At 37.6% G+C, this 60,948-nt stretch overlaps 3 protein-coding genes across 4 annotated transcripts; all 3 read right to left on the bottom strand.

Annotated features, from left to right (window-relative positions):
* Positions 1–3,314: 3,314 nt before the first annotated feature.
* Positions 3,315–48,302, bottom strand: iars1 (isoleucyl-tRNA synthetase 1). Its single transcript, XM_026306924.1, has 34 exons — positions 48,243–48,302; positions 47,310–47,433; positions 46,698–46,854; positions 46,477–46,596; positions 45,703–45,785; positions 45,401–45,518; positions 45,063–45,210; positions 41,791–41,878; positions 39,833–39,893; positions 39,526–39,621; positions 38,006–38,128; positions 33,433–33,524; positions 32,510–32,608; positions 29,250–29,376; positions 27,186–27,259; positions 25,167–25,361; positions 24,774–24,860; positions 24,087–24,170; positions 22,166–22,310; positions 21,702–21,822; positions 21,331–21,422; positions 20,837–20,914; positions 20,243–20,364; positions 18,226–18,328; positions 18,018–18,101; positions 14,752–14,926; positions 12,526–12,638; positions 10,291–10,386; positions 7,421–7,597; positions 6,840–6,960; positions 6,543–6,668; positions 5,916–6,062; positions 5,167–5,319; positions 3,315–4,496 (listed from the first exon to the last, which is right to left on the bottom strand). Exons 2-34 carry the CDS (start codon positions 47,426–47,428, stop codon positions 4,414–4,416), a joined length of 3,807 nt encoding a protein of 1,268 aa, XP_026162709.1. The 5' UTR covers positions 47,429–47,433; positions 48,243–48,302; the 3' UTR covers positions 3,315–4,413.
* LOC113130362 (desmin) lies at positions 35,265–37,988 on the bottom strand. Its single transcript, XM_026306925.1, has one exon. The coding sequence runs from the start codon at positions 37,298–37,300 to the stop codon at positions 36,164–36,166; it is 1,137 nt and encodes a 378-aa protein (XP_026162710.1). The 5' UTR covers positions 37,301–37,988; the 3' UTR covers positions 35,265–36,163.
* Positions 48,303–49,292: 990 nt separating the features above from the next.
* Positions 49,293–51,799, bottom strand: rpl29 (ribosomal protein L29). 2 transcript variants are annotated; one of them, XM_026308140.1, is made up of 4 exons: positions 51,749–51,799; positions 51,321–51,373; positions 50,898–50,962; positions 49,293–49,466 (listed from the first exon to the last, which is right to left on the bottom strand). In XM_026308140.1, exons 2-4 carry the CDS (start codon positions 51,355–51,357, stop codon positions 49,374–49,376), a joined length of 195 nt encoding a protein of 64 aa, XP_026163925.1. In that variant the 5' UTR covers positions 51,358–51,373; positions 51,749–51,799; the 3' UTR covers positions 49,293–49,373. The 2 variants fall into 2 exon arrangements, with proteins under 2 accessions (XP_026163925.1, XP_026163926.1); XM_026308141.1 differs by having other exon boundaries at positions 51,729–51,797.
* Between the last annotated feature and the right edge of the window lie 9,149 nt (positions 51,800–60,948).

Raw genomic sequence — 60,948 nt, 5'->3', positions numbered from 1 at the left:
AGTACAAACATGAGAACAAGCGTTTGGCAAGTTAGCAAAAGAGCTAACCACTTTAGAACAGTCTGGAACTGGAAGAAGCTTCTTACATATCAACACAAGTCGGCTGGCTGCTTGTCCCAATTCTAAATTCCAAACAAAACTTTTAAAAACTACAATTACCGCAGATAGGACATTTCCTGTTCCGTAAAGACAGTCCTTTGTTGTAGAGAAGAAAACTAGCCTACTGAGCAAAAATGTTTCCAATGTTCTGACTTGGTTCCTTCAACATAATAAAGACGACTGCTGGAAGAAACTACTATGTTCCCAACGTGCAGCATTTACCAGCTGTCGTGAAACATAGAAACAATGCACATAGACTTATTTAACAGTTAACTGAGCAATTATTTTATAACGCAGGCTACAACCCTGAGTAATTTAGACAGTGTTTATTTAATTGTATGTGAACACCAATATTGTTATAAAGCCCATTATATTTATTTCAGAAGAACTGAGGCTGTATTATGTACTCAGTTTGGCATGTATTTTTTTGTAATGACCAGGATTTCATTTATAAAATAATAGTAACATATGTTAACACAGAAGTCACATTATGCGCCTACAGGCATTTTGTGCAGTGGACAGAGTGTCCAAACAAACTTAATAAAAACCAACACGACAATCAATGATGAACTTAAAGACAAAGGGGCAGGGCATAGTTTAGAACAGGGGTGTTCAGCCCAGTAAAGATTTCATACACACTACATATCTTTTTTTGTACAGTTAATAATACACTTGCTCACTATGCTTGCAGGCCATTGGGTGACTGTTAAATTCCCCTCATATGGCCTGCCAGGGCACACACTTTGTACAGCCCAAATAACAAACATGCCTACTTTTATTCATCCTCTTAGCCATTGTGCTTACTTGTTTGAGGTTGTATTTGCAGCTGTCATTCTGCAGTGGGCAACAGGCAGGGTGCTGAAAGTTGATTTACTGGCAGAGATTTAGATTTTTCCATTACGCAGCACACGTTACCAGGGTGGGCTGGTTGGAAACAGCCCTTATTGGCCTATATATTCTTGAAAACATAGCTGTGTTTATTCTGGCAAACTTTTGTTCATTGTTGACTATCGCTGCAGCGCACTGTAATGAGGTCCGCTGTGCAATACTAAGGTAGATGGCAGGGGTTGTGTTCAATTCTCCTAAGTTACGTACTGTATTTATGTGATGTCTGTCAGCAGATGGGTCACCGACCTCTCTAACCCAGGCCAAGGGTGTGCAGAGCCACAAATGGAGCAGCAGGAGCAGATGGGAACAAGACGGATGAGACAGAACTGTGTGCTTAATATTTAACCAGTGAAGCAGCATGCTGCTCCGCCCAGGAGGAGGGAGGATAAAGTCATCGCATTGAAGTGACTCTGATTATAGAGATGCTGGAATTCACAGGTGGAAAGTAACTAAGTGTCAAGTACCATTTATCATATTTTTACATGGTATTTTGTCCTCAGTATTCAGAAAACTTTTAGCACATATTCTTCAAGTGGGAAGTGCTACTCATAGAAAAAAAACCTCCCCAAACTTAGAAAATTATAAGCAAAAATATAAAATATTTTTTTTTCAAATTTAAGATTATCTTAGCAGTTTTAGAGAATTTACTTACTCTGTTATATCTATCCTTCTTTCCTTGTCGCTCATTTCCCCATTCAGCTGATCTGATAACCAAAGCTGTAGCAGTCAAATACAAGGGTCCTGCAGTAAATTTAGAACATTTACTGGGACTGAGAGTATTGCATTCATAGTGGAAACTTATGAACTGAGTACTTTTTCCATAGCTGTATCTATATGCTTTTGTATTTTGAGTACATCGTCACAACAGACAGTGATGAACTGAACCTTCTTCTGGTTCTTCTGTTCCACTTGTGAAGGTCCAGCAGCCATTTGCTCAGCCTGTAGTGAGTAAATGTTTAGAGATATTAATAATACAAGATTAATAGTATATTTATATGTTAAATTCGGATGGAAATTAGTGGATTTAAATGATCATGTCATAACGATCACAGAGAGAGGAGAGGTTCTGCAGCAGTGCCCCTAACTGAGGCTTACTGCAACTGCCTGAAGCAGTTCACTCTCCTGGCTGCTTCATTCATCAACAGATACATATTTAAAACAATCATACCTTCTAACTATATTGGCCGCAGACCAGTAGGAACCAGGGTTCACAGACATAAATTAACACTATGCCTGTGGACATCAGTACCTTATAAACAGGCCCTGACACTATGTTTAATCCTGAGCATTCAAACCAAACCCCAATGTCTCCCATGTTGTTAGGGAATAATATTTAAAAATGAGTCTCTAGTGACTTTATTAACTTTCCTCAAAGTCTCAAACAGAGTGTGCATTCTTGTCTCTTGTCAAAACTTTGGTTGCCTGTTTTTTTTTTTAAATTTAATTCTAATTTTAAATCTACAGTTAATGTTTCTTTGAGAACATTATCTGAAATGAGAAAACGAGGACTGAGACATCCTTACAATAACAAATGACCCAGTGGAATAGCCTATTTATACATCTTTCCATGGACAGTTAGTTGCTGGATCACCTTTTTTTTTTTTTTTTTCAAACCTGAAACTAGACAGAGCTCCATGCGTAAAGCTGCCAGACTTTGTTACCTTTGGACAGGCTAACTGTTGCTTCTAGTTGCTAGGGTAAGCAAGTGGATGCAGGCTCCAGCTTCCTAACTAACAAGATACCACAAGAGTGGTATCAATCTTCACATCTCTCATCTAGTCCTCCCTTAATATCTGGTATCAGTTCAGATGCCAGTTAAAAATTCGTGCCAGCTTCATCTAACACAGAGTCGATCTTCTAAATTATTTGAATACAGAGGTAGAAGACAGATGTGATAGATGTCACAGTCCTTCATGCAACTTCAGACATGTTTTATCCAAACTCAATTATACATTATTTTGTCATGGCCATTTTGAGGTTCCACAATATTTAAGAATAAAATTAAGAACTGCCCTTTTATTGAAGCATTTGTTGTCCCTGAGGAACAGAACCCATTCACTGCCAAACAGATATTTTATCCTTTACATCTTTAACAGGATGACAGCATCTTTTGTCAGTGGAAATCAGGCTGGACCCCAACTATTTCTTTGTTGTTAATAATAACAGTATGTCAAAGAACAGAGGAACGGCATCTTAGACATATTTATTAAAGACATGCATTTAACTCAGCAAGAACGTTTAGTTAATACACTGTCAAACCATTCTTTTACTTTATTGCTCTTGGAAGTCTTGTGTGTTTGAGACAGCAGAAAGAAAAACAATCTTAGTCGCCTAAGAATTGATTTATTTTGTTTGTCATTTAAAATAGTACATTATTGACTTGTTGCTCTTTTCTTATAACAGAATCCTTTTGTCCTAAAGGTACAGCAAGCCCCCAAATCCATTTAAGCATTTATTGAATGCCTTTTCAATTGCCAAAAGATTCCCAGTGCAATAAAGAGAACAGGTCTATCTGTTAAATTCAAAATTGCGTGTAAGTACAATAAGCAACAATTATTTCCCAATTATGAGCCACACTGATAATTACTCTGGACTAAGTTCACCTCAAATGAGCCTGGAAGAGAAGTTGCTTGTACAATAGTTATCATTAGCATAACAGAAAAAATATCCATTGACTGACGGACAGTTCCCTGGAATCATCATAATCATCATTTCCAACAAGAGTTACTGACTGACAAAAATCTTTAAACCTGGCATAAACAAACCTTGGGCCTTTCGGTCTTGGGGGGTCTGATGTCTGGTTTCCCTTCCATTAAAAAAATTTACAATTTGCATGACCAAGCAATTCATAGATCTATCCAGTGGGTATGTTCAGCTGTTGTGTTCAAACAAACCTTCTGTTCATCAAGTGCATCAACTTTATAGTGAATCTCTTACTTCTCCAGAATAAATATAGCCCAATAGCACATTCTGCCTTTTTTTTTTTTTTTTTTAAAACTGTCACAAAGGATTGGCAACAAATTAGAGACAGTACGAGAAAAAAAAAGAGGGAGGGAAGTGAGTCTGGGCTAAATATGATGATTAATAAGCGCTATTGTCACATCTCAGAATGTGAATAAACACGTTAAAATCTCAAGGCATCTTAAGCCATTGCTAATTTTGTGACTGAAGTTGTCTTGAGGAATTTAAGGTGTGTGACTCTGTGGACACTTGTGAACTTAGCAGACAAGCCTGATTTGCACTCAAGAATTCCAAACTAATCACAGTACACATTATGTTGTGATGAATCCACTGCAGGACACAGTTGATGGGGCTAGTGGGATGTTCGTAGTAAAAAAAAAAAAAAAAAAAAATCAATAATTCAAGGAACCTGTGATACATCTTAGACAAAAGCTGTTGGTAAGACCCTTGGATGCTTCTGTGGATTTATGCTTCGGCGGTTGTTGGAAGAACTTTCACAAACAGAGTTTTGGTATCTAGAGATTTTACTGATGAATCAGCTGGCAGCTCTGGAAAAGCAGAAAAATGAAGAGTTACATAGTGTGCTTGACTGAAATCATACAAGATCATGATTTTTAAAAAAAAAATCTAAAACCCTAACTCTAAGGTGTGTTAGTTCATTTAATCCCCAAGAGAATCCAAGAAATCAGTGTCATTGAAAAAGAAAAAAAAAAATGGTGTGGATTTTTCACCAATAGTGCATAATTGTATTCTAAATTAATTATAGCCACTGACATGTACTTATGGATAAGATCAAACTGTAACATTTTACCATCTAGCATTTATTGATTTGAAATGTAACCTATGCTCAATTCCCTGAGGAAGTGAAAGGCATGATGGCTAAATAAAGAACTTTTTACTTTTGCTTCCCTACACTACAGAGATAAATGTTATATCTTTATTATCTTTCTTTATAGTCTTTTAAATATTGCTCTTACGCATGACCTGATGCAGTGTTTTTAAATTGATCATAGCTAAAGGTGTGACATTTTAAAACCAAACATTCCCTGGAAATTATTTTTCTCATACGTGACAGGAAGATGGTGATGATAAGAGCCATCAGTCTGATTTTTCTGTCACTGTATAACAGCTCAGAGCTGGTGTCCTTAAAACACTAAGATTCTGCTGCATGGATGCCAAAGTCAATATGATAAACTATCTCTGGGCATTTCATCTTACCCTGGGTGAGGTCCTGGTCCAGGTAGAGCTTGATTCGTCTGCTGCGAAGGCCAAAAACCTTGGCAGCCTCAGACTGCAGGCCTGAGTAGTTGAGCCCATTCTGGCCCACTGGATTCACCAGCAGGAGGGTGCCCACCTCTCCTGTCAAGCACTCTAGAAACGAGAAAAGTGTTGAAGAGAAGTGAACCAGATGGACTTTACTTCTGCTACAAATTAAAAAATGATTGGCTTGTTAGTTGGGCTTTTCCACAAGTTCTGCTAGATGGTAAAATGTTACAGTTTGATCTTATCCATAAGTACATGTCAGTGAACAAGCCTAAGTCTTGTCATGATAAAAGGAAGGAGACAGACAGGAGGAAGACCGATCAGAGGGTAAGAAGAAGCCTAGCTAAGAAGTTTCTGTTAGTCATTTAAAATGACTGAGGTACATTTTAAGAGTCCAACATAATCTGTGTCAGAGCGATGAACTGTATAAGCAACTCCAGGCTGCTTAGAGTACAGAAATTACAAGGTGTGCAATATTATTTGTTATGTTTGCTTTCCCATCATTACACTGATATCAGCTCTGTTGCAGCCATGATGTCATATATAAAGCTTTGACTACACAGACAAAACTTCCAGGATGTACTCAGTGTCGGCTTTGGCCCCTTCAGAGGTTTTGGTAATTATAACGACAAGATAAAATTATGCTACTCTAATCTTTTAACAGAGAGAAGCACTGACTTATTAGTTGAGCATGTGCTTCTCACCAGCTGGCTGTGCGTTGCAGAGAAGCAGGTTCACGTAAGGACACAGGAGGGTGGTGGTGGTGTGGATGGGGGCAGGAGAGGAAGAACCTGAGGTCACTGACAGAGTTTTACCACTCAGAGCCTGAAGGTCAGTTTGGTTGGCCAACTCTGTAATGAACACACAAGGACGCATACACAAGTATTATCATATGAGTTAATACAGAGCCCCTACACTTTATAAAAAGGTCAGACAAATCAAACACTTAAAACAGTGTAAAAGTAAATATAAAGCTGAATACATCCCGTCCCATTTTTACATGATTTATTAGACAATATGTAAAATCTTTAATTCACCTTTAAATAGATTTTATCAAATCATTTTGATAGAACAAAAAAAAAAAAGAAAAAGCTTTCGTTTACAAATGTCCTTGAGGTTAAAGGAAAACATAAAGCTTTATATTCTTTTGGTTTTTTATTTTATGTATGCAGTTTTTGGACGTGTCTCGTACAAGCAAAAGGTTGTTTTGGCCAACATTTAGTCAGGTAAAAATAAGTTGGCAGATGATTCTATTGAAACAGTGGGGTCTTGCAACACAGATGAAAAAGAGTTGGATTTATGTCACTCTGAGGTGCCCAATCTGTTCTTACCAGTCCCGTCATTGAAGAATCTGAGCTGGGTGTTATTTGTTCCAAAGATGCTGCTGCAGACTTTCTTCAGCTTATTCATATCTAGCCTGTTATCTCCTCTGGGGTTCTCCAGCAGCACCATACCCTCTGAGCAAGAAACCAGTCACACAGGATTATTAATATAGCCTAACAGTTCACTTAGTAAATGACTCAACCTATTCTACACACTGAAGGTCTTATACAAATATCCTATAATATCAACAAACAGCATTCCTGTTATTCTTACACTGGAAACACTGACTTCTTCTTTTGGCCTACCTTTTTCTTTGTTGTCAGCCTTCACCTTGAGGTTCACATAGGTGCAAGCTGGTCCATTTAAAGGAACCTGAGGGGCTGAAGATCCCTTTACTATGATTAACTCCAAGTCTAAACCTTTCAGCTGTAACAAAAGGAAAAAAAGAGCATGAAAGAGGGAACCAGCAGGATGGAGAGAGAGAGATTTTTTTTGTAATCTTTATGCAAGTGTCCTTTAATCAGAAAATTAAATTGTGACATGCCCAATAACATTTCCATCTGGAGACATAATGTTGAGAATACCTTCAAAACAGTAACAAAAATGCTATCAACATTATCAAACGGTCCTAAGGGCACACTTGGCATATTCTTGGTACTACTTACTACAACCTAGAAGCAAGTCTAGCTGTCCTACCAGAAATTCACATCAAATGATCATTTACGTCAAATACATATATTACCACTCTTGTTATGGCTTCCAAGTGTTCTCAGCATGTTTCATGAATGTTAAATTCTATGGTACACAACAAGCTGCCTGTTAAAGTGAAACTGTATCAAAGTAGAACAAATTAACTTCTGCTTGCCCTGAGGGTTTCACTTCATACCTGAGTCTTTTCCTCTATAATGACACTGGCAGCCTTGGGGACAGGGAAGGGCAGAAGTGGAGCCTTGGTGGTAGACAGGATAAAGTCAATGTGAGCCTGGATCACAGAGTCCAAGTACTCCCCCTCTGGCTGGCAGCGGTAGTACACAGTTATTTCATCTGATGGCACCAAATGGCCCTAAGGCAAGAGATTGAGAGATTGGTATAATGTTTTATGTAAACAAAACTCACATGCAGCAATTTTCAGAAACTAAGTGTGTGTTTTTTTAATCAAAGCAAATTTCTATGGTATCAAAGAGATAAAAGACACCAGAGATAACTAGCCATAAGTGAGTAAACGTGCTTAAAGTAATACTTAATCGTCTCTTCAAACAATAATGTACAATAATCTAACATTTGGTTTAGAAAACCTGTTATCTGATCAAAATAAATGACTGCTAAGGACACAAAGAATATGCATTTTGTGACAAGTAATTCCCATCAAAGCTTTTCCCTGCTTTTATAAGAAAATGAAATCTGAAGTAAACAATTACCTGAAAGAAAAAAAGTGGGAACAGGATTAACAAAATGAAAGGGGGAACAAAAGAAAGAGGGTAGGTATTAAAAAGCAGAAAACAGTATAGGGACAAATAAAGGCAGACAGGAACAAGGGGAGATTTTTTTTATTGGCTAGAAGCCCATCTATTTTGGCACTGTATGCTTCCAGCTGCCTCTAACCTTGACACATTCAAACACATCGATCTCATCCTAATCTGCAGTGTGCAGCCGTGCACAGCCACACACACACACACACACACACATTGACTGTTCTGTAGATGTACATGTGCACACACTCACAAACACACTTCAACTGCAGTATGTGGCTCAAGGGCAGAGGAATAATGTTAGCCAGATACAGAGCAGCGGTCAATCAATGGAGGAAGGTTTATAGGCTTTTCTTGCCAAGTTAAGGTACTGACCCTACCCTTAAGGGGCTAGTACAGTCTGTGTGTTTTCAGAAACTAAGTGAAGAGAGAGAGAGAGAGATAGAGAGAGAACGAGAGAGCGAGAGTGAGAGAGCGAGAGCAAGAGAGAGAGAACATGTCAGACAGAGCTACAGAGAACTCCACATTCTGAGCAGTCAAGTATAAAAAGGAAATGCTGACCCCTGTTTCTCAACCCTGTATATGCTCACACTCAAAAAACAAATACCCATGTAAACACTCACAAAGACACACATGCACACCCACAAACTACTACCAAACATGTCAAAGAATCCTTAGAAATTAATTCCCATCCCCGGGGTGGAAAATTCCTAACAGATCTCAGTTTGAAATAACAGGAGGAATTTAGCCTGGCTGGGAGCCAGTGCACACCACTGCTATAGGGGGATGGAAAAAACTGTTTGTTGCTTGTGAAAACAAGGGGCTGTTGCCTAATCCGTCTTTACTCCCTAGACCACTTCAAAGCTCCAACACTAGAATCTGAAAGGGGCCAGACTGTAATTAAGCTTCCATTAAGCCTGCCTTATGATGGAGAAACTTCTAACTGTGACGCTGCAGTGGAAAGATTTCAAAACTGCCCTGACAAAATTAGCATGGGACCTAAAGACAAAGGTGGGAGGATGAAGGGTGATCAAATGGAGGGAAATTAAATAAATAAATATTGCATTATAATAAATTTTATTATTGATTACACTTTTGTTTTTTCAACTAATAAATACTGTAAAGCATTTTGGTAGCAATATTCACTGACCACAGATTTAAGTATATAGATCAACAACGTTAAGAAAATTAATATGCAGTATAAAAAAAATACTTTTCCTTTCACACCAATTCAGCTAATAAAGTAAATTAAACCCAAACATATTTATCTTCTGTATTTATCTTTTATATGCCGAATTTATATTTTCCTCACACCTTCATTTTCCTATTTTGTTTTTTTGGCATTGGCACACATTGAATAATTTTACTCCCTAATGCAAAATTTGCATGTTAGTCCCTACATTTCCATTCATCATCTAGCACATATCCTGGAACATCTAGGGTTGTGGCGTGCTGGAACCAATCCCAGCTGACACTGGGTGAGAGGCAGGGTATATGCTAGACCATCATGGACCCTGGATCTCATGTCAGTCTAACACATACAGTCTCATTTATAGACAGGCAAACACTCACATTGCCATCTATTTAGAATCACCAATTAATCTAAGCCCAATCTTGTTTGTTTTTGGACTGTGGGAGGAAACCATAGTATCCAGAGAAAACCCACACATGCACACACATGGGGAAAACATGCAAAAGAGGCTCATACAGGATTTGAATCAGGAACCTTTTTGCTGTGGGGTAACGGTGTTAACCATCACACTACTGTGCTCCTCGTTACATTTTCAATTTTCCTATACATACATTATATTAAATAGAGGTGTCGCATCTGAGAAGCATTCAACAATGATTGGACATTTTTGCTTAGTAATTTACTGAAACAAATTGTTGCATACTAATTTTAAATCAAAATACATTAGTACTGTTTGTATGGTAATTTACAGGCAGGATGAGATTTTTTTTTATTATGAAAAAGGAAGAAATGGTGTTGCTCACACACTAAACAACAGAAACCTCATGAAATTCTTTTAGTGATTTCTACTGGAGATACTACATTTTGTTTTGTATGCTTTACTTTGGATGCATGCAGTAACTATTATAACTCTTCAAGCTGCCTCAGTGGTTTGTTTTCCTCACTCTGACACCAACACTGATTACATGTATTGGCTAACCGTTTCACCTATATTAGAATCTATTCATTAGACACTGGGCGACAACATTCAGTAGTGGAGTGTTATGTGTCACTCTTGCTTCCAGACCTGGTACCACTTCTGGAATAATGCCCCACCTTCTTACGTAGTTTCTGAATGCGGTTGATGACCTCTCTTGCAATGCCTTCATCCAGCATTGACTGGTCTGGGGTGACATCCAACAACATCAGGACCTGCAACAGACCCAGAGGAAAAAGTGGAGAGTTTAAACTGATTGATCACCAAACAGTTCAGATATTTCTAAAGACTCATACAATTCTGCTAATTTAGACAAGCAAAAAGGCTTCGTACAGTATAAGACACTCAGTCTGGGCCTCTAGAGCTTTATGTTCAAGGCAAGGCAAGTTTATTTCAGTTCAAAAATATTCAAATTGATTTGAGCATAAATATACTTTTCTTAAGAGTAATATAGAATATTGAGACATATTGTAAAAAAGTATTTTCAAATGTTTATTTTGAAATTATTTTAAAATCCTCTTTTATTTTATTGTATTCAACTAAAAATGAGACAGATCCAGGTCTGCAGACTAACACACACCAAAAAGAATTGCCTTTCTAGTTGTGATAAATAAGTATGAGTTTAACTGTTCCTGTTACAGCAAGGTGTTGGAGTTTGAAAACCAGCAAACTCTAGTCATGCAACATCCCACAATTATTGTACTACTAATTTGCCAGAATAGGTGTAAAGAGACAGATGTTGACATGGCAAGACATTATACTGTTCAAATATTATAATGTTATAACTGAAAAAAAAAAAAACCCAAACAAAAAAAAAAAAAAAAAAAAAAAAATCAACCAAGCATTAATAATGACAATATTGTAGCCTGTGTCTGCCACTAAAGTAAATGAGTTTCATGCTGTGTAGGGCTGAACCGCTGCCAGCCCTGAACACTTTAGCACAGAGAATAGGGGGGAAAGAGATGACAGGGTGACAGAGAAAAGAGCACAAAAGCAACTGAAAAACACAATAAAAAGAGAAACAACAGAGAGCCAGACAGATGGGAGCTGGAGAGACAGTGTGAGCGAGTCAGGATAACAGAGAATTAAAAAGCCAGCTCACTAAACTGGTATCAAGGTGCAGCCGTGTGGTGTGTACATGGTTGGAGGAGCACTGATTAGAGAGGGCCTGTGGGAAATGCATGCATGCTGGTTTCCACTTAGCTGTGAAATGATTTCATACGTTACACTTATATTAAGGACACATAACTGACACTGACAGTAGATGGCAGTTTGGTACAGGTGCTGCAGCAAAAAATACAGCTGCATTACACTTTGTAGCTCAGTCTACACAACAAGAGAGGAATTAACAGTGATCATGTATGTGTGCGTATTTCTGTATCCATGCCTTTACATCTGTGCGGTAAAAAGTGACTAAAGTTTTAGACATAAGAATGGACAAATGCTGAATTGAATAGTAATTATGTACAGTATCCATGCCCCTTTGTGTAATAAAGATTACACAAATATCTTTCAATTTCACCTTATAAATAGAGACAATTCATAATGCGTGGAGCAAGAAAAAGATTTTAAACATATCTATGCGTTAAAAGTGTTAACGTACTGTATTAAACATATTAAGTCAACTTAAGAACCAAGATAATATATATACACATACACACAAAATGATGCAACTGCCATCAAGTTAAAACAAACAAAAAAACAAAAGAACAGTTCCGCTGAACATTATATGAGAAGAACGATACCACCCTGGACTCTAAATATGAAACTACAGCTAGGAGATTATTATCTTAGCTTAGCATAAAGACTGGATTATTTCTTGGCTGGGTGCAGTAACTCCCTTAAGTCTGCGGTGGTTGGCTGGCAACCTAACAGTTATGACAAGACTCCAGGAAGCTGATGCTTCAGACCAAGATATAGTTTGGAGCATAAAGCCCTTGAAAACCACAACATGCCATTTTTATACTTTGGTCTTCATACAGACTTTGTACAGATTAAACACAATCTAATAGTAACCAAGCTTTGGAGATGCTGGTTGGCAGATTTTGTTGCCTCTGGACATAGCCAGGGTAGCAGTGTTCCCCTGCTTCCAACTAAAAAGCTACTGGCAGTAGTTTAATATTTCCCATATTTGTGTGAAACTGGCATTACTGCAGATTTTATTTCAAACGTTACAGGGTTTGTGTTAGCTCAAGTGATTTCATCGAAACACTTTTGGTATTCTTTTCCTTGAAGAGCTATAACACCTGATTCTTAGCTTCGTAGAGGGCACATTTTTGCTGTCACAGTATTGAATTGAAAGCTAAGTTACTGTATCTAATGGGAACATAGGCACATTTATATTTTGAGCATACCTGTGCGTCAGAGTGTGCTTCATACTGTGCAGCTGAGCCAGAGCTCTGGTCGAAGGTATACATCAGCCTCAGGTCCTCTTCATGAAGCTCATGGCCATCCACCATGATGGATCCTTAAATGAAACACACCAAGAAATTGACAGTAATAGCAAAAATAAACATACCAGCATATAACAACATTAATCGATTTACAGAAAAACAGAGTGCTTTTAATATTTATGATGAACACTCAATTCAATACTGTGGAACCTCACTGTATATTAGCACTATACAGTACGCATGTAAAATGTGTCAGTAAAAAAAAAAAAAATCAACTGAATGCTTAATGATGCACAGTATTGTTAATTGTTACTGAATGCTTGGCTTCACCGTTTGGCGACATTATAACTGCCAATTATTAAAAAAAAAATTAAAAACTAAATGAAACAAGTAATATAACTATAACAAATTATGGAATTCTACTACATAAGAATAATATATGCTGTAAATTGTCCAACTGTAAAAATTTGCAAGGATCTTCAATTATATATAGATAAAGATAAATAAATCTTTGTACAAACAATCAATCTAAAAACATACATTTAAAGGAGAATCAAAAGACATTGCATCTTATGTCCATTTTGGTTAAACCAATGACAATAAACTATGTCCAAACTGTCTTTCTAGTTAAATCAGAAAGCATTTTCAACTGATTGCATGAAATGAGTCTTCATATGGCAGGGTTAGTCTCTAGAGGTAGACTATAGAAAATGTTTTAATTATAGCCAATCAAAGTCATCTTGTAACTTTGTACACAAACTTTGTTCTACTTTATCTGGAGTCTGGACTGATACTTCCATTGATTTTGAAGACTGAATACACTGCAGTCTTCCTGGCCGTATCTACATGACATCTGAGCTTTTAAACAATGCAGCAAAACCAATCTAGTCAGGTTTATATCTCCATTTTGCCAATGGCAGCAATTACCCATGTCTGTGTCCTCACTAAAAACCATGACTATATTCTCCTCTCCTCTTCACTTCTACACACCCAGAGGCTGGGTGAAACAGCCACTTGGACCCCCTCTAATCCTAGCTTTGCACGCTTGGATTTCCTTTCTCTCCCTGCTTTACTGTTCTTTTCCACCTTTTCCCTCCATTTCTTTTCTTCTGCTTCATCAAAACGATGGGATCAAAAGGCACTGGTAAGGAATAATGAGTAATACAACCAAATGCCTTGAACCCATAATCAGTTTCTAACCACAATGGGCACCCTTCTTGTCTAAGTTGGAAGAAAGTTTTTAGAGTCATGGATTCTGCTCCGAGAAATTGCTCACAAAGAGGCACTCAGCTCAATGAGACTCGTTAGCTTTCCCATCTACAAATAATTTCACTGAAACTGCTTCACAGACAGTGGTGTAGCGTCTGGTAACTGACTGACCACTTGCCAGATGTTAATTCCATCCAATTCTCCAAAAATGAATCTAAAAACAAAGATAGGTGCTGAATTTTACAGCATGTTAAAAATGGGTCCTGTAGCCTCTGAAACATGAAATATTGCCTTTGATCCATCTTTAATGACCTAAAACTTGGTGTTGCTGTACACATTTTCATCTGTGCTTCCTCTTGCCATAATTTTGCCTCCATCCTCTACCACATCTATTGCTTTCCTTTCATCAGCCATCTTTTTTCTTTCCAAATGGCTTGACTTCAAACATCCAAGTGATTGGAAATGTTAAGTTCCCACAGTCCAGCTGACCTCGACCGTTTCCTTCCCCAGAGAATCTGGGGCTCTCCGTCTTTCTATAATTGGAGAGACAAGATACCTTGCACAGCTTTGATCCATAGTAGAGCCCTGATTATAGTTTCAGAAGGGTTAGGGTGTGCATTCTGAAGATGTGTGTCTGTAGCAGGTTTCATCACATGAAGCCATAGTTTACTTATTGGCCAAAACAGCATTATTTTTCACATAACACACAATAATGGGTGAGTAAAATCACACTAAAATAAATAGTTATTAGAAAAACAATCACTGACTTCACTAATCCATTATTGGGCAAAATTTTCCTAATAGTGGAAGACAACTAAAGTAAAAGTTAATAAAAATCGCACAAATGCAAATCACTGAATTACAATACACTGCTGACCTGCATTTAAGCTGTTGAAAAGATATTGTGATGTTTCTTTCCTGTGTGATGTTATGATTTGGAGAGATGTATTCAGTCCCTTTTTGCACACACAGCCGTACCTGTCTTCTGGAAAGCCTCTAGCTGTTCACTGGTGAGGTCCTTGATAGAAGCAGTGATAGCTTTGAATGCCCCCTTTAGCCTCTTGCCCAACACCATGTGGTCTGGTTCGGCTCTCAGACGGATACCGTACTTGTCCTTGTCCGTTGACAGTGTCAGCTGTCGCACATTAAGCTCCTGTAGAATGAGAAATAGACAAACACTTCGTCTTAGAAAAGGTAAAGTCACTGTTGTGTAGTTTCCTGTATCAAGTGTTAGTATGCCAAAAATAGATTAAAAACTGAAATTCTGTAAGTTAAAAAATGAAACTATTATGCAAAAAGAAGTACAATTAAACTATAAAGATGTTTTAAATTCAAGTAGATCATGTGTTTTTAATATTATATGTCCAAAAAAAATAAGCAATAACAGCTCTCCAGGCAACAGTGCAGGTATTAAGTGGCTGCTTCTGATAAAAACAAACAAACAAAAAAAAAAACACGTATCTTTTCACTGTTACATACTGTGAAAAAAGTCTAAGAAGACTAAATAAGAAAACACACTGAAAAGAAACAATTTATCACTGAAAAATTATTTCCAAACTAGATACATTCTGACAAAGTTAAAAAGGTCAATTAACCAAGGCGTGCGCTGTAAAGGGAAAAGTCAAAAACTGATCAGTCATTCACTCAAGTAAGCCAGCCATGAAATCAACCAGTCAGAAAGCCAGTCAATTTGTAAATCTCCCATAAGCCATTTCGCCTATTCAGTCAATACGTCTGCCTTTCAATACAAAAGATTCTAAATTCTAAATGGAAAGAGAAATATGTGGTCCAGTCACACCTACGGAGAGATACTAAATTTAGCTGTCCTGACAATCACCCAGGCCTGGCAATCACAGCTTCTTTCAGTCAATCTAGCACAGTTCAAGCATAGTTGACTTGCTGACAGAAAGAAGAAAAGATAAGCAAGTCTAATAAACTCAAGGTCATTGTGGGGTTGAAAATAGCAGCTTGAACCTCTGTTTTGAGGTGAGCTTGGTTATTTAAAATATTAATGAATGCAAAAAGAATATTTTTTATTTGAATTTTGAGGGTGTATATGACTTTCTGTGTGTGTAATGACTGTGAGCAACACCATAAATTCAGGTTCCTGTCAGCTCAAACAACTAATCTATTATTCCACAAAGTAGCCAGCTGAAGAGTCATCAACAAGCTTAGAAGCCAAGCAAAGGTGACCAAAGTGACCATTAAAAGCCAATCCCTGTGTGTGCACTAACTCCTTCCCTCTGAAAGTCAAGTCAAACTTTTTTTATACTAATATATTCATGTTTTACCCTAAGAAATTGGCTATGTGCACCATTCAGGCTATAAACCTGCATTGTATGAAACAGAGATTTTAGCACCGTGATCAGAAGTGTTCAAGAACCTAGTGTTCTAGAACCAGTGGCAACAGTAACTAATAATCAGGCAATTACCTTAATCAATTATTGCTAAATTCATTTCATGCCCAGCCAATTCACTTTTAGGCATTGGTAAAACATATGGAAACATGCTACAGAGAATGACTAGTTAAGTAGTAATAATTTTAAAAAGTGAATCAAGACTTTACCTAACTTTCAAGTGTACTGTGCAATTGAATCTATCCTACACACATTGTACAAAAGTTTGAAGGTTCTTCCTTGATCTGCAGGACCTTAACTGCTCTTAATTCTGACCAAATACATCTTGTTTACTACATAAGGTCAAATGTTTCCTTCACCAGAAATCAAACAGAGCAGCAGAAAAGAAGTAGCTTGAACAAAGATAAACCTTGCAAGATCCAACAGAAGGTTGCGACAACAGCAACCCTTTTTCCCTTTTCATGAACACACTAAGACTTCAAGAAAGAGAGCCAGGTGCAACATTCCTGCAATGGTGACAACACTCCTGATTAAGATTGCAGTGGGAATATCAGAATCAGCCATGGACAACAATTGGATTCTTGAGCTTTGTGATTGGAAAATCAAACTCAAAGACAAAGGAATAATGGCAGTAATGGCTTCCTTCGCTGATACTCTGACAGTTCATTTGTCTAATGTCAGATAATTTTTGCTCTGGAACAACACCTGAATAAATTTAAGGCTTTTCCAATCAATCTGCACTTTCCACTGCTTAAGTGTATTGCGATAACATTACTTTCAGAAAAATGTTATAGGATACACACATAAAACCAGATGTCAAAGCAATATTTTTCTATACAAGCAAAACAGAAAAAAAAAAACAAAAAAAAGGATGTGCCAACAGTTAAAAGCCTCTACTAGTAAAACTCCACATGTAAAAGAGATGAGAAGGCTTACTTTACTTTGAAAAATAACTATAATGGCATGTATTATAGTTTAAAATAATTAACTATAATGATGTAAATTACTGGGCAGCATGGTGGATGAGTGGTTAGCAATGTTGCCTCACGGCAAGAAGGTCGTGTTCGCAACTCAGCCTTTCTGTGTGGAGTTTGCATGTTCTCCCCATGCTTGCGTGGGTTTACTCCAGGTACTCTGGTTTCTTCCCACAGTCCAAATACATGCATGTTAGGTTGATTGGTGACTCTAAATTGCCCATAGGAGTGAGTGTGTGTGGTTGTTTGTCTTTGTGTGTCTATATGTGTGATGGACTGGTGACCTGTCCAGGGTGTACCCCTGCCTTCCACCCTAAAGAGAGCTGGGATAGGCTCCAGCAGATCCCCGTGAGCCTGCTTAAGGAATAAGCAAGTAAAGAAAATGGATGGATGTATATTACTGTACTATAAATACACAAGTATATTAACAGTAATATGTGTCCTGTACACAAGGAAGAGAAACACAATGCTCATGTTTGCACTCTCTTTATACTGTATTTGATGAGGTGTCTGTGTGTGGCAACTGGAGTAGATCAAATGTGAAATCATTTTCCATGCCATCTGCTCTGCCCCCTTTTTAAATTAACCAGCCACAGAGATTTCAATTACAGCTGAAGATACAAACATCATGTACAGGTGCAGTCCATTTGATGTTGATCCCCTCAATCAATTCAACACGCATTGTGGCTTTGGAGTATCAACAAGCATCTAGGGGATATTTCTCTTTAACTTAGAAATTTAGTAGTACTATTCAAAGCACAGTAGAAAAACCAAAAACAGATTTCAGGGACACTTCATAGAAAATATGAGAAAAGGGTGCTTTCAAACAGAGCACTTGCGAAGTGACTCTGCAACATGAATGAGTAATTAGTTAAAGATTATAGTTGGTAAATAAAAAAGACAGTTTACATACTTCCAGGATGTATTTTTGCAGGGACTGGATGTCTTTCAGAGCCTCTGGATCCTGGTGAATAACTACCACCTCCTTCAATGGGTACTGAAATATGTTTTAACAGAGTTGATCAACAGCCCCAGTAGCAAAAGCATATAAATAGTCATAATCAATAAGCATGCCTACCACTCTTACATTGATTTATTTAATTGGGGTAAAGTTAATTTACCTTGACGGGCAGGGTCTTCCTGTCTCGGATCACTCTCCCCAGCTCAATCACAGACTGCATCTGAGAGACAGCTCTCTCAATGCGCTCATCAATCAAGCTCTCCCTGTAAAAAAGAAACACAAGCAAAGAAAATCTGATTATAATGAGTAGTGTTACAATATCCACAGAATCACAGCACTAATGATGAGTACTTCAATTAAAGTGCAAAACTTTCAACCAAAACTATAATTGGCTGGGTATTTGGAAATTGATGTTAACAGTGTGGTGTATGACCATGTCTCCTTCTTAGAGTGAGAACATTCTTCTAAACAACCCATCTTCTTCCCATCTTCAAGGATAGTTTTTCTAAATTCTATAAAATTTTGTATAATTTTGTACAAAGATTCAGGGAATATAACTGTATTTTTACATTAACTCAGACCTTCTTGTTAATGGTGAATTGGAAAATTAAATGGGTCTATTAAGGAACATGAATAACAGACTGTGACAAGGTTAGTACCCTACATCAAAATAAAGAGAGTTCAGAACTATGAGCAGCAGAGAAATAAGGTATACTGAGAGTTCCACCTCTGAATTCAAATTAGAGCTGCAAAGCCACTCATAATCATGCATAATAGCAATATTAGCCCTAGCTGTCTGCTGGAACATGGACTGCGTGTGTGTGTGAGAGTGTGTAGGTGCACAATGCTTGTTCATTCACTCCTGGAGTGTGCTTCACTGTGGGCACACAACATTGGAGTAAAATGAGAGCACAGAGGACACCAGGGACAGCAAATCATTTAATGAGCTGACTGAGGAGCAGCTGTTCCCACTGCCTGATTGGTGACTGACCTTTGGGAGGAGGATGAAGTAGTCCCATTCGACAGCAGGATGGACAAGTGGCTAATAAAACAGTAACGGCGAGTGCTGCCCAAGTGACAGTGCAGGTCATATAAACCATTACAAATACTATTTTCCTTATGTTGAATCATATGGGTATAATTATAATATAACAATAATTTAACTGTGTCAAAACTTTTTTTAAAGTTAAAGATGATTATGTTTGGGCAATTAGAAATTCTGTCTAGGTATTACGAAACTGATCAGCCATAGAGACACACATTTTATGGAAGTAACTGATCCAAAAGGGGTGGAATTATCATATTTTGAGGGCAACAGCCATTTGCAGTGCTCATAATCAGAATATGATCTGTCAGTTCTGTGTGGGTAGTTCTGCTTACGGATTTTTTAACTCTAAAAAAAAAAAAAAGGCATCAACTATTTTTACTCTAAAATACAAACAGTGTTAGCTCATTGTTTAGAGAAGACAGCAGTGAACTGGAGAGAAGCTGTACACAATATTCCTGCCTGTTGCTCCATATCAGATGACCTGGTTTGTTGAAACTGAAAGTGTGGAAAATGCATCATCTATGATTCACTTTTATCATGCACAAACAAAAAGCCATGAACTGCATCCAAGAGCAGAGAAAATTTGCAGAAAAGTGACAAAAACAAATTCTTTATCAATCCATTCAATGTAGATTTACAATAGGGATTCAAATGTATAATGTGATAATTTTACAAACCACAATAAAATTAGAGAATATTTTTAAACTAGGATAAATATATAAAAACAATTTAAAAGCTGAGAGCAGCAAGGAGGAAGAGGCAAAATGGATAAGACAAAGAAAATAGCTGCTATGAGCCTGACACCTATGAGCCTGATATCTAGAAACTATTGTGGACTTTTAAAAAACTTTGAGAAATATATGACACACAAGAATATGCACTGAGGCTGAACCTGACTAATCTTTGGATCAGCAGTGGATATCATGTGAGAGAAAGGGACTAACACTGAGATGGTAGGTCACCATGTGGCAAGAAATGACACAATGACCATCACTACTGCAACTTTTCATTTGCACAGAAAACAACCCTATGTTTTGGACCCACCAATTAAAATCCTCTTTAATTTCAGTGACATGAAGTCCCTAAATGGACCTCCAAATTTGAGCTTTATTGAAGAGAATTTCCCAACCTGACTTGGGGCAGCATGAGATAGTGGATACTGTTAGTGTTCTTTTCTTCAACAGAGGCGGGGTCAATGAGGTGACGCAGATTTTGGTACATTGTCTCCGTAATGAAGGGTGTGAAGGGTGCCTGAGGAGAAGCAAGCAGACATAAGAGAAGAGGGGAAGATCATGAGAACCACTGTACTGAAGTTAATTTACATCTTCTGGCATAAAGGTCAAAAGTCCAAAACAGCCAAAAAATAAAAAATAAAAAAAAGAAACAGCATACATAATGCATCTCATCATAGCTGTTCTTTTCCCCAAATGATGCAAAAGTTCAAAACAGAAATGTGTCACAGTGAGGTTACTTCTGATATGGTCCTCCTCCATTTCAACCATGGCTAATTGATCTATTCAATGCACAGCTGATCAAAACTGATCTGGGTTATGCTAACTGGCTCTTAGCGTGCCTTTTGCCTCACATGCAAACATCTTCAATGTGTTATAAATAAAAACTCCTACTGCTCATGTATTATTCATAGCCATGCCGACACACACACACACACACACACACACACACCCTCACACACACACACACACACACAAAAACAGTGACTCACCATCAGCCTGCACATGGAGAACAGAACACTGAAGAGGGTTTCCAGTGCCCACAGGCAGTCCTCAGTGCCACTCTCTCCCTACAAAGTTCATACACACATATCAATACATTCAGTCCCTTTGGAACAGTGACAACATAAAACTGTATCCCCAGCCTAGTCAGTTGACTAGGAGGTTCACAAACTCATTGGTATAAAACAGTTATAGACGAGATTTTAATGAAGCTATGATTAACTGCTTATTGGTAGTTTAAATCACTGCTTTCCTTAGACAAATGAATAATTTTGTACTCAACAAAATAAAATAATACATGACATTAACTGTAGAGCCTATAATTTGTTTTCATTTGTATATAGTAATACTACTACCATTTATTTGTCACTCCTGAAATACATTTGCAGTGACCTAGTGTCTAAACTTCATTACACAAAAAACTTTCATTACACAAAAACTGCACGACCACTAAATAAGTTTGAAATCAGAGTTGTATTCTCACCTTCAGACGGCGCCTGTTGGTCCTGACGTACCAGTTGGTGAGCATGTCCACAAATTTGACCAGGCGAGGCACAACAGTGTACAGGCGGTACGCTGCAACAGGAAACTACTGTTCATTTTTCACCTTTATTTAATCAGGTAATCTCAGAAATAAATCAAAAAATAAACTTAGCCAGCCATAACAAAATGACTAATACAACATAACAATACAAACAAGGGCACATATACTATACATATAAAGAACACAGGTAGTCATTTACAATGAATATACAAAGAGCATGAAAAGGCTGCCAAATGGGATGAATTCTAAGATGTTAAAATGTCATCTTAGTCACTGTCCATATCAAGTGGGGTTTAGAGTGTGTCTCTCACCATCCATCTCAGCCTTGAAAAACTGAATGAGAGACTGTGTGAAGGACTGAATCCATTTGTCCATGATGTTGTCACTCCGCTTTGCCGTGTTCTCGTTGTACAGGAACTGAATCCCATCCTCCTAACACACACACACACACACAAGCACAAAAACTCAACTGAGAAGATAAATAAACACTAGTTTACTCCTCTGACAATTTGACTGTTAGGAAGATCAAGGACACAAAAATTGTTTGCTGTGAAACAGCTGAAACCGGGCCTGAAACCTGTGATACATATAACTAATAAAAGCAGAAACAGCAGCAATTTGGATATGCAAACAAAGAAGAAATTACTTTGGTATGCTTAAAAATATGTGATATCTTTTGGATAATAGCAGCAAATTGTAGCAGTAATAAGGTGAGCTGTTGTTTTTAGACTGAGAAATAGCTAAAGGAACATTGTAGGACAATGAAGACAAATACCTTCTGTAACCTTTGTACGTTCTGCACAAGAAAACGATAGGCATTATACCATGGCAGGAAGACATCCTTTAACACATCTCTCACACCCTCCTCTTTGAAACGCAGGTTCTCTGCTCTCACTACAGGAGAGTTGATGAGGTACAGCCTACAAAGAGAGACAATGAAGGAGTTGCTGAGTATCAGTGTGTGCAGCAGGAATGATTAGTGAGAGCATGAACTCTGTAAACAGATATTGCAAGGATGAAAACTGAAATGTGAGTACAGGACATGAATGGGATTATTAGCTGTGTCCAGGAGTGCCCCTACAAAAATGTGTTAATGTTGACAGAAGAGAGAAATATATAAACAGGTAAGGAGAAAAAAAAACTGAGCACTGGCCCAATTACACATCAATTTCTCTGGGGTTATTTTAATTGTTTTCTAGAAAAATATACTGGAAGAACAAACCTTGACAGCCAGAGTAATACAAAAGTCTTCATGACAGAAAGTTTCAAGCCACAGCTAATGGGTTGGTGGAAGTGGGCTATAACTACACTTAAAGAGATTTAGGAAAAACACTGGTTTAATAAATTGTACATTTATCTTTATCCCCATCCCAAGACATTGTGTAAGATCAATGGGTGGGCTAATCAGGCATGTTTTATAATTGTAACCCACTGTGGTATAGGGTTGCCAGATGTCACAAACACCCCACTGAAAATTGGAATCATTTCCAAACACAGAGCATTGCAGACCACGCAGAACATTAATGGGTGAGCAAACCACATCATTAGCTTAAACGGCATCTAGCATTTAGCATTTAGCATCTAGCGAGATGCAGCTACAGAGCTGACAGTACATAACAAAGCAGAAACACTTGCTTTGGGCTTCAAGAAGTTGTCTTGTCCCTATTTGTTTTACATTTTGCTGATGCTGCAAACTTTTTAAGTCCTGCTGCTGGCTTGAAGTTAAATCTGGTCCAAATCCTAGCCATAACTTATAAATGTTCTCTATATGGAGACCTTGAAAACACTTCTGGAAACTATCTAAAAAAAAATGCTGCAGGGGCTATTTTTTTTTTTATGTCAAGCTATTCTGCTGCCAAACATATCCATTTGGATTATTAGGCTAAATATCCACCTAGAATCTGTTAGTCCTATCATTTGAGCCAAAACCTAATTTTACCAACAGCAAGCTTCACAGTGCAAATTAATCCCTTTTCTCTATTAAAGCCAAACAGAAGCACCGCTGACAAATAATAAAATAATTCATATCAATATAATAGTCTGTGGCAACCATCAGCAGACTGAGCTGATCTGGTTAAAAAGGTTTTCTGATGACTCTGGAAGCAAGCTGACATGATGCAACTTCATGCAATAAGCCACTAGTGAGTTTAGTAGCAGCAACTTTGAGATGTATTTGAAAGAAACGCAGAACAGACCAAACTACAAACTGTTGAAATACATTGAACAGGCAAATATGAAGAAAGTCTGTCACTGCTCCAATCACAACACTTAAAGAGCTCACTGTAATGTACCATAACAGTGTTATTTACATTAGGTTTTAGGCACAAAACTGTCATATCCTATTGCATATAAAAGCCTTGAAGAAAAACTATCAGGAGCTTTTCTCTCTATAATGCAGCTTTCTTCATCAGTGCATATGTGAGCATATGGTGAAATTGCATAGTGCTTTATTCATTAGGCCATACGGCCACAGTACTCTTGCAGCTCTGGGCAACTGAGAGAATGTATGAGCAGAAATTAGTGTACAATATACCCTCTAGCTGTTCACAGTTAAATGTAGACAGTAATTAAAAACTTTTAAAACTTTGCCTGTTAATATCATAAGGTGGGTTAACACACACATGTCCCTGCCATTGGCATACAGTCATTCATGCTTCAGAAACACAGATTTGCTCAAATTCAAGCAGAGAGCTGACCTGAGGGCATCAGCTCCATAGTTCTGGACTATCAACCCAGGATCCGGGTAGTTCTTCTTACGCTTGCTCATCTTCTGTCCATCGCTGCAGGAATGAGACAAGCAAAGGCATTAATTCACACACACAGACATTCATTCACAAAGTCAAGTCCTTCCGGGTCAGTAGGCCTGTGAGCAGAGTGCTGCATTGAGACCCTGAGGCTGAGAGCAAGCAGCTCTACTGGAGAGCAGCTCAATGTTACAGCACACATACCACACTCATCATGAAGAACAGCAGGAAGATTAAGAGGAGATGTCTAGGCAGGTGAATAAGGAGGAGAGGAAGGGCAAAGAGGGGATTAGCAGACAAAAACAATGATCAGAGAAATTGGAAGTGTCTACAGAACTGTTCGACTGTAAGAATAAGGCCAAAACCAACAAGGATCTGAGCCTGTTAATAACTTTTATCTATTCTAATGGAGCCAAAGATTAATATAGCTTATTTCTCTTTCTGACCTTCATTACCCTCACAAATTGTAGTTTACTTTAAATAAATCCCACATAAACCTTCCCAAACAAATCTACAGTGCCCAAATTTTTAGACTTATTCTTTCAGTCTTAGCCTTTATTCTTCTAATGAAAATGTTTATATTTGTTTAGAATTCAAAAAAAAAAAAAAAGGATTTTTTTACTAAGTCAATGGACTGACCTAGCAAGAACCAAACCGTTAACAATGACATTCTTGAAGGGTGGTTTGCCAAACAGGGCTGTGGAGAGCACCAACAGGGTGTAAAACCTACAACAGGATATAAAAAGATAACACACAAGGTCAAAATAAAAAGCACAATTGAACAAAAAAATGACTGAGAAAATCAAACATATTTACCAAGTTATTCATTTCTGATTCAAACATTTACCATTACTTCATACAAATTCTTAATTTCAAAACTTTTAGCTTCTTACTTTATCTATGCATCCATTCATGCTCTGCTCATCAACTCCCTCATTAAATACAGCAAGAAATGTGGCTCTCCTTCTCATCTGACTCCCTATTCCCATCATTAGTTCCTTCCATTCAACTTGCCATTCATTCACAACTCACCATCCCCTTGTCTGGTCGATGCCTTCAGCGATGAAGTCTGCAGGGAAAGTATCCTCAAACTCCTTCCTGTTTTCGAAGGGGTAGTGCTCCTGGGCATAAGGCATGCTGCCGCTCTCAAACCAACAGTCAAACACCTCTGTGACTCTCCGCAGCATGCCCTTACCACACCTTGATGGGACTGTCAGATTGTCAATGCTGTCACAGAAAGTGTGGACAGAAGGAAGGCAAGAAAGCAAAAGGAAGTGCAATTGTTGAGACATGGCAGTAATAAAAATTTGACCAGTTCTGTTTTATTAGTGGTATAGGAAACCTAACCTAAACCCTATCTAAACATTTATACTCTGCACAAATCTACAGGTTTTTTTTGACTGCAGCTTAGAGCAATGATTTTGTAATCTTTCACCACCAGGAATGGGGTGTAGGAAAAAAACCTGATGGATAAGGCTGTTTATTGCTTTGGGTCATACGTTACAGATGCAAGGAAAGCCTTGCATTGTTGTTTGTTTCTTCACAAAAGATATTGCAAAGCTGCAAAGCTCAGGTGAACCTGACTTCTGTAGCAGTTACAGAAGTGTCAATCTGTTTGAAGTTCCCGTTGAATCTACAATCTGAATGCCTATTTGAGATATAAAAAAAAAAAATCAAAATAATATATCTAAAGAAAGCTGATTAAGCACTTGTTTTTTCCCCCCATCCAACAATAACCTGCTACATGTTTCTAGAACGATAGACAGCCAACTATTCTAGTAATCTACCATTAGACACTAGTGTGGCTCTGCTGCAGTAAGGACCCTGTTCCTGGGCCTATTGAGGGATAAGAGCATGTTAAGCAGGAATTTTCCAAAAAGAAGTGTCCTGCTGAGTACATTCTGAGTAGTTTAATACATGATTTTTGCAGTGTGTTGTACAATAGATTTGGCTAAAACATTCACTTCGCTACAAAACAGGCTGGGCTATTATAATCACTGGTTGGCCCCTTCACATGTTAAAATATAGTCTGATAACAGTCTATCCATTTAGTTAGTGATACACGTGTGTTTTGAATTTAGGAGAATATTTTTTTATGTTGGTCAAATAATTCAAAAGCAGCTTCTGCTAGCATTTAGACCACAATGGGTTCATGCTTTTTTTTTTTTCTTGCCATGAGTCAGAATACATGATTGATACCACTCGTGTTCACACTTGTGACGTTGCAGCCAATTGGGGAAAACGGGGAAATGTTAGTCTCTCTGTCTAAAGGTTTCCAGTCAACACTACATCTAAATTTCACAAATTAACTTGTTACATCTTGTTTCATGCAAAAGCTAACATGCAGAAAAGATTCATTATAGTTTTACTGACCTCTCATCACAATAAGATTGCCAAATAGGCACTGCAGACTACAGGCAGCTGAGGATCAATTTTTTCATCTAACTCTTGACAGGAAAGCAAAGAAGAGTACTTCCAAAACCGTATTGCAAAATGCATTCCAAGCCTGCTACACTTTTTAAATTTAAATAAAGTAATTCAACACAGCATATTAAAACACAAGCTTTCTATTTTCTCATACATTCTTCACCTTAAAGATTTCTAATTCAGCTGATCTTTGAACTAGTTTTAAACATGGTATAAGCCACAAAACTAAGTTATCTATTACTTACTTACTGACTTACTTCATTTTTTAATTTTTAATCAAAGATGATTTTAATTTATTTATCAAACCTTTCAAATATGCACAGAAACGTAAAAAGTATAAAACCCAAACACACAAGAAAAATAAAAGCAACCGCTTCCTCCGCCATCAATTAAAGATGGCCAGTCCCATGGAAGTGATTAAAGGGAAATTGGAGAATGAACAGTGGAAGAACAACGTGATCTGTGTTTCACAACACCTAAATGGTTCAGTCAGACAGGTCACAGCAGATTTACAATAGACTCTCTCATACACCAATACCTGATGTAGTGCGATCGCAGAACAACACAACTGAGTACATGTTCAGGTGGTTGGCTGATTATTGAAGTGTCTGATCAATGACTCACCTCTCCCGATGCAGATCAGTTACTCTGACTCCGGTCAGTTCCTCCAGTTCGGCTATGGACCCTACACACACCACCTGAGAAACACACACAGACAAATACACAATAATAGATCATAAATCAGAAAATCAACTGTTTATTCCAAAACAATAGGAGGATTATTTTAATAATTTCACTAACAAAATTGAACTTAGAAATACTCAGCATTTGGTTTGCTGGTTTCAGCCTCAACAATGTAAGAATCTTTTCTTTTTTTCTGTTACAGTAAATATTTGTTGTTTTGTACTCTTAACTGTAAACCATCTGAAAATGTAACCTTGTGTTTTAAAAAAAGAAAACACAAACATTTTTGATTTACTGATATATTACAATATCATCAACATTGCAATATTGTTATCACTGTAACATAAACTAAATTCCTCTATCTCCTGTATCTTTTGCTGAAATTATTTTGAAAATGGAGTTATGCCAAAGACTATGTTGGTTTTACATTTTGTGTGCTGTACGGATTAAACAAACAAGATATAGTGTGTTACTTAGTGATTTTAGAGGTGCTGCTAGGCGGATTAGCAAATGAGATTTGGACAGAACTACTGCTAAGCTAACAGGCTTCTGGCAGTAATCTCATATTTAATACAGACACCTGAGTGGTATCAGACTTGTCATCTAACTAAAGAAAACATTTCAGGGTATTTATATATTTAAATCCTATATTACATTATTACAAACAAACACGACTTCAAAGTAGGCCTGTTTCCACACACTTCTTAAGTAACTTTACCTTAGAAAACATGGTAAAGTATGTTATCTAGTCTCCTCTGAGAATTAACCTGTAGGCTCTGCTCTAGTTTTATCACAGCACCAGGTACCATGGCCCAGATACACTCTGACACACAACCATCAAATATTTAAAAACAGACAAGAGTAAAAGACACATACCCAGTAAGGCAGGGACACAGAGAGAGAACAAAAAGAAAAGACAGAGAGAAATCATACTGCCACAGAAAGAGAAACAAGCACACATGCACACACAGCTTTAGATTTGGGTGTGTGATTCGGCACTGAGTGGTGTGTGAGGGAGGTGTTCTGGTAACAGTCACAATGCTATTTCCAGCAAGCAGGTCGCTGACTGTCCCTCTTTCAGCCAGGGGACCAACACTTCATTTTTCAAACGCTCAAACAACCTAGTTCTGACATCTCTATTCAGTTCACTCTACTGCACAGAGTCAACTGGGTTTGGCAATGAACATCCATAACAAGATGAACATTTACAGTTTGGAAACCCTCTTCACTACCTTTTCCCCCTTCCACTAGCTCTCCTCCCCTTCTATTTATTGTTCACTGTTCCCTGTCTTGTGCCATGTCATTTTTTTTTTTTAAATTCCCCTTCTCATTCTCCATATATTCCTCCCCCTGAAATTGCTGTTTGTCTTGACTACCTTTGAAGCTGCCTTAAACATTCTGAAGAGAAACCAAACACATTCTGGCTTGTGTATATTTGCTGTTTACATTAATGAATCATTTATGGGTTGAGTTTACAAAGGCACTAACTAATGGTGCCTGAGGGGTGCTGACTGACTGCAGTATGAAGTCACGCTACACTCTGGTCTGACACCATGGTCACTTCATTCTGCCATGCCAGTCTCTACTACACAAACATTTACTCACACAAAAAGGGCCATATGTGCTAAATTATGGCAGCAAAGGTCAGTAAGAAAAATTTTCAGCCTGCCAGTATATGAGAAGGAGTTGGATTTCTGCGCCCTCACAGCAGACAAATCTTCCCTTGGAGAGATATAAGACATTTTCCCCATGCTTGTTCCTATAGTAAATAAAACTGAGTTACAAGGAGTTCAACTTTTCAATTATGCTCTCTAATTCCTAGCCTAGATTGATTTGTGAGTGCTGTCAACACTGCAATCAGCACTCCTCAGGAAAGAATAACTGTCTTGGTATTTGGTCATGACACAGACAGATTGTGCAACTTCTGCAAAACACAAAGACACATAAGAAGCATTAAGTACTCAGCTGAAGCAAAACAAATCCATGTTTGTGTGTTTTCCTGACCTCCTCAAAGTCATCGCTGACCCAGAGAGGGATAGGTGTGCCCCAATAACGGTTCCTGGAAATTGCCCAGTCACGTGCGTCTCTCAGCCAGTTCCCAAAACGCTTCTCACGGACAAACTCTGGAACCCTGCAGAGACAGAGACATTGTCAGGTTTGTTCTGATTTAATTACTTTTTAAATATACAACCAAAAGGATCATCAAGTTAGTGTGGAGTATGGTCATCTACTTTAGCTTGAAATGACACACAACCAGAACGTTGCTGTCCTTCTTATGCTTGAAACTCATTATGCAGCCATGTGTAACCATCCCTTCTTCCAGGATTTCACACTGAACAAAATATGACAATATTACAGAAAACCAGCAAGACAGTCATGTTTCTTCAGTATTTCCAACAATAATTTTAAAAGGTATTTATAAAATAAACATCAACAGCAAGAGAAAAGGGCAATAGAAAATATAGAAAAACATTTCTAAATCAAATGTAAGTGTAAAACCTTCTGAGGTTTATTTTTTGAGAAAAGTGAATACTGTGCTCAAGTATTGCAGAAGTGATTAATTTAACATGTAATATATTTTCTTAAAAGAAGAACAAGCATTCAAATTGTTTATACTATTGTTTCTCTTGTTGAGCTTCCACAGCCCTAAAAATAAACTGCACTGCCCTCTTTATGAAGCTCAGCTGCAAAGGTTAACATTCGCTTCAAGGCATCTTTCTCCTCTGTACAGTACCCCGTTCCTGCACGCCCCTTTTCCTATTCCGCCTCAACCAATTTCTAGCCTTAATCCACTATCACACAATCTCTTCCTCCTCTAAATTTTTTTCGGTCCCCTTCTCTTCCACAGAAAAGCAGGGGGTGGTATAAATCGTCATCAAGATCCATGCGCAAAGCAACGAGTTCATCAATTCCCATTTGTAGGAGGCATTTCTATTTAGGCCCCTAATATATCAATTTAATGATTTTTTTTTTTTTTTGCTGCTGCACTCTGCCACCTCCAACTACTCCTACACCCCTCACCCCCCCTCTCCGTTCATGCTAAATGTAGAATTTAAAGTGTGCTGTCTTGTGCTGGAGATGCACTGAGCCATTTAACATGTGCAGGCTTCTATTATAAGTCTGATTCGCTGGGGATGGATACAAGAGGGAGACAGAGGGACAGAGGTTGTGGTCAGGAAGAAGACAGTGTGCATGATGGAAAAAGGTAAAGAAGCTTAGAAAAACTAAAGGATGAGAAAAGTACAGCGTTTAAAGGCAAGGTATAACAAACTGTGCAACTGACCCATCTCTAAACCCCTCCCTCTCTCCCAACAATTTATCAACCTTACCTAGGTGCTGGCAGATCAGTCAAACTATGATGTATGTACATATTGAAACAGTGTACATTGATATTTTAGTAAGAGTGACGGTGGTTGAAATCTTCCTTTTACAAGCCAAAAAAAAAAACAACTCAAAAGCAAAAGTGAAATAAACATTTATGATTTATTTGCTCTAATGTAAGCTGGAAATATTAGCACAGTAGTAACCACACAAAGCATTACTTCCAAGGCCAGGGGTATTCCCTGGTTATTGATAAGGTTAAGAAATGCCAAACTCACAACAAATACATCCACTAGGCATTACCCCCTCACTGCACAGAAACTTGATGTAGATCTTCTATATAGCCATTAATGGGGTTATGTAAAAATACCTCATTATCCAGACATCGGTTTAAACCAAATCATGAGCCACTTTTAGCTGAATTACAGTAGGTAACTCATAAACAAAAAGGAAAAAAAAAATAAGTTCCTGATTTTACCTGAACTATTTTAGGATCCATCTTATCACCACTGCATTTGTTTTTTTCTTATTACCAAAAAACTAGGAGCTAAAATCACATGACAATGGCCAAGCTTTCTGCACCTAAAGCCCCTAAAATTTCATTAATTCTGTAGTTCATTTACACAGACACGAGACATCTGTCTGAAGAAATCAGTCTGAAGAGACATAGCTTTAGTCCACCCACTGTGTAATTTAAGTAAAGAGAGTGAAAATGAACAAATCACTTTGAGAACTTAACTTGCACTTGGCTTTCTGAAAGGGCTTAACATGAACTTCACACAAAGGCAGTGAACTGTGCAAGGATTTTATGTTCTAACGCTCTTACATCTATTTGAATTCTACTGTAGAGCTGAAATGATTAGTTGATTAACTGCCAGAAAAGTTATGGGGAACAATTTAAGTCACCTGAATCATTTAGGCTATTTTTAAATTAAATTTTAAAAAAAAAGAAATTCAAAACTGAGCTATAATTCAAGTGCATTGTTATTCTGGAGGCCACAGTTTGTGCTGCTGTGGAAGTGTATTGTGTTATATTGGGATTTTTTTGTACACCTCATATACTGTTTTCCAGTCCATTTACATTAGTGAGGGTAGGCTAAATAAGAGAAACCCCTCTCAAAAAAATGTGGTAATGTTCAAGTTCACTACAAAGAACGTTGTAAATAATTATACAGTACAGCTGACTCAACACCTATCTAAAACCATTGGAAAAAGAAAAAAATTAACATAACTTTGCTAAAGGTAGTTTAGTTTGTATTACAGGACTTTTGCATAGGAATCCATTAGTCGTAGCTAGGTGTGCCTAACAAACTGGCAACTGAGTGTATATACGGTCACAGTACTGTCTTTTAAATATGGAATTTAGCCATTAAAGTAGTGTGCACATTTGTATCTCTCTGTGTACAGTACATGTGTATCTGTGTGTCTTCACCTTCCTAGTGGCTATTCATTCATCTCAACTTGACAGTCCCATTACCAGAGGCAGATACTCTGGCCTTAAAAATGAGCACCGGGAGCACCAGAGGTAATACCACTTAGCGAAGCCATCATGCTGATGCTTATTTCTGTTCCATATTCCACCCTTACAATTAGCATCATGCTAATGTCTTCTCTAAAACAACAGTCCTGTGTGCATCTTTATAAAATGCCTTGACAAGGGCTTTAACTCCATATAATGAAGTCCTTGCATTTTAAATCTAATATCTTCTACTTGAATCTGACAATGTCCACTGATGGCTGTCCTGCAGAGACAGGCCCTTGACTGCGACAAACAACTTGATGTAGTAGTGCAGCTTTGTGTCTATAATTGTTTTGGGACTATGACTGTTGTCTGTCTTCACTTGAAGTATTTTACAACACTTGTTTGGCAAGGGGCTTATAGGTGCAATTTCATTGTCATTTAGCACCAAGCTTGTTATCAGGTTTTTCAGAAAAAAGCTTACCAGTAGCATTTTCCATTGTTTTCCAGTAGTTTGTCCACCATTTGCTCCACTCGGACAAACCAGCTAGGGACAGCTTTGTAGATCAGGGGCGTGTCAGACCTTTAAGTATATGAACACATGCCATATGGTTAAGGAAAAAAAAAAAATTTATTAACTGAATTTTATTATTGTTGATCTGTTTTTACCACTGAATTTCCTTTAAGCCTTTCATGCATAGTGCTCACTACAATGGAGAGCTATTTATTAAAAATAGTTTTCTTGTATGGGCATGGGTTCTGACTGTATAGTTCCATATCACCCACTAGTGTGGCCAGCTATTGTAAATTTTTTTAAAACCAAGATTGCCAAGAGAAATCCAGAAAGCCTGAGCAGCTTATTGCATTGAACAGTGGTGGAAACTGTACAAATATATAAAAACATACATAACAAATTTTAAATATAATTTCAGTTTTTACATATATGTTTTTTTCCATTTCATGAAGTTGTTTCTTCAATTAAGAACTCAAACACATGGAGTCCACCCAAGTGGACATGTGAAGACCTCCCTGTTAATTTTGTGTTGTGTGTGACATATTCCTGATAGTTATATGATAATATGGAATCTTGAGTGGTTATCACTGACATTAGCTCTGTGAATTGACTCTGTGTAAAGACCATAAAACCTCTACTGTGCTTCTCCCAAGAGAACCATGAGCACAGAATAACCTCAAACCTCTACGTTTAAGCACTGTGCTGAACATTGATCTGTACTGTAGGTTAATGGAGATTGCCAAGTCAGTATGTTATGTGTTCAAAACTAAAAGATGCTTCACTTTTTAAGGCAGGGAACACAGCATTTCATTCAAGTAGGACTAACATCTGTACCCCATACAGAAAGACTCAAGGTAACATAAGTTTAACATTGGGAATTCTGCGCATCTCACCTCCAGCAGAAGGGGTAACTGTGTTTGAAACTGCTAGTATTTACAAGACGCCCCTTCTCCTTCAGCCACTTGATGATGTGCTTGTCAGCATCCTATAAAAGAACATCAGAACATAAGACATGCTTCACAAAATGTGGCTGTTAAGAATAATGTAATACAAAGCTGAGAAACTGTGTTTTAGCTGGTTATATTTAATATTTTTCTTACTGCCAACAAAATTCCCTAAAAAGACCAAAACCAACAACTGAATGATCCTTCTGCCAGATGTTGCCTGTGTGGCAGAAACCTGACATATTTTGCACCTTTGTACCATATATTTGCAAAAAATTGTGGTGCCCACCTGTCTCACGAAAGTATCTCTTCATGAAGAGAGTATACATTTGTAGTCAATTTTAAAGACTTATTGAGTAGGAACAAATGGACTCAGTCTATGTGAACAAAGAGATGAACTAACACTACTTATCCTGCTCTTTGCTGACAATAACAAAACTAGTCGCAAGTAAAGTAAATCATCAATTCATAAAAAACAGCAGAACAAATACAGCTGAACTTGCTATATTATAAATATATAATATATACTTTATTTTAGGGCAGCATGGTGGCTGAGTGGTTAGCACTGTTGCCTCACAGCAAGAAGGTCGTGGGTTCGCATCCCGGCCTTTCTGTGTGGAGTTTGCATGTTCTCCCTGTGCTTGTGTGGGTTTACTCCGGGTACTCCGGTTTCCTCCCACAGTCCAAAAACATGCATGTCAGGTTGATTGGTGACTCTAAAATTTCCCGTAGGAGTGAGTGTGAGTGTGTGAGGTTGTGTGTCTATATGTGGCCCTGCGACAGACTGGTGACCTGTCCAGGGTGTACCCCTGCCTTCCACCCGAGAGAGAGCTGGGATAGGCTCCAGCAGATCCCCGTGACCCTGAACAAGGAAAAAGCGGGTATAGAAGATGGATGGATGGATACTTTATTTTACAAATGTACTTTCATTTACTTTTCCTATATAACACTGGTATATTTCAAGATGGTACGACATATCTTGAGGAAATATACCAGTCTCATATGGTAGAAAAGTGTCGGACTCCTTGAACATACCAGATAGTCTTACCATGCAATATTTCATCTCCCCCCAACCAAGCTCACAGTGCATTTCACAGGAAGCTCATAAATATGACTCTTCATCAAGGTGCTTGGCAGGGACTTGGTTGTGGCCTCTTTGTAGAGAGAGAGGTTTTAAGCTTTTTCAACCAGGAGTAAATTTTGTTATGCACTGACCCAAGCTCATTAAATCATGAACATAATGTGATGTGGAGACTCAGTGGTACTTTACCTGCAAACCACTCAAAGAATAAACCTATGTCACTAACTGACCAATTTAGGATTGCTTGATATGTCATATTTGTGAATCTTTGTGCTATATGATGTATAATCAATCAGCATAGTTGAATTAACCAAATAAGTAATTTTTTCTCTTGTTTGTGATCACTTGACCTACCTCAGCTGAACTATCAAACCTAGCCCACCTACTGGGGGTGAATTCACACAGCCATTTAATTTCTTAATCGTACATTCAATATCTTTACAGGATAAAGCAAAAAGCAAAATTCTAAAACTTGTGATTAACTGGGCCTGATTCAGTGCTGCTTTTCTACACATTTCAATACGGCAGCCTAAAAGGAGACTTAGGAGAATACAAAGTGACAGATATGGAAACAAGGATATTACTGAAAGAGTAAGTAAGATCAAGAAACATACAGAGATTGAGGACACGAGTAACTCACAGAAGAAAAGAAAAATCATCACTGTATTATTTGGTATGCACTCACTTCAATCTTTATTAAGCTGGTCAAGTGTAAATGGTCAATTGTTGGGTCTCATTGAACATACAGAAAGATCCTGGGATGTTCTGAAGACCAGTAATAATACTGCTATTTGATTGCCTTTGACTGAGTTGAGATGTGACATATCCAAGCAGAACAAACATCTTTCATAGTGAAGGTGGTGGGATCAAAAACCGGGTGGTGGATTCAAGAGAAACAGTGAAAGTCAAAATTGAGCAATTATAGCATAGGGACGTGACAGAGTTGTAACAGCAGGGTTGACTTGTGAGGAAAAGTAGAGTGGGGGGTGGGGAGGAAAGGCAATGGGATGAAAGGGTGGTTATTTTTGGAAAGTGATGAATTTGCAGTTGGAAAGGCTAGAAAGGATTGGGAAGCAAGCAAATAGTTCAGGGTATGGCAAGGAAATGACAGAAGTAATGAGGGCTGGGTATCAAAACTGTCTGGGCACATTTGTAATCTGATTCTTCGATCAGGCAGTTCCTGATTTAAATCAAAAATGTCTACATACTGGCAGGACCTCACTACAATTGGCATGTGCTGTGCATATATCATTAGTTTTTGCTTTCAGACTGTTTTGTTCAGGCAATGTTCTTGTTTTGTTCTTACTCTTTGTCTCATTTGTTAAAAGTTTTGTAGAAAGGAATTTTTCTCAAAGTAATGTATCACAAAAAGCATAATTTTGGTTTCTGTGCAGAATCTCAATTGGCACTGCTACTGAAAGAATATAAACAATACCAAGCTCCAGCAGTGAGGGGGTAAGATAAGGAAAATGGGTTTAGATAGGGGAGAATTTGGAGACTTTCTATTCAGAATGAGATGATCTTGCCACCCCATGATGTTCTGCTGGTCTTCTGCGTCGGTGGCTGCTTTGGATCTGCTGCTTCCATCTCTGAGAATATTTAGACCTCTTTGGCAATTCCAAGCCTCTGCTCCTCTCCTTCCAGCAGCTTCCTGTAGGTGGCGATCTCTGCATCCAACTTGAGCTTGATGTGCAGCAGTTCCTGGTAGTCTTGCAGATACTTGGTCATCTCCAGTTTGGTTTCACAGAGCTGGGCCTCCAACTGAGCAATGACACCCTCAAGGCTCCCCACTTTATCCATGTGGGACATCTCCATGTCCTCCAGCTGCTGCTCCAGGGCAGAGTTGCGAGCCCTCAGCCCGTCAATCTGGTTCTGCAGGTCTGTCACCTGGTTATGGAAGGTTGTGATCTCATCTTTCATGGTCTTCATCTGCTCTTCATGTTTGCCAGCATGCTCCTTGAGGGTGTCAAACTTGCTCTTGTACCACTTCTCAGCTTCCTGTACATTGTGAGCAGCAACAGCCTCCATCTCTGCACGCATGTTGCGCAGGTAAGCCGCCAGGTCTGGGCGATCACTATCCAGCTCAGCAGTAATTTTTGATTCCTCAATTTGCTTCATGAGGTCAGCCACCTCTTCATCATGTAGCTTCTTGAGGAACTCTATCTCAGCCACCAGTTGTTCTATGCGTTTCTCCAGTTCAGCCTTCTGCAGTGTGGCATTGTCAACATCCTGACGGAACTCCCTCAGAATCATTTCTGCTTCTTCTTTGAGCGCCAGTTCCTCATCCAACTTTAATCTCCACACTTCAACCTCTTCTTCAATGTAGCCCCTTTCAATATCAGCTGCCCCCTTCTCATTAGTCAGGGTCTCAATCAGCTCCCTCACCTCTTTGAACTTCAGCTCATATTCTTCTCCAATGCCTGTGGGGCCTCCCTTGTAGCGACTTTGCAGCTCAGCCAGCTCAGCTTGAAGAGCAGCATTTCTCTGCTCTAATGCCTGGACCTTCTGGATGTATCCTGAAAACTTCACATTGAGTTCCTGCATCTCCTCCTTCTCATTGGCATGGTGCTGGTGTATCTCTGTGCCCAACTCGATGGCAGTGCCACGATAACCTGAGCGTCCACGGCCATCATATGAAGATCCACGGCACCGGGATGGTGACGGGCTCTGAACCCTTACTCTGCTGCCAGAGCTGCTAATCTGTAAGCTCTTCTGGGTGTACGATGCCGCTCTCATGTTGTGAAAATAATGGGTTTATTTTTCGGTTTACACAAGAACAACTGCTCTCTTGGCTTCTCTATGCGTAGCCCACGTTGTGACTGACGTTCTTCCAGATCAACTCAGACCTTTTATGCGGCGATAAAGAATGTCTCAGACAGGCTTGAAACTCACGATAGCTTTTAACATATTTCAAAAGCGGATTATGACAGACTTTCAGAGAACTCTGGCTGCATGCTCTTTATTAGCTTGCGCTGTACTGTTTCGCTCCTGGGTAGGTCATGTCCACTCCCTGGCCTTTGCACCAAGATGTGAAATAGTAATCAGCTCATGCATGGCTACTATTTTTCACTCATTGTCCACTCAGCATGGTAACAAATTTGGGTGTGACAAGGAGGAAGAGGGCATTGGTAAACACCCAGTGCTTCAGCAACACGTTTTGCTACACAAATTTGTAAAACTGCTTTGACATGAACTCCCCTTTTCACCAAGGAGTTATGTAGTTTAAGCTTGATAGCATGATATGGAATGGAGAGGAATAGGAGTCAGATACTCAGAATGAAAGAAACATTAAATCCAGAATTGAATCAGTTATCAATATATTTGACGGATGAAGGATTTATCTTGTGTATCATACCATATCATACCCTATCTTACAAAGGCCAGACTGCCTGAAATGTCTGCTAACCTAATCTACATGTAAATGTATGAGGTGTCACTCACTTTGACATACTGTCCCACAAAGTCAGTGACCTCTGAAGTGAAGCAGCCTGAGGCATCCACAGGGCAGATAGGCGCCTGATCCCTCTGGATGATTTTATATTCAGTGCACACCCTGTAATCATCCTGCAAAGACAATGATATGCAGTTCAGAGATGGTTTCAATAAAAGTGTATGGTTTTCCTAATATAAACCACTACAGAAGTCTCTTATTACAAGCCCTACATAATATAACATCATTAGAAAGTATTTCTACTTTTGCTTTTTTTTAAAAATCTGGTTGATTTCATTAAAGTAATTGGCAAACAACATTACAAGTTTAAAGATATGGTATGACTCCATACTGAATTCCTTGTTGAGCTGGATACTTTTTGCAGTGTTGGAACAAGCACTAGTGGTATGTGACAGCCATGCATGAAATATCTGAGTACTGTCCAGCTGTAAATGTATTTTACATTCAAACACCCTGTCAAGATCCAAGATGAGTGGCTCACAGGGTCATTTCACATCTAGTCATAACAACATATAAATATGAAAAATGTAGTTCTACATTGCATTTCTTCTCATCACTTTAGAACAAAAGCAATTGCACCTTGTTCCAGGTTTTCAATGGTCTAATCAATGAGAATGTGAGCGCTAAATAAAATTCTAGGGACTGAGCTGCAGTGAGATAAACGGCAGAAGAGAAAGGTAGGGCAGAGAGAAAAAGTGTATGTATCCAGCTGGCTACACCATAGGGGAATACATCTGCCTTTGACAAGGACATCTAACATGTTAGCATATTAGCACTGACCCAATAACTGATACTACTGCACTGGCCTCTAGACTGCCTAATACAGCAATATTATACCATTCTATACAAACATCTAATGCTCATCAAAGACTTTTCATGACTGGTAAAGATTAAGTTGCTTTTATTGTCCCTGTCATAAGTTTGGTGCCACGTCCTCCTCTAACGTGATATATAACCTACTGTATTGATGTGCTAACTTCATTACACAGGAGTCACCCTTGCAATGGCTAAAAGGCATTCAAAGCAATGAAACAAAAAAAGAAGAAAACAAGTAAATGAGAAAAACATTTTAAGCATTCTAACAACACAAAACCTTTCAACAAGGAAATATAAAAATGCTGCAAGAAAACAGAAAATAATTGAATTAGCAGTAACATATTGGCAATGGTTTCAGGGGGATAAAATACCCTCCTGGATGAACTTTTTTCCCCACTAGGATGGCAGGGAGGCCATCTAAAGAGTCACACTAGAAAAAAGTGACCTTATTTTCCTCAGTAGTATGCTACTTCATATGGGCATCCGCAAGGCTGGAAAAACAAGCTTACCAGATGCAAAATTGTAAAAAAGTAAAAGCATTGGGTACATTTTCAGCTTCACTTCATTCTAAATCAAAAAATTATTAACGTATCAATCAACAACAGTAGCAACAAACACTACATCACATTTTGTAACAAAGTAGTTTTTATTGTAAGCACAGATGTTAAGGAAAGTGCTCAAAGACAACACTTACTGCTCCAAAGTAAGGTGCCTGATGGACCACTCCAGTGCCCTCTTCCTCCTTGACGTAGTTATCTGTCACCACCTGGAACGCTCCTTTCTCTGCACACTAGAGTGAAATGAGGACAAGGAGAATTAGGCAAATGTGGGAAACTGGTGAAGCAGCAAAAGAATTAGAGCTAGAGATGGTAAGAGAAAGATTAAGAAACAGATTTAGAGAAAGTAAACAGATGTTAATTTGTGGACAGACAGGTAATTATGGTGAGACATAGGTCTGTCTCTATATGTTGCATAAAACTGCAAACATTGAATCTACAAACCTTGGCAAAGTACTGGAAGAGAGGCTTGTATTTTTTCCCTTTCAGCATCTTACCAGGAAATCTAAAAACACATAGAGCACATTTAAACTTCTTGTTTCAACAGCCCTAATGTGTCCTGCCTCTCATGCACTGACAAACCTGTAGAAAATAACCATTTTACAACATAAAGGGATGACTTCTAAAAGAAACACCAACCAAAATGTCTATTAATATGATGCTACAGGCATGTACTTTTCTACTTGGGATGAATGTGTCAATTTTTAAAATTCTTTTTTATCTTGATCCTGAGTGAGGTCTCAAACCAAACTTCATGGCGATCCATCCAACAACTGTTGAGACATTTTACTCAAAACAAAACATGAATAAATTATTAAATATTACATTAGTCAATGAAGAATAAAGCTCATTTTAATACAGATGCATCAACAATATTTATTATAAAAGTATAAAATCTATCCATTAAATGTAGATTTGATTTTAAGCAGGATTGGTGTATTAATATGACAGAAAGTTAAAGAGCATTTGTAATTTTGCTCTTATTTTGGAATGAACCGTAACCACTTTTATGTCTTCTTGGGTTTAATATAAATATGTGAATGCAGAAAACAGAAACCACTTCTTCCCTCACTTTCACTTGATAAGGAAATAGGAATCCTTTAAATCTCCATTTAACGTTTAAGTAAGGGTACAACATTTTTCAACAATTCAACCAATATAAAAGAATATGTAGGTATAAATCATGCCTAGAAATATGCTTAATCTGTATTCTTTATTCACTCAGGCATTTTCTTTATCTTAGCTCAACTCACCTTTCCCTACTCTTTCCCTACACTTTCCTTTCACTCCTGAATCATCCAGTGAACTGGGTAATAGAGAATTTGATTTGCTTTCCGCTGCATAGAACAACACTCGGCTGGTAACACACACTGCTGGTAATTCTCCTGTCAGTATCTTTATCCCCATTTCTTAACTCAGGAAGACAAGCTATAACTCTGGAGAAAAACTTTCACAGTAATTGTGAAATACACGTTAGGTGCTAACTGAAACACTGAGCACCTAGGTGTGAAGATTATAGTTGACATAGTCAAGTTTAATAGCTTCAGTGTTCCAAGTACAGAATATTAGGATTTTAGCCTATTTTGCTAGGTGCTACAAAAAAAAAAACAAATGTAGTATTTTTAAATGACCTCTATAATCTTATGACCCCTGTAAGAAATTTAGACTATTTTTTTAAAGTATTACACTGTTTTAAGGTAGCAGGACAGCATGCACAAGATTTTACATGACTAATCAATAGATGATACCATTCATTTCATGTTGATATTTCAAACCTTTTACAGTAATAGCAGTCTGTTAAAAGTCCTGCATAGGTTTAGTATTATTATTGGATGGTAAAAGGTTAAACTCACTTCTTAACATCCAATAACATAACATTAGTCTTCACTTCATTCAATCATCCATCCCAATTTTTCCTGAAAAGTTCACAACCCTCATGTTTATAAACTTCATATATTGCAACCTTTCAGTGTAGAGAGATTAAAAACGGATGTAAGCACCTAACAAAAAAAAAAAAAAAGCTACAACTACACTAAAGCTGTTTAAAGGATGGGTCATAATTGGCTCGGTGCCAATTTGGAGCATTTGTTCACTCTAGTTTTAAAATATTTAGTGTAATAGTTGACAATCACTACTTAGACACTGAAGTTTTCAAAGCAACATGAGACAACAAAATTTTAATTCAGTAACTCATCACTAAAAATAAAGCTATATTAGACATAAAAAAAATTAACTAACTGAATTGTTTCACAATGTTGTGCAGTACTTTTGTGTGCCTGGTCTACTTCTGGTCTAACCGCAACTCAGCACAGTACCTGTAGGCTTAAGCATCTAAATATAAGGTGTTTGCCATTTTCATTCCTACTGCATTTCTAGGCAGCTACGGGGTTTTGTATACTCACTTGTCCAGGACAGTGTACTCGCTCTCTGATTTAAACAGAGCTCCAAGCCTGGCTTCCATCATAATGTAGGTCTTGTCTGTGGTGTTATCTGAGATGAGAACAAAATAAAATATGGAAACATTCTTTAAATATGAACTTATCTCATTTCAGCCCACAAACCAAAAAAAAAAAGACTGCTGACAGGCTACAAAGATAATTCATGAAAAGCCCACCCAGCTTTCATGCTTTTTATTCTTTTTACAATACAATGTGGTTCAGATCTTTAAATCTCTGAAACTGGTAAATTGTTAAAATTAACAGTTAACAGTGCCTGTCAAAACTTTCATTTGAAGATCAGTCTTTTGTTTTTATTTATTTAGCAGTGTGCTATTTTTACTTTCATTTCTACTTTATTTTACTTTTATTCTTAATTATTTTAGTGTGTACTCAAACACAGACCAAGGAACTACTGCATAATGCCATGGCTTTACTGCCTTGATATTTGTGTATTCAGTTTAGTCAAGTCTTCATTACATGACTGCAGCATGACTGAAAACTATTTTCACTTTTTGAGATACAGGTTTCACATCTCACAGTACTTGTAATGAAGATTCTGACTCATGTTATGTGAAATGATTTTTGTGCTTGGGTCATGTTTAAAGTCTGCTATCCAAACAGCCCCTTCCAAATGATTTATGTTTATTGTTACTTGGTTAAATCCACATACCTTAAAGTCATGCTACATGCCAGTCTGCTAAATCTAAATGTCAAGTCCTGCTGCATAACACCACCACTAGGCGTAAAAGTCAAGGTCACTCGAATACAGACATTTGAATGAAACTGAGCTAAAGAAATGTAAGGATGTTGAAAAGTTGCCATCTCATGGAGGTAACTGTGAACAGGAAACTGAAGCATCCAAAAAAAAAGAAAAAAAAAAAAAAACATATGGCCATGTTGGAATTTTAGGAACAGGAACAACAGTTGTGAAGGGGGCAAAAACTAAATAGTCTTAGACGGTGAAATACAAAAAGAGAGAGAAGGGGCCAGCATCAATGAAAGATCCTTCTTCCCCACTGTGGTGTGACAAATGACTGCACACAGCTCAGACCTGGCACTGATGACAGCCCTGAACTCAAACAGCGACAAAGGCACCAAGGGAAAAAGAGAGACACACACAAAAGAGACACAGAGCAAGAAAATAAGAAAAGACAAAAAAAAAAAAAAATGCATGGATGTGGTGGCAAAGACAGAAAAAAGAAAATGAGATTAAAAAGACAGGATGAGGATGAAGCAAGAGGGGACAAAAGATAAAATGAGAGACTGAGCCGATACAAAAAAAAAAAAAAAAAAAAAAAAAAAAATATCATTGGTATTCCAAGGCGGTCTTCCATGCAGCACAGTGCAGGAGGTGCAGTTATGATGATAAACCGTGCTTCAACAGTGCCCCCCACAGGACCAATGACGCTATGACGAGATGGTACGAATCTAGGTCATCCTTTTAAAAACCCACCAGTTTCTTTCACAGGGAACCAAAAACAGGAGGGTAACACAAAAACACTAGCCACCTCTCTGGAGTACGCTTTTATATTTGTACAAGGACATCTCTTTTTTTAAGTGACCTGATTTGAGGTGCATTCACATTTCCCAGGTTAGACTCAAATGCACTTGAAAGACACACACACGCATTAAACTGTCAGTTCAAGTTAAAACAATTGGCCCTATTTAGTGACCTTTTTTTCCTGTGTCAAAGAAGGAAAAGTGTATGTGTAAATAAAATAATAGCTAACTATGGCTGAATTTCACTAACACTAACACACTGCTTCAATTTGAAGATCATGGTATTTCTCATGCTGGATCACTCTCGGCATATTACGACACACAAATATAACAGACATAAAAGGAATTAGTAAAAGCTGCCTATTTTATACAGTAAGAAAGATAGTGGGCTGGAATTATTTCAATGTACTCTGGTCTATGAAAGAAAGAAATATAAATCATATTGGTTTACCGAACATAGATGTCTTAAAAATTAGTGAATGAATATAGTTGACAGAAAATTAATTACCAGCTATTTTAATAATCAATTTAGAAGATGAAGACATGAAAATGTAAAAAATTGATATTTTTCTATATTTTATAGGGCAGTATACTAAAGCTTTATCTATCCAATTTTCTGTCAGTTAATCAAGCAGAACTGAGATCAAACACACAGTCCAAAATGATCAAGCAGCGGAAATAACACCTCCCTAAAACTGTTTCAACATAAATTGAATTTTACAAACTTCATGCAGGGATGATTTATTGCACAACTGTTGCATTAGGTTTCATTAGTTCTAATAAACTAGCAACTGAATGTACATACATCACGTCTCTGACAGTAATGTGGTCCTAAGGCAAAAACACTTGATAAAAGGCACAGTTTTAATATTCTTAAAGTTACAGGAAACTTAATATAGATCATTTGTTTTATTTTTTTGGCTTTAATTTGATTTATTAGGCTACTCTGTGTTACTTTTATTAAAACACCTGTCAATGTGACAGCAAATTCTAGGTTAAATTTGGGTCTCATACGGTGCCTTTACAAAGACCTCAACTTCAAGTTACCTCTTAAAATTGCCAAGACTACCTGTTACACAATGGTTTAGTTTATTTAAACCTGACAGCAACATTTTTCTAATGATCATGTTTCTAATAAGCACATAACATCAGTTATGCCATAGCATCAAGTTAGTACTGATAAATACGGAGTGTCTGCTTTGTTATGGATAAAAACAAAGTTTCTGAGTCACCTGTTATAAAAAACACAATGCCTACATAATGTGTTGACTAGAAAGTCCACTAACATATTATGGTACAGAAATCCTTTCCTCTTGGTGCAATTTGCCAGGACCATACTCCTTATCTGAAAATTTGTTCTTGATTTTTCTCTTTGAGTAAAAAACACCCAGCAGTGGCCCAAAACACTAAATTCACAAGAGAAAAAGTTTTTTGGTCAGAAAACATTGACCTTGGAGTATAGCATTTAATTAACATTGTCCAACAAAAAGACCAATTCTGGCAATTCACAAAATTAACACATTTGTTAGAAAAATCTGTGAGCAGCTGTCTCCCTGTTTTTGCCAACATGATGAGACAACTTAAGTGTGACAGCCACAAAGTAAAACCGATTCTATCTGGACAAAAACCTGCCAGACAAGCTCTGCAGGGAAGCATTCAGGCCTGTCAGCATATCAGCAATGGCTTGTATCAACATGGATGATCAAACCCAGTCTGTGTTAACTTCGGTTTCTCACCTTTGACTTTGACATACAGATACTCAGGGTTGACACAGAGAGCAAGGTTGCTTGGGAGTGTCCAGGGTGTGGTTGTCCAGGCAATCAAAGCAACATCCTCATTCTCAACCAGTGGGAAGTTGACAATCACAGAAGGATCCTGAACATCCTGGAGACAAAAATGAAGCGCATATATTAGACCAATTTACACTTTTTACTATGAAATACATAAAAAAAAATAAAAGCAGATCAAATGCGATCTATGTGATCAAATCATCTTATTTGGAGGAAATCAATAATCAATTTTGCAGTGCTACATTAGACCAGCACAGTAGTGAGGAGTTAAAATCTGTGCTAACCTTGTAGTTCTGGTGGGACTCAAAGTTGGAGAGAGGGGTGTTGCAGGCAGTGGAGAAAGGCATGACTTTGACACCTTGGTACACCAGACCCTTGTCATACAGCTGTTTGAACACCCACCTACAAAAGTGATAAGACAAAAATTAGAATAGATTATACTGTGGAGCAGATACTTTCCTTTAAAAACACTTAACAATGATTATGCTAGAGGTAGACTATATGAAATATGCCATTAAATCAAATATAATAAAGAAGAATACGAATTATTACTAATGAACAACTTTTTTGTTTCTGACATCCATACCATACACTCTCCATGAACCATGGGTAGAGAGTCTTGTAGTCATTCTTGAAGTCAATCCATCTACCCATTCGCTTCACTGAAGTCTGGGAATATTAAAGAATAAAAAATCATGCAAATTATGAATTCATACATTTTAGGTCATAAATGGCATTTTGATCACAACGTATCAAATTATCTGACAACATGAAAGGGGTTTTTGTAGCGAATGAACTGATCTGAACCTTCAGGTCTCCAGGTCCTTGGCTTGACAGTACTTTATCATAAGCCTCAATCCATTGTTTAGCTGTTGGCCCACAATTTTAGTGTTATGGCAGACAGTTAGCCACTAGCTGATGAATATAGTGAAGCATTTACTGTAGCAAATGATTAGGCCAGATATTTTTCCCAGGAATCGCTAAAGCCCTAAAACAGATCTAAGTAACTTATTATTGGACTTCTATTTGTCAGGTGGACAAAAACATGACCTCATACGAATGCTAATATTGTTCCATAACTGCTGGATGTGTACTTGTTTGCTAGGAAGGTCACCTTTTCAACTTAAAAGGTAATAATGCATTATATCAGTGTTGTTTTCACAACTTGTTCCTACTGCCCCCAAGTGGTAAAAAAAAAAAAAAAAAAAAGGTTTAATATAGAAATATTACTAAGATTTATTGCAGGTTCAGTGCACTGACTGTTCTAAATGTTGTGATTTGATTGAGGGAAACACACTCAAATGAAAAAAAAAAAAAAAACAAAAAAACTGGTCTCTTTCATTCTTCCCAGTATGCTCACCTCCCACTCTTGGGAGTATCTCATGACAATGTTTCTGCACTGCTTGTTGTACTCAGCAATGCCCATCTTGGCCACATCATCAGGTCCTTTGATCCCCAAACTTTTATCAATCTCATACTCCTAAAAAAAAAAAAAAAAAAAAACACACAGAACATTAGAAATGCAACAAAATTTCAGAAAAATCAGATTTCAACAATATTTCAGAAAGTCAAAATTTTTACCACTGGAAGGCCATGACAGTCCCAGCCAAAGCGCCGGTCCACATGAAAGCCACTCTGGTGAGCAAACCGAGTAACAATGTCCTTGATGGTGCCAGCTAGAATGTGACCATAGTGGGGTAGACCCGTGGCAAAGGGAGGGCCATCGTAGAAGGTGTACCTAATTGGGAAACAGGCATCAAGCAATTGTTTTTAAGGAAGTTCAGCTTTACAGTATAAGGTTAAATAAATATAGACATTTTTTTTAATATGAGATGATAAGACAAGCAAATATTTTTAATATAATTCTCTACCATTGGGTTAGGGTTTATGTGTGACCAAAGTTGCTCTTTGCTAATGTATGTTTGCCATATGTCATCATTACAGTTGTTGGATAAAAGGGAGAAGAACTGCAGGAGCTTCTCAAAGGTGCTGCAAAGTACCAGGAGAAAATGTGTGCAGGTACAACCAAACAGAACTGCTGCTGGTTTAAGGGCAAAGTTGAGTGCTGCAAATACTGATTAGATTTAGGTTTGGTTCCCTTTAATGCACTTTGTACAAAGTTGTTAAAAGAAAAACTACTGTACATTTTGCTTGGTAGATTAATAATTATAAACCTAAAACAATTAGATTTACTTAGGCCTGTTCTTGGACTGTCTGAGGCACTCCTGGAAGCAGTCCTGTTCTTGCCATAACTGCAGGATCTTCTCCTCCTCAGAGGGAAAGTTGATGGACTCCGGGACCGCCTCAACCATGATATCTGCCAAAAAAAAACAAAAAACAAATCAAAGAAAAGTAGCCAACGCAAGAAAACAAATCCGAGTGTGCATGTCACCAAATGGACATCATTAAACATATTATTAAACCCTGGAACTTGGACTTACATTACATATTTTTCACACCTTCATACACATTCACTGACTCAATCACAACTGGGAAACACTGTCTTAAAGGGTACTGAATTTCATATTCAGAGTATTTCCTCTTAGTGAGATTTCAGACCTTTTCCCCTTATTTTAGCTGATATAAGACAAACATTTATTAAGCTACACTCTGTGTGGTATTCAGTTTTTAAATTACATTTAACTAGCATCCTGAATCGTGCAGACGCCCTTAAGAATAGTATTTTAGTCAAGTTATGAAACTATGCCTACATTAAGTACAAACACTACTAATCTTCCTCAATTTCATTATAAATTATATTACTAACCCACATGTCAATCTGTCAGTGCTCAATAGCTTGTCAACAGTGCATGCAAACCCAATTAACATTTCATTTATAAGTCCAGCCAAATGCATTATTTACACCTGGAATAAGAAACAACAAAGACTTTGTCTAAAGAAAATAATTAGGGAGTTAAAAGTCACTTTTCTCACTGGAGGAACGACGTCTTCCTGTTGGCAGCTAGCACGCTAAACTAGCCCGTCAGTTAGCTTGTAGCTAAACGAAGTGTAAAGTTTGTTAAAGGTGGCGTTTAAACGCTGCTATGTGAGGACGGGTGTTCGCTGAGGCGCGGCTGTGGTCAAACCTTTATGTTATGATTATTCAGGGTGAATGGGAACACTCACATGCTGTCTGGGTCCACCGGCCGCCAGAGACAAGAAATGATGCAAGCCGCAGTCAGAGCGTGAGCGGAAGTGACGAAACGCCTCTATCAAAATAAAATGCATATTTAAATACCTTTAAGAGATATTCACATGGAAATGTTGCTTTGTACTGAACTTTAGCCCTGAAAAATTGGAGAAACATTGTTCAACAAACACACATTCCTTAAAAAAAATGACACACATTAGTTTCAGTTTAATGGCAATTTGCATATTGTTTTATCAGCTTTAACTCCTGTCACAATCACAACTTCCTGTTTGTAAAGCTAATTCAAATGGTCTGTGGCATTTACTGAAAGGTCTTCCTGGATATTAAGAACTTAAACCACACAATATTTACAATGCAACATATTTCAAATAAACAGTACAAACACTGGAGCCTGTCAACTGAAAGCTCTAGCTGGAAAATAGTGGGTCATTACCATATAAATACTGTTTAACTGGTAAGGCTTGTAAAACGCATATGTAAATTCTTACTATTTTACTTTTTCAATTGAAACTTTATAATCAAATATTGAGACATTTCCAACATCTTGAACCTAATTGTTTGCAAAAGTTAACCTGTATTTTCTATTTTCCTTCTTCCTTTGACATTGTCAAACCAGGGTGTATTTACAGCACATTTTAACACTTGAAAATAAGCAGTAATCAACCATTGTTGACTTAATAGATTTTTCTTTTTGCGTATCACTGCACTTGTCCTTCGTAGTTTTTTTTTGTATTGTACAATAAAGTGCATATTGAAAATTAAATGTAATCCATAACCAGAATGCTTAATTTTTAAGTAGAATTCTGCAGAATTTTATATGCTCACCTTTAATTTCTGAACTGACAAGCATCCCCATATTTTTGCAGTTAAGAAAAAGCACACTATACTAATATATACTGTGACACTATAGGTATGACTTTACTTTTACTTCATAGGCTGAAACATCGACAATAAACCTTTTGCACCTCATTACATGACTTATCTCAGACGCTCAGACTGAAGCAATAAGAAGTACAATCTGAAAGTGGTTTGTTAAAGCAGAGCTTTATTGTGATGGTGGGAACAGTCTATGGACACAGACACATTGAGGTGGACTGGGTAGTGGCTTATTTCGCCTGAGCTGCCTTCTGTGCCGCCTTCATGCCCTTCTTGTTGTGCTTCTTAGCAAAGCGCATGTTCCTCAGGAACTTAGGGTCCACCTGCAACAGAGAAAGAAAATGAACAAGCCAAGCCAACACAAATGTTGCAGTTGTAAAAGTGGTACATCATTACTATTTTATTTTCCTCTTTTAAACAAATAAACTATTTCAACAAAGACACTCAAACTTAAGCTGTTTAAACTGCAAACCAAATTGCATTAGAGGTGTTCATCATATCTCATCTTCCGGTTCAATTCATAATATATTATATTCATCAGTCTTGATAGGTTAGTTTTATACTTTTGGGAACAGTGCTGCTCAGGGAAAACTATATTTCAGAATGTTTTGACAACCAGCTGCAACTGCTAAAACTGCCCACTGGCTCAAATCTGAGACATGTTCAACAGTACAACAAACACCCCCAACACCAACGATGCTTTCAGTTTTTTAAATTCTGGCTGACAACGAAGCACAACATTTTCTACACTTGCGGAAATTAAAGCATGTACCATAACTCCAAAGGTTTAGTCTGAAAGCCACTAACTATTGCTATAAGAACAGGGTAAGGACAGGGTTGAATGAAAAATGTATGAATGTGTATGACACAAAGTGTTACTTAAAAAGCAGCATCACATTAGCTTAAATGAAAAACGGAATTGAAGCAAGGCATTTAATTATAAATAACCTAGTTTCCTTAGCTCAACAGTTACATCTAGACATGTCATGGAGTATGGACTCCACAAAGCCTATCCTGACTCTGCATCAGTTCAAATGCTTAAACAAAAATCCAGCATGCAGTATCTTGTATCTCTAATGCACTCTACAAGCAGTGCATGCTTTCAGAAAAAGCCAGGGCACAGGAGAGATCTAATACCACATTCATCAGTCATATAAGCATTATAAACTTTACAGACCTATGCTTGTCCCAAAATGACCAAAAAAAAAAAGTAACTATGATAAAAACTAAGGGCAACACAAGGCAGGGCAGGTTGTGCCAGACACTGATGCTCTCAGCTCAAATGCCTTTCAACAAAATGGTTAAGACCACTTCTGAAGCAGATGCAGGTACAACCTCCTCTACCAGCTTCCAGTGTTAGCACTGCAACAGGGAACACGCTTAATGTTCTCTAGGATTTTTTTAAAACCAAGCTTTGAGCATGATGCACATTTACTTTCTCCCACTATGAATAACCTAACATCTTCACATCACAAATGATAAATTAAGAAATTAAAGCACAGGTCTAAAATAGACTCCTGAGCAACAGTTTAGTCTAGTAACAAACCACAAACACTTGACAACATAATATATTGATGCTGGTTATTACACAGCTGAGCACCAATGTGTGATTTGCCTATAATTACATTAATGTTTCATCTCTACTCTGCATCTATATGAAGTGAGGATTGATTGATTGACAGTCTCGCTGCATGTAAACAAATCCTTTTTTGTGTGCACATAAACATTAACTATCAACACAGATCAATACATACCCCCTTCAGTGACTCATAGCGGTTAGATCTGGGCTTCTTGATGCCATTTCTGTGGGCTTTGCGAGCTGTACAGACAAGAGGAGAAACAACCTTAACAAACCACTTGATCCAGCCATTCCTTTGCTACTGAGCGGCACCAACACAAACAACCACCAGACAGAGAGGAAGGCATGCCTGCAAATATTCGTGACAATCCACACTTAAAAGTAAAGGTTTATCATCTGTAGCCATTCCTGTGAACTACCCAATCTTTCCCACTTAAAGTAACACAAGCCACATGTTGTGACCCAATACCTCAAGCAAACTGTGCTGCACAAGCATCATGATGATGCAGAGCCAATGCAAAGTCAAAATTTGAACTAGAGTGTTTTTTTTTTTTTTCAATCTTCAGCCCTGAAGTGAAGTCAGCTCCATCACACTTACACTGGTTGTGGGTTGTGTGATTCTTGGACTTGGCCATGTTGATGCTGGTTAACCTGGAGAAAGAAAAAAAAAAGACAAAACATTTCATATTAATGTGCATCGCTGTCATTCACATCCACTGGCTTTCCCCAGTGTAAACACAGCTACGTTTTTAGAGGCAAAGCAGACATGAAACAATAGTAAATATGAGACCAAAAAGCAGTTTACGTTTACTGCCTGACGTGAAGCTCCTCCTTTGCTAAACGAACCTTTAGCGCTTTACAAAGCTATTTCTAGTTTTAACGATGAGCAGATTTGACCCATACATCGCTGTACATATAACCCATAAAGAGCTTTATCCAAATCTGCGACTCTTTCTGTGCGGGCGTGTAAAATACAATAAGATTGATTAAGATTTTAAAAGCCTACAAAGTGGGGAAAATAAATACCTGCCACACGAACAGACGACAACCGGAAGAGAAAGAAAATCAAACCCGGAGCAAAAGAAAAGGACGCGAGTCAAGAGAGGAAGTTAGGTTTAAAAAGACCTGAGCTGTTTGATGATGCTGCCACCTATGGGTGGTTTCTGAAATAACAGGTGACAGTCCACAGCTGGCCACAGGAGGTCACCCTACGCCCATAGGACACCCGTGACACCTTAACAGCTGTAAAGAAAAGAATCGTGAGGATGTTTCTCTAACGAAAATAGTTGTTCTTCATTACAAATTAAAATGTGTCTGTCACATGTGTTTGTGTAGCTGGACGGACACGGTTTGATCTTTCTTTCTGTTCTTGACAATTAGGCATATTTTTTTCTTTTCGTTTTTTTTCTTTTTTTTTTGTATAACAGAAGGTGACTAATTAATTCAGATGAGAGGATGTAAAACAATTAAAACTACTATTTACTTCTAATTATGAGATATTAGGTCAAAATTATTAGGTACTTAATCAGATTTTTCACTTTTAATGTCGGTATCATAAGAAATCGAGAACATTAGCCAATAAGTTACAAACTCAAAATTATTTTAAAAATGAATTGACTTATTGTGCTCACTAGCAGATCATTCAGACTTAGTATCCCATTGTCTTGACTTACCACAATCTTTTTAAATATGCATTTCTAAACTGTCATCTCTTCTCTGGACATTTTCCTCATGCATTGTTAAAGGTACAGCTTAGGTGGTTTATTAAACCTCAAGTATAAACTGCAAATTTTGGGAGTGATAAAACATATTGTTGTATTTTTCTCCAAAATGTTAGCTTTTCATAACCAACAAGCCTGATTTCACTTTCATGATGATACATATTTTAGATAACCTAATATCTTCTTCAAGCTATTAAAGTAATGTTTTTTCCTTGAAGATTAGAATAAATACAATCATTCACAGTTGTCAAAAATCTGAATGAAAGGGTAAAGATAAGGTTTCATTTTGCTCTGATGGCAGCCATCCTTAATAGACAGATCCACAGAGATTACACTGCTCCTGGCCCTCCCCTATGTTGTGATGGGTAAGAAAGGATGCAGAGCCATGTGACTGAGCTTACTTCTCACACACACTTTATCATACATTGAGAGAACCTAAGGGATTTTTTCTAAATATGGCCATAACCTCTGGTGTCCTCCCTCCATTCTTTCCTTTCGTTTACTTTCTCTTCTCATTCTTTCTTTCTTAACTGAGGTTGGGTGAACCCCTGCTCAAGCAGAAGAAATCATGCAGCAGCATCCTATATTTAGACCCCTGTTTGATCATACAAGCCTCTGTGCTCTACTCTGCAGCACTTGGCTCTGCTCAGTCAATTACAGATTTGGATACATGTGTTATTTAATTTTTTTCTCCTTGATCTGGTACTGGTCAAGAGAGGACTGGGTTCCATTTACTGTCACACGTGGCAGTTTCAGTGATGTGGAAGTATGAGTTTAAACTACAAAATGAAAAAAAGTGAAAATCCTCTCTATATTATCCATGTAAAATCTTTATTAATGATGCGAGATGTCACTGCGTCAATTAAACATTTTTAAAAATGCATTGTCTTGATATAAAATTATCAGGTGAGTTTTTGTCTGCTAAATTTCTTTTGTATTTATTATACATATTACACACAAACTCTGTACTCTCCTTCTTGTACACACACATGCAAATGCACAGACATACTGAACAACCTAATGTGATTACAGGATATGAAGGCCCTGCGTGTTGTCTAAGCTGATATTACATCTTTTCTGAGATTCTGATTGCAGCAGCTTTTTCATATCTGGGGGGAAAAAAACCACACATGCACATCCATAACTGTTCATACTTATTAAATACTGTGCTATATTGCTTTCCTGATATTGCATTGTGTATTTCATATCACAGAAATCATTTACATGGGCATCTTTATTTCAAGTCATGATCAGTTTGTGTCTAAATTGGATCAAGTGGCTTTGTTAATGTTTATTAGATGAGGAGGACTTAACTGCATTTGATGCCAATAATTAATACATTTTACTCCAAACCACAAAAGTAACCCTCTTAGTGGTGCTGCACGTAAAGTCAGTATGGTTTCTTAGTACAAACAGGTAATTTTTACACTGTGATATTCCTACTAATAATCTGAAAACCTCCCACCATTGTTATGGTTCTCACTGTTTCTCTCTGTCTAACATCCATCCTACTTTACTTGGTTTCACTTTCACTTAATCCCTGTCTGTCTCTGTCATTCACAGTCCACCCACTGTCATCTCTTTTTCTTTTACTCCATCTCTGTTTTAAGCTCTTTTCTCTTATAGCATTTCTTTCTCAGTTTTACCTCTGAACTTCCACTCTTGCTGCTCTGTTCTCACTTGTGCACTGCTCTCCACCCACTTGCATTTCCTCTTCATCCATAAGTCTGTCTTTGAGTAGCACAGAGTCAGTCCTTCACATATTCACTCCACCTAAACATATGAAAGAGGCCACTTTGGGTTCTGAAGGCCATGGTTCACTGTAAGCAGTCAATATTAATCTACATATTATAACTGTATAGTACATATTTTGGTGACTGATCTAGATAAATTGAATCACACTACTCTCTTTGCTTCCTTGCTATTGACTGACTTGATAAACCCATTACACAGTTTCCAAGTTTCATCACATAAGCTCTAAAGAAACATCGTCAATCTAAGTAAACACACGAATGCAGTAATTCTAAGTTAACTGCAAATCCCTTCTAAAATAACAGATGTCACTGTAAAATGCCCTTCCTCTTAGCTTCTGTAGAAGTACTCTTGAGCAATGTGGTGAATCAGCAGTGCTGAAGTGGAGCTGCTCAGTAGATGGAATTTGCAACAGTTGTGGTGTGTATTTGTTTAGATCTTCCTTGTCTGTCTTCCTGCCTCTTCAAAATGAGAAATGACGTCCGTGCCAAGGCTCTCTTCTTGTTAGTTTGCAGATGGACAAACAAAACACTCACCGGCTGATCAGACTTCCTGTTCAAGCTGCCTTTGATGGTTGTGCACTGTTTCACTCTTGCTGTGGTCGTATGTTTGTGTGTGAGTGTGTTGTTCCCCAGATGTACATTATGCCCTGAATGATCAAATGCAGAGAGTGATGTTTGTTGGGCACTTGTCTACAGAACATGCACTCTTTTTTTTTTTGCTTTCTGTCTATCCATCTTCCTCTTTATGCTGCCTCTAACTCAGCATTTGCTTTGCTGCACTTATTTCATTCACTGCAGTTGAAGGACAGTATAAGAGAATGAAAGGCAGAATGAACGAATGAGAAAGAATAGAGAAGCAGCATCTGTGTGTGTATTGGTACAGGGACAAGATGAGTGGGCGGTCTCCGCTTAGATCAAGCTTTCCTATTGGTTAATGGGACAGGATGAATGAAGGGATGCTGATTTGAATGAAGGCCAGATGTCACCGAGCATCAGGGCACGAAGCACCAATGGGAGACAGGGGCAGAGAAACGAGGGAGGAGAGATAGGGAGAGAAGGTAGAAGTATGAGTAATTATTCTCTTTGTGTCCTTCGATGTATCTCTCTGTCCATCCATTCGTCTCTCCTCCCTCCATCCTTCACATCACTGTGGCTTAGCTGGAAGCATACAACAGTATGTAGTAGGTAACAGAGCAGAAGAGATACATCAAATAATATTTAGGAGTTTACAACAAATACAATACAGAAAGTCATGAATGCAAGGAAATCTTGCTACTTTGGTCCAAAATGAGTCAAAGTAAAATATGTTAAGGGTTCAATGTGTAAAATGACTCCAGGGATGCAATGTCAGTCCAACATGGTTCAGATTGAAATATCTTGGCAACTACTGGACTGCTGTGACATTTTGTAGAGACATTTACAGATCCCAGTCAATAAATCCTGCAGATGTTACTGATTGATGTTACTCTGTCTTTTCTGATAATCAGTGCTACAGACTATATGGAAGACACCTCCAGACAACATGGAAATGTAGGAAAAACAGATTATATTCTTCCCAAACACTTACTTTACCATATTTGTAGCACAAAGTTGAACTGATTTTGCTTACATGTCATGAGTACTTTAGTATTTCAAGGGCATAATAGTAATGCCAGTGCCTTTTATGATGTTCTTTCAGTATGTCTGAGGGGACCTTCTTGAATTTTGCTCATTCATTCTCCTTGCAATAGAAAATAAACCTAGTGGAATAAAAACCATAACAAACTGACTGTTGGTTTCCCCAGCGAATGCAAAGCTACAAAACACATTTTAGAACAGGAATTCATTTGTCATCCAAACATTTTTCAAAAATCCAACCTTTCCTTTGAAAATAATATCAATCTGATGTTCAACACATCCAGCAAGATAATGTTTTCTCTCAGTTTAAACGACCTAGAAAAACTAACACATGCAGCTATTTCTCTCAGGATTAATTACTGTAATGTACTTGTCACAGGCTCCACTCTCAATCCAATTCAAAACTCAGCAGCCAGAAAATGAATGTGAGCCAGTAAATATCATTACATTATCTCAGTCACTGTTCACCGGCTCATTGTAAATGCACATATTGATAAGTTCTGCTTCTGTCTACCAAATCATTATACCATCACACAGTACAGTATATCACTGATTCAGTCCAGCTCTGTTCACAGGATACATCTTCATTATTATTTTTCAAAACGACAGCTTGGGGCGCAGCCTTTCCTACAGCAGGTTCTTGATGGTGTCAAGGAATCGGGTATTGTCTCATTACTGGGGACTTGGTTGAGACTCAACACCAATTTATTTATTTTGCAGCCTAAAGGTTACCTGAGCTCTTGCACTACCAGCAATTCTTTCTCCTTCTTTCATTTTTTTTTTTTTTTTTTTGCCTAAACTATTTCAGTTAGTTCTGGCTGTCAGGAGTAGCATATCCACATAAATATGAAAAACATAATAATAAGATTATCTTACCTTATTATCTTAGATAAGATAATAAGATTTTATTGATCTCCAGGAGGGAAACTCACACAAAAGACAAGTTTGACAATCATGCTAGGAACTATTTTAATGTAACAAATAAAGCAAGAAATTAAAACACCATTCAAACAAAAGCTAAGTACAATATACATTATAATAGGCCCACAAATAATGATTGTTTTTTATTAGTTAATTAGTTAAGTGTTTAGTGTGTAATGGTAAAAATGGCATCCACAATACTTCAAAGTAAGAGTATAAAATCTTAAGATATACTGTATAGTTGCCAATTGATTTTCAATTTATTAAGTGACTGGCTGAATATTTATTGCTCCTTCAACATATACATTAATATTTGACTTCTGGGTGCAGGACTGGATCCCTACACCAAAATTTAGCTTCATCCCCCATTTCCAAAACATACTGGCTATCTTACATGAATATACGTGTAGTGTGTTGTAGTTCATTCAGGAATATGCAGCATGTAAGTACAAGATAAAGTAAAGGCTTTAAAACTATTTTAAACAAAAAAAAAAAAAAGAAATTATTTTTTATAGTGCATTCTGGTTCAGGATTGGTTAGGTTTAGACCCAAGAATGACTAATTTGGGGAAAGATGATAGTTTGGCTAATAACAAAGGCTTTGTTAAAGTTGGCTGTCACATGACCATATGTTGTTCTGGGACTCCCGCTGGAGTGACTGATGCTGTCGCTCTTCTCACGAGGACAGTCTTGTAATCACAGATGATACAAAAGCGATTTACTGGTTAAGTAACAGACTCAAAACTGAAGCGAATGAAGTTAATTATATTCTGGTGACTCAACTTGCATCAGTGCCACACTCATTCACATTCACACTATGAATACACATTTGTTGCACATACAGCACACACATGTAAGTGTTTTCAACACACACCTACACACACACACACACACACACACACATAGAGCTCAGCATTGGGTATTTTTGAACACAGTGTTATATAATATGTGTTTCAGGTACAGCCAGTCTTACTCTGACCTGTTTTCTGTCTCAGTGGGAAGGTGGGAAGAGACTGACCTCTTAAACAGCCCTGACTCACTATCGTCCTTGTGGAAAGAAAGGGAGATAGAGAGAAACATGAATATTAAAAGTTATCATTGTTGCCATTGTGTATTTCTACTGAGTAGTACTGAGCCGACACTTGAACAAACATAAAAAGAGGCACTGCAGAAAGAAAACGCTGAGGGGGCATTATGATGTGTGATGCATTTGATATAATAATTAAATTTTGAAGTGTTGATAAAAGAGGTTTTAAATTTAATAATACAAAGTATAGAGAGTTGGTGTGACGATGTGGACATGTCGTGATGAGACTTTTACTCTCCTTGCAGTATCACTCTCACAGTCTCACAGAACCTTGTTTGTATTATTGTCTACAACATTTATTACCTTTCAATTATTGCTTGCAGAATCATCTTGCTCTTTAACATTATTACTCCACTGGTCTATTGTTCATTCTGTACATTAGTTTTGTTTTTTCTTTTTCCACTTTTCTTGTGTCTTCTTTTTCCATTATCTGGTGAGACGCTAAATTGCATGTCATTGTACTCGCACTTGCTCACTGTGCAGTAAAAAGTTTAACCTAATCGAATCCAATTCAATCTAATTAACATAAACAAAGTCAGAGGCTTTTTGTTTTGATGAATTTATGTTGCATTGCATTTTTGTTATCCTTCTCTTGAGCCTCAGGCTGTTTTGCTGGTTCAATATCCCTCTTTTTTCATTAATTCACTATTCCCTGCACAGCAAACACTCACCACTTTACTATACAGTGAGCATAAAATTAGATTATCCTAATTTTGCTGTCGGTGCCATTTTAAATGACTGCTTTTTTCATTTCTATAAACAGACAATACTGTACTGTGCGTTTGTACATGTTTTTTGCTCCATGGTGGTGATTCTTGAGGGCACTACATTGTGATTGAAGTAAAGGGGAAGTCATTTGTGCCACATCTTTCATCGTCTCCTAGTCCCAGTTTGTCCTGCCTCACCTGCACTCCAGCTGTCCTCAGTGAGTTTTTAATCCTTATTATCCTTTATCTGATTAATACCTGACCATTCACCTCCTCATTCATTTATTCTCATTAGTGTCCTAAAAATCTGCTACCAGTTTGTCAGATTATCTACGTTGCTGGGCATATGTCACGTTCCAGTCATTAACATCTGAGTTGTAGCTGGTTTGTTACTAGTTTTCCTCGTCTAAAGCCTGTAAACCTCAATTCAAAGCATTAACTGTAGCAGTCCTAGATTTTCTGCAGCACACTACAGTCGAAGTGCAAACTGAAAGTTCATCTGCTAATATTACCAGGAACTATTGCATTTTCATGTAATACAATATGGTGTCTCGGGTACAGCCAGCAAGCAGAGATGCAATATAATGCAGCACAAGTCATGGGTTTTGTGAATAAGGTGATTGTTAGTCACCTGATATGATGAACATGTATCCACATACATGTACAGCAGGTAATAATTCATTTATCATATTATACTTTCGCTTTCCAGTAAGTAATTGGAATGGAGAAATAAAAAACGATAAGTGGCTCATGCAGTCACAATAAGTGGTAAAAAAGTGATGGAATCTGAACAGAAACTGAATACAAGCACAAATTTCAGAAAACCTGATGTTTTAAATGCTTAATTTTCTTTATACGACAACCCTACCGATTCTGCAACCTCTTCCACTTAGTGTGTTTTTTTTTTCCTGCCTGTTATGCACCACACCTCTTAGGTAACGAATACGTTTTGTCACCCGTGCTGTGTGTTATGACGCGGGAGAGTTATTTCAAACATGGCCTCCTGACACTTCACACTGGGTAAACACGCACATAGATAAGGTAATAATGAAAGAGTCATGTTGTTATTCTTTAAATAATGTGTGAATTGATGAGAGTTTGTTCACTTACGCACATAGACAATGACAGGAAGTGATGCTGTAACAAAAATAAACATAATGAATAAGTCGAAGGAATTATGTCAGATGAAAAGTATGTACAGTATGTCATTTTAACTCCCATTCACACCTTGGCCTACTTCCCAAACTCTTGCATAGAACAAAGCTGCTAAACCCTGAGTGACTGGCTGACCTTGACTCTACATAACATAGTGCAGATACTTGTCATTGTTGCTAATCTTTACTGTCAGGTTTCATACTCGTACAAATTGTCTTTGAGGTTTATGCAAATGATTACAAATACGTTGGAATTTCATACAGCTCTGGAGGAATTAGGACACCTTTTGTATTCGTTTGGAAAACCGGATCCTCCAAAGATAATGCCGGTGTGCTCACCTTTCCAGGATGATGTACAGTAGTTGAAGTGATTTTGGCCATTCTATCGGTGTGGCACTAGAGATGATAATGTCATTCTGTTGTTTGGTTCAAGTTTGTGATCTTGACTAAACTCTTTACTAAAAAATCTAATCTAATCTAAAACAATTGCATTGGTTGTTGCGTAATTTTGTGCAGACACGCATAGCCTGTCTGTCTAAAGACATTGGTGAACCCTACACTTTTCACCTTCACATTGAAATATATCCACATCTACTATTATTACTAATTTGGAATCAGTATTAATTTAGAAATATTAAAAAAAACAACAAAAAAAACATGAATATTTCTAGCACATTTCCCAGATCAGACTTTATATAATACAGTCCTCAAATGGAAGAGTAAGGATGGTCTTCAAAATGTCTAATAACTAATTTTAACGGTGTGGCTGTGTATCTTCATCTTCTGTGAGGCTAGAAAACCAAAAACAACTTAAATTAACCTTGTTTTTGTTCTCAGATAACTAGCAAGCCAATTACTATAAATGGTGTATGATGTGCACTTTGGATTTCTCTCTGGACACCATGTCTAACATCAGCAGATTGAAAAAAAAAATTTTTTTTTGAAAGCACTGTGTTATAAAATTGTTCAGCCAATTGATGGTCATGCCTGGCTGTGTTTTTGACCTTCAATATTATTTGTTAAATCTCTTTAAAGACAGGAAGTAAAAATGCACAGTGTCTCCATGAAGGACAGGCTCCTAGGAGAGTTGAGTCATGCCTGTTGATGGTGTTGTTTGGCTCTGGGTTTTGTTCTGATTATTATTCTGCTTCTTTTCTTCAAGCCTGGACAAAACTGTATAACTGGTTTTTCGAGGAAGAACTGCATGCTGAACCATTTTCTAATTAATTTGTTAAGACCACTCTAATCAAAATGATCATGACATTT

Source organism: Mastacembelus armatus, chromosome 5 (genome assembly GCF_900324485.2).
Source record: "Mastacembelus armatus chromosome 5, fMasArm1.2, whole genome shotgun sequence".
Lineage (NCBI taxonomy): Eukaryota > Metazoa > Chordata > Actinopteri > Synbranchiformes > Mastacembelidae > Mastacembelus > Mastacembelus armatus.
This window is presented reverse-complemented; position numbering and strand designations above follow the sequence as displayed.

Excerpts from the sequence above, each read along its gene's own strand:
- iars1 (XM_026306924.1), bottom strand. The coding sequence starts at position 47,428 with ATGGTTGAGGCGGTCCCGGAGTCCATCAACTTTCCCTCTGAGGAGGAG. Across the intron at positions 41,879-45,062 it reads TCTGTATGTCAAAGTCAAAG|ATAACACCACAGACAAGACC; the intron begins GTGAGAAACCGA and ends TTCTCATCTCAG. Across the intron at positions 18,102-18,225 it reads GGAAGACCCTGCCCGTCAAG|TACCCATTGAAGGAGGTGGT; the intron begins GTAAATTAACTT and ends AACATATTTCAG.
- rpl29 (XM_026308140.1), bottom strand. The coding sequence starts at position 51,357 with ATGGCCAAGTCCAAGAATCACACAACCCACAACCAGT. Across the intron at positions 50,963-51,320 it reads TCACACAACCCACAACCAGT|CTCGCAAAGCCCACAGAAAT; the intron begins GTAAGTGTGATG and ends TTGTCTGTACAG. Across the intron at positions 49,467-50,897 it reads GCTATGAGTCACTGAAGGGG|GTGGACCCTAAGTTCCTGAG; the intron begins GTATGTATTGAT and ends TCTCTGTTGCAG.
- LOC113130362 (XM_026306925.1), bottom strand. The coding sequence starts at position 37,300 with ATGAGAGCGGCATCGTACACCCAGAAGAGCTTACAGATTAGCAGCTCT.